Source organism: Drosophila bipectinata, chromosome 4 (assembly GCF_030179905.1).
Source record: "Drosophila bipectinata strain 14024-0381.07 chromosome 4, DbipHiC1v2, whole genome shotgun sequence".
NCBI lineage: Eukaryota > Metazoa > Arthropoda > Insecta > Diptera > Drosophilidae > Drosophila > Drosophila bipectinata.
The window spans coordinates 1,889,964-1,962,052 of record NC_091740.1 but is presented as its reverse complement, the minus strand read 5'-3'; the positions used below and the strand labels follow the sequence as shown (position 1 = coordinate 1,962,052).

The window sequence follows — 72,089 nt, the reverse complement described above, 5'->3', positions numbered from 1 at the left end:
AGATCAATCTTCCAAGGAATAATTTTTTATGGTGCACCTGTCTGGGCAGATATAGCGAAATGCCATTTAAATAAGCCAAGTGTCCCAAAATAAAATATTAAAAATAATATACAACCTACCTTGGCACCACGCTACGACTGATCTTCATAATACTGCTAAAACCAAGTTAGTTTCAGATTCAGATAGACGCCTTACTTCTTAAGGTTTCTACTTAAGATGTCAGAATTCCACGTACCCTCATTTAAGCGATCTAGTCTTAAATTATATCTTTTAGTTGTAAGTTGGACCTAAATTTTTATTTTTGTAAGTTAAGACATTGTAAGCGGTTTTTGTATTTTTTCCGCACACTTCAATATTGAAAACACCAAACATTTTGTCACTACCCATTGTCTATTCTAAGTTGATAAGGTATTTTTCCTGGACTCTTTAAAATCTATTTCATATTAGTATCACGCACTTTTTGTAGTATAGGTATTCCTGAAGTATATGAACTAAGCTTCATATTCATATTTCCTCGCGCTCCATACTAAGCGAGCATAGATATATACAGAGGAATAAATAACGTATTTTTATTTTTTTTATTTTTATTTTAACATATTAAATCGAGTATTAAATACTAAAGATAATGTTAGTAAGGCGCTAGATACTAAGTCCTTCAGCCTGGTACATTGATATTTAGTATTGAATTCTAAATACGGAGGTATATTTATATAAAAGGTATAAATAGAGGTATAAGGTATAATAAATAGGTATAAATAAATAAGGTATAAATAAATATATATGTCGGCGAATGTATGTGTGTGTGTGTGCGAATACACATTTTCGTGTCCCAGAGTCCTCCAGGTTGCCAGGCAACCGTTGCTAGGATGTTGTCGCTTTGTAGCGAGGCGACAGCGTTGTGTCGCTGTCGCCGATCGAGGTTCGGTAGTATGCACAGGAGGTAGAGAATTAGACGCTGGCAGTTGCGTACCAGAACTCCAAGTGTGTACAAGGCTGGAACTCGTTGCGCCGCAATGGAAAACAAGAACAACAACATCGAACATGATTTGACATCAGAAGTGGGATCTGGCCACCAGCCTTCAACACTAGATGGACCATGGCGTACCCTGATGGAATTGCAAAATAAAAATTTAATTGAACTAGTGAGAGCCATAAAAACAACTGTACCTGATGCAGGGCAGAACAAAACTGTGCATCTACCCAAATTCAACCCAGACAAACCAGGAGCCAACGCATCATCGTGGTGCACAACGGTGGAAATAATTTTACAAGAAAACACATTGAGAAGCAGTGCGTTAGTTATGGCTTTGAGTTCGGCTTTAGAAGGAAGTGCTTCGCAATGGCTTTCGCAAGTGTGCTATGCTGAAATTACTTGGCCTGAGTTTAAAGAATTGTTTATACAACGCTTCGACACTATAGAAACACCAGCCGCTATGTTTCTTAATATGCTATCAAATCGACCGACTGATGGCGAGAGTTTGGCTGTTCATGCAAGTCGCATGGTTACCGAACTAACGACGAAATGGCGTCAAATGGATAACGAAGAGATTGCTGTGTCTGTGACCCTTGCGCTGCTGGCAAGCTTCAATCACCGATTGCAGCGTTTAAGTTTTACATCAAATGTTCGAACCAGAGGCGATCTACAGTCCGAATTAAAAGCATTCACTTTTATTAAAAGGAAAAGCGGCGCTATGGAGCATCAGTCTGAAACTTATTCTAAACGGCAAAAACAATCACCGATAGAGTGCCATTTCTGCGGAAAAGTGGGCCATAAAATGTCTGAATGCAGATTCAAGAAACAACAAAATCAATTCGCGACTGATAAAACCCAACTGGCAGGCATGATGTCCATCACCGTGGAAAATCAAATTTAACTTGCTACAAGTGCGGAGAATTGGGTCACATATCCACCCAATGTACAAAAAAGGAAGCTGACAGGAACAAGGCATTCAATCGGGGGAAGCGAGTGGAACAGTGCAGCGTTGCAGTACCAAGGGGATGCCTGAACCATAGAGGCCAAATTTTCGAAATCACCTTCGATTCGGGATCGGAATGTTCGTTGATAAAAGAAAAGCTAAGTACCAAATTTTCTGGTAAAAGATTCAATAATATTGTTATGTTAAGAGGTATCGGCAGCAATGGAATATGTAGTACTTTACAAATATTAAGCAATGTAAAAATTGATGATTATTGTATCGAAATTTTGTTTCATGTAATAGGCGATGATGATGTACAAAACGACATTGTAATTGGTCGTGAGATATTAAATCAGGGTCTTGATATTGCCATTTCATCAAACCAATTTAGGATCTCAAAGACCAAAGTAGTTAATTTGTGTACCGGCAATGAGCCAGCCGATATTGATACTGAGCTTGAGGGACAAGATAAAATAAAACTACACTCACTGTTGGCAAAGTACTCAAATTCATTTATAACTGGGATACTAAAGTCAGAATTGGCGAAATGAAAATTAGGTTGATTGATCCAACAAAAACCGTACAGAGAAGGCCATATCGTTTAAGTCCATGCGAGCGAGATTTGGTTAGGGACAAAACTAATGAACTGCTAAAATGCAATATAATTAGGCCAAGCTGCTCACCTTATGCAAGCCCTATGTTATTAGTGAAGAAAAAAAATGGTACGGACAGACTTTGTGTTGACTTTAGAGAGCTGAATTCAAATACGGTCGCTGATAAATACCCTTTACCACTTATACAAGATCAAATCAATAGGCTTGGGGGAGTTAATTACTTTACATGTCTAGACATGGCCAGCGGATATTACCAAATTCCTTTACATTCAGATTCTATCGAGTACACGGCGTTTGTGACTCTGGATGGTCAATACGAGTTCCTGTCCATGCCATTTGGGCTCAAAAACGCACCTTCCGTTTTTCAACGATTAGTAATACAGGCGCTAGGGGATCTAGCAAATTCCTTTGTCATCGTCTATATGGATGATATCATGATAGCCGCCTCAACAAAATGCGAGGCGCTAGAAAGATTACAGATCGTTCTAGATGTTTTGACAAAGGCTGGGTTTTCATTCAATCTTACAAAGTGCTCATTCATGAAAACATCGGTTCAATATTTGGGTTACAATATAAGTGCGGGTGAGATTCGTCCAAACCCACAGAAAGTTGTAGCGTTGACTGCTCTTCCGCCTCCACAGTCACTCACTTCACTTAGACAATTCATTGGGCTAGCATCCTATTTCCGACAGTTTATTAAGGGATTTTCACAATTAATGAAACCGTTATATTTCTTAACTGCAGATAAAAACAAATTTATTTGGAAAACAGAGCATGAACAGATACGGAAAAAGGTCATTGCCACTCTTACCGACAAACCAGTCCTTGTTATTTTTGACCCTTATTATCCAATCGAATTACACACAGACGCCAGTTGCAGTGGCTACGGTGCAATTTTATTACACAAAATTAATAACAAACCCCAGGTAATAGAATACTATAGCAAAACTACTTCACCGGCAGAATCAAGATATCATTCGTACGAGTTGGAAACCTTAGCTGTCGTGAACGCCATTAAGCATTTTCGACATTATTTGCTGGGCAGGAATTTTGTAGTTTATACTGACTGCAACTCGCTTAAGGCGTCGAGAAATAAACGAGATTTAACCACTAGAGTTCAGCGTTGGTGGGGTTATTTGCAGGCATTCACATTCGATATTCAGTATAGAGAAGGGAAAAGGATGGCACACGTTGACTTTTTATCAAGAAATCCCCTTTCACAAAAGTCTACTACAACCGCAAAAATAGTCGAAGAAAAAAGAGTAAATTTAGCTGAAATTTCAAGCAACTGGCTTATTGCTGAACAACGTCGAGATTTGGACATAGTCGAAATTGTTAAAAATTTTAAAAACTTTTCTCTGCCTGAAGATATTGCGAAAACCTATGAATTAAGGGCAGAAGTTCTTCATAGAAAGATACAAAGAAATGGGAGAACACGTTGCTTACCAGTGGTGCCACGAGCTTTCAGATGGTCTGTCATAAATCAAGTGCATGAGTCCATAATGCATTTAGGTTTCGAAAAGACATTAGATAAAACTTACGATTTCTACTGGTTTGACAATATGTCAAAATACGTAAAAAAATTTGTCGACAACTGCATCACTTGTAAAATGTCAAAATCCACTTCAGGAAAAATACAGGCGGAATTACATCCAATACCAAAAGTCACTATTCCCTGGCACACTATCCACATCGATATCACAGGAAAATTAAGTGGCAAGAGTGATCAGAAGGAGTATGTCATTGTTCAGATAGACGCGTTTACCAAATATGTCTATCTTAGTCATAGTCTTAAACTGGACAGTGAGAGTTGTATAAGGGCCGTTCAATCTGCCGTTTCATTGTTTGGAGTACCAAACCGAATAATAGCTGACCAGGGGAGGTGTTTTACAGGCGCAAAGTTCAGTCAATTTTGTTCAGATCAAAAAATAAACTTGCATTTGATAGCCACTGGTGCAAGTCGAGCTAATGGTCAAGTGGAGCCAACTATGAGCACGTTGAAGAATATGTTAACGGCGGTTGAAACGGGAACACAGTCTTGGCAGGATGTGTTGGGAGAGGTGCAGTTGGCAATTAATTGTACAACCAATCGCACTACGAAAGCAAGTCCTTTAGAAATGTTATTGGGAAAGGTAGCACGCCCATTGGGATTACTTCCACCTAGTGATATAGAAAATGTTATTGATTTGCCAAACGTAAGAGCGCAAGCTGCAAAGAATGTATTAGCCAGAGCAGCTTATGATAAAGAACGATTTGATAGGAATAAGGCAAAAGTAAAAAGGCACAAAATAGGAGATTTCGTATTACTTAAGAGCGAAGAAAGACACCAGACTAAGCTAAGTCCAAAATTTAGGGGGCCTTTTGAAATAGTAAAAGTTCTGGAAGGTGACAGGTACATTTTAAAGTCTTTAACTAATAAAAGAAATTATAAATATGCACATGAGGATTTAAGAAAATTACCAGAGGGGCAAGTGCCCGAAGAGCTAAATGTGTACGATGATTATAATAATTTAGATGTAAGAAACGTAACCGCTACAGAAGAGAGTGAAAATGAAAATATTGATAATATTGAGAGTATTGAAGCTTTTCTTCAAAAAGCTTCAAAGTGAAAATGAAAATATTGAGAGTATTGAAGAAAAGAGTGAAAATGAAAATACTGAGAGTATTGAAGAAGAAAATGAAGTACACCAATAAGGGTGACAAAGTTGTACTGCTGGCCGATGAAAATGGCAGAGTACTGAGTCCATAAAATATAATGCAAGCACAAGTGCAAAACATATTGTTTGTTTTGATCATGGCGTGTGGGGTATTTGATTATGCGACTATAAGAGTGAATAATGAGGAAGAATGGATTATATAAAAGAAGAAGAAAAACAAAGAAATGTAAAGAAAGAAAGAAAATTGAATTGAATTGATGAAAAAAAAATTATAGTTATGGAACTGAATACTGTTTTGTGAAACTGTCAATATGATAATTTGTTATGAATTAAGATAAGAAAATTGGATTTTGTTATGAAACTATTTAATGTTCAGTCTAATAATTAAAAGAAAGAAAGAAAATTCGAATGTTGCTATTTTCTACACGAGGTCGTGTTAGGGTCAGGATGGCCGTGTCGGCGAATGTATGTGTGTGTGTGTGCGAATACACATTTTCGTGTCCCAGAGTCCTCCAGGTTGCCAGGCAACCGTTGCTAGGATGTTGTCGCTTTGTAGCGAGGCGACAGCGTTGTGTCGCTGTCGCCGATCGAGGTTCGGTAGTATGCACAGGAGGTAGAGAATTAGACGCTGGCAGTTGCGTACCAGAACTCCAAGTGTGCACAAGGCTGGAACTCGTTGCGCCGCAATGGAAAACAAGAACGACAACATCGAACATGATTTGACATATATAAATATATACCTTTATATATAAAGGTATTTATAGAGGAATTTAAGGACGGAAGATGTGAGGATGGATGTTCCAAAAATTGAGTAACGTGTGGGCTCTAATACCGGACAGGAGTGTAGCATATGATCAATGGAGAGGCTTGCATCACACAACTGGCACGCCGGTCTACCGCCACCTTGAAGAAGGTGTTCTTGAGTTTCCGGGATGTGTCCTATGCGTAGACAGGTGTAAAGAGTGCACGCGTGTTTTTTGACTCCAGGTTGAAGTAAGTATTTTACACGGGATGGGTTTACGGATTTGTATCTGTGGTTATAAACAAGCCAATCCAATCCAAAGCTTTTGTTCAGTAGCAGCATTTATAAGCCTTTTGATATCTTTGGTGTTAGTGGGGGAATATTGCATAGTTGGTGCCGTGTTTATGTATCGGGCAGCCGCGTCGGCGTGTTCGTTTCCAAGAATTCCCTGGTGACTAGGAGCCCACAGTAATTATCTTTGTTTTGTATTTACCGATAATCTTCTGTATTTCGTATATTGTTGGGTCTGAGTGCCTGTGGTTCTCCATACCAGAAATAGTGGAAAGGCGGTCCGAGCAAATGACAAATTTCCCTTTGGAGTTGGAAGCGAATCGGCAGGCCTATAAAACAGCAAATGTCTTAATGTTAAAAGTTTTTTGTATTCATCATGAAGCGTAGAGGCCCAGACGACCGAGAGGCGCTCAAAAAACCATTTATAAGTATATGTTAAGCTATTTGTAATTTATTAAGCTAGGAGGAGTTGGTAAGAAAATTTAAAATTCTATATTTTAAATTTGAAGGACAGGAAAGAGATGTTATAGAGTAGAGACTATTTTAGTTCAAACATAAGACCCTAAAAGGGTTGTTTTTTTTTTAAATCGTTTATTAATAAAAAACTAAAAACTAAGCTCTTACAATAAAGTGCCTTACAATAAAGATCGTGCGGAAGCCCGAGCCCACCCTTAAGTCTGTATGTGCTGGTCAATCACTTGGTGTACGACCTTGTTTTGGCTGCATCCACACGGGGGCTGCATAGAGCATCATTGCGCTGCAGACGGTCTGGAGCAGTAGTCTACGTCTTTGATTCGGGCCCCTACAGTTGAGCATGATCCTTCCTAGTGCTCTGGCGACACCCGCTTCCTGCTTGAGATCAGGACAGCCTCCGTCTTGTGGTGGGCCCTGCCTGTTCGAGCTAACCGATGACATTTGCAATTGCAGCATTGCAGGACTCCTCGACTTCCTGGATTGTCTTGGCGACGACCACTACCGCGATGTACGCGAATTTGACTAGGTGTATCCGTTCCGGGAGCTCCGCCGTACATTACGTTCCAAAGGGCTGGGCCTAAGACTGAGCCTTGAGGGCACCGCAGATGGCCGCATGCTCTCGGATGCCTGAGGTCGTCTCGTATCTAATAGTGGATGACATCCACTATTATAGTCGACACGCGGAGATTGTGCAGCGCCTCCATTATGACATTCCACCTGGCTGTATTGAAGGCGTTCTTGATGTTCAGGGTGGCGATTAGGCAGTACTCCTTGCTCCCGCCCGCCCATCTGGTCCACTCGATGGCATTGGCTGCGATCCTCCCCACCAGGGAAATTGCGTCGACCGTGGAACGGTCTATTAAACTTAGAGAACATTTAAAAAAATATGTTCGCAAATTTAAGTTTAATGTCTAATGGGACGTCGAGATCATTAACCTGAGTTAATTTCTCTAAGGCAATCCCATAAAAAATATACGTAGTCTGCAGATCCATTAAATATTAAATCATTAGCTAAGCACCATTTTTGAAAGTTATCAAGGTCAGACTGAAGACTGCAATGGGCAGAGAAGGATTTGTATTAAAGACAAAGCTTAACTAAAGAGTTCGATAAAGCAGGGAGCAAGTCATTTATGAAAAGAGTCAATAATAACGGGCCAAGATGACTTCCTCGAGGGACGCCAGATGTAGCATTGACCAGACGGGAATGTATGTTTTTAAGTAATACTCTTTGTGTCCTTCCATCCAAGTACCTTGAGATCCACGTAAAGAGACCTGCAGAAAATCCCAGCTTATTCAGTTTACTTAGAAAGAGTGAGTGATTAACTGAATCAAATGCTTTGCTGAAGTCTGTGTAAATTACACCAGTTTGATATATCTTACGAAAGCCATCTATGATAAAGGATGTCCACTCCAGTAAATTTGTGGTGGTGGAGCGACACTTATAAAGGCATGCTAACAAAGAGAGATGATCAAAGATGTTCCAGATGGGGAGCAAAGATTTTCCAGATGGGGAGTAATTAATTTTGCAAATAACTTTGGAATTCCCAACAATTTAGAGATGCCTCTGAAGTTAGCAGCATCCCGCAAGTTAGATGCCCGCAAGTTAGCGGTTTTTTCCCTTTTTTATGAAGGGGAATTATGAAACATTCCTTCCACTTAAGGGGAAAAATCGAGGTTTCCAAAGATAAGTTAAAAAGTCTTAGTAGAGGTTTGCACAGAGCTCTGGCACACTATTTTAGCACAGCCTGGTACTCCATCGGGGCCTGGCAAATAGATGGGTTTGACCCTTAGAAATTTAGATAATAAGCTATTCTCGGAGAAAAACGGACAGAAAATAAGATTTGCGGATTGAATCTTGTAAGCGTAAGGCTGATCTGTCAATTTAGGCGGAGAATAAGTTTTTTGAAAAAAATCTGCGAATAGATCGGCAATGGCCTGATCAGTGGTGGGTAAGATACATGTTTACGCTTTGTGTTTACAAAATTATAAAACTACTTCGGATCCTGAGTAAATTGTATCCGGCAGCGGATATAATTCCGAATATATATTCCTGTAACGACGAATTCCGACGAATATAATTCCTGTAACCTTCAGAGCTATGCACGGTAAAATTTTACCTAGCTAGTAGATATTTTGAGTAATCAATACTACTGCAGGTTTTTTTTATATTTAATAAGAGCCTATATTTAGTACTTTTAAGCTTAGTGAGGCACCTTTTAAACCAAGGAGGATTTGATGAAGCGTACGGATATTTCACACATGGCACACATGAGTCAAAAACTGTATTTAAAGTACAATAACATTTTTTTAAGGTGCCATTAAGATCGGTGCATGCCAGAATATCGGACCAATCATATGTATCGATAAGGCTATTAAGTTTGTGAAAATCAGCATTACGGAAACGGCGAATCTTATTTATCACGCGTAGAGACATCTGATCGATACCAGGAATGGTTTCGATTGATATCTCCAACATGGGGTGTTATGGATCCTCTGGGGTTGAGAGGGGAAAAGCTCTTGAGAGAGCGGTACCATCAGGATCAGATACAAAACATAAGTTTAAAAGCCGACCTAACGAGTTTCTAACATGGTTAATCTGACCTAGGGACATGTCAAACATGCCCGCGGTGAAGTCATGGTGAGTGATAAGTGACAAAGATGGTGAGGTATCGACGTTGGACATAAGATTAGTCATAAGATTAAAAACGGATTGAATAGCGAACAAACGCTGCCAATATGTGGGCGGTTCAGATGAAGGCGGTATATACGAACATGTAATGTATAAAGATTTCTCGGACAAAATGATTTTAATGCAAATAAACTCAATATCACCAAACTCTTGTGATTTCACCTCTTCAGAAGCAAGAGTAGAGTCTACCCAAATTAGGACTCCACCCCCCCTTCGTTGAGGTCGATCCCTTCTAAAAGTGGTGTACTTACTTGGAAAAACTTCGGAGCTGAAGATCTCCGGCTTTAACCAAGTTTCTGTAAAGGCTATAATATGGGATGCAAAGAAAGAACTATAAGTATATACATATATTGGGGAGTTTGCTACATAGCTCCCTAGTATTCTGATAGGTAAGTGTTAATGACGATACTATTTTTTTGGGTAAGTGGACGAGGAAAAGGTGAATGGTTGGTCAGTGGTTCTGATAACGGGTAGTTTAACTCCCGCTTGTTTTTCACACTTTTTTCTTCACGGAACACGCGCCGTTCGCTTAAGAGAAAGAGAGGGAAGTCTCAAGGAATTTCTCAAGGAAAATGAGCAATTGTCTGATATGTCCCCTGTGGTATCCCTTCAAGTGATATCACAGGTCCTAGTAAATGAAACCCCCGTCAGAGTCACCCAAAAGGGTATTCCACAGTCCGGACCACCGGCACCGACTGATGCTGCAGTTCTCGTACCTGCGACACCAAAACCCTTACAGGTGATTTCTCCATCGAAACATATATTTGTTTCTCGGCTTGCCCCTGATACTTCAGAGATTGATATCTCGGCTTATATCAAAGCCAAAACAAAAGCCGATATAAAGGTGGAGGACATAACTAAATTTAAATATAATTATACACGGCGCACGTCTTCTTTCAAGATTCGTGTGCCCGCGCTGATGTTCAAGACGATTTGTTCTCCCAGTTTTTGCCAGAGAATCTTTTCGTCCAAGAACATCAGCCTAGTTCCGTAAAGATAAAAGTTAAAAAACCAGTGGGAGTGAGACTTCCCAATACCGAATCCACTGACCAACCCCCCACCTCTTCTTTGGCCACTTACCCAAAAAACTAGTTTCGTCACTAACTCTTACCTATCAGAACACTAGAGGGCTCCGTAGCAAACTCCCTAAACTATATTCTGATAGTTCTTCCTTTGCATCCCACATTATAGCCTTTACAGAAACTTGGTTAAAGCCGGAGATCTTTAGCTCCGAAGTTTTTATATCTTTTATACATTACATTACGAAGTCTTTATACATTAGTCTTTATACATTACATGTTCATATATACCACCTATGTCTGAACCGCCTACATATTGGCAGCATTTGTCCGCTATTCGACACGTCTTTAATCTTATGACGGATCGTAACCAACTTGTAGCGGTGGGCGACTTTAATATCCCAGAATTAAAGTGGTCCAACGTCGATAACTCACCATCTTTGTCACTTCAGGCTTTTCCCCTTTCAACCCCAGAGGATCCTTATCACCCCACGCTGGAGGTCTCTATCGAAACTATTCCTGGTATCGATCAGATGTCTCTACGCGTGGCAAATAAGATTCGCTGTTTCCGTAAAGGCGATTTTCACAAACTTAATACCCATATCGATACATATGACTGGTCCGATAGGAAAATTTTATTGTACTCTAAATACATTTTTTGACTCATGTGTGCCTTGGAAACATCCGTTGGCTTCAAAAAATCCTCCTTGGTATACAAGGTGCCTCACTAACCTAAAAAATAAAAAAAATAAGCTTTTACTTAAATATAAAAAAACCTGCAGTAGTGTTGATTTCTCAAGATACCTACTAGCTCGGTCGAATTTTACTGTGCATAGCGCTGAATGTTATAGGAATTATATTGACCGCTGCCGGATACAATTTACTCAGGATCCAAAGCAGTTTTATAATTTTGTAAACACTAAGCGTAAACACGTATCTTTTTCATCCCTGCTTACGTTTGAAAATTCCTCTGCGACCTCTGATCAGGCCATTGCCGATCTATTCGCAGAATTTTTTCAAACAACTTATTCTCCGTCTAATTTGACAGATCAGCCTTACGCATGTAACATTCAAGCAGCAAATCTTATTTTCTGTCCGTTTTTCTCTGAGAACTACTTATTATCTGGTCTTCTAAGGGTCAAACCCATTTATTCGCCAGGCCCCGATGGAGTAGCAGGCTGTGTGCTAAAGTACTGTGCTAGGGCTCTGTGCAAACCTCTTCTAAGACTTTTCAACTTATCTTTGGAAACCTCTATTTTTCCCCTTAAGTGGAAGGAATCATTTATAATTCCCCTACATAAAAAAGGGAAAAAGTCCGAGGCTGCCAACTACAGAGGCATCTCTAAGTTGTCGGCAATTCCAAAGTTATTTGAAAAATTAATTACCCCTCATTTGCAATACCTTTGCTCTTCGATTATCACTCCTTGTCAGCATGGCTTTATTAAGCGTCGCTCCACCACCACAAACTTATTGGAGTTTGACATCCTTTGTCATAGATGGCTTTCGTAAGGGATATCAAACCGATGTAATTTACTTTTGCTGAGTAAATTGAATATGCTGGGATTTTCTACAGACCTCTTAACGTGGATCTCCAGCTACTTAGATGGAAGGACACAAGGAGTCTTATTTAAAAACACACATTCCCGTCTGGTCCGTGCTACATCTGGCGTCCCTCAAGGAAGTCATCTTGGCCCGCTATTATTCACGCTTTTTATTAATGACTTGCCCCCTGCTTTAACGAACTCTCTAGTTCTTATGTATGCAGATGATGTAAAGCTTTGTCTTCAGTACAAATCCATCTCTGCCCAATGCAGTCTTCAGTCTGACCTTGATAACTTTCAAAAATGGTGTTTAGCTAATGATCTAATACTTAATGGATCAAAATGCAAACATATGTCTTTTTATCGTTCCTGCCCTCTAAAAGCTACTTATTCTATTAATGGGATTGCCTTAGAAAAATTAACCCAGGTTAATGATCTTGGCATCCTATTAGACATCAAACTTAAATTTGCCGACCATATTTCCTTAATGGTCAATAAGGCTAAAGGAGTCCTTGGTTTTATCAAAAGGTGGTCAAAAGAATTTAATGACCCCTATATAACCAAAATTTTATTTATTTCCTTGGTCCGTCCTATACTAGAGTACGGTTCATGTGTCTGAAGTCCCCAATATGGAGTACATAAGAACCGCATAGAATCCGTACAAAAGAACTTTTTAATATTTGCACTTAGAGGTAAACTTACCTAGCTTACCTACCTACCTTATAAACTTACCTAGCTTAACAAATCGTAGGACAATGCTCGGTGTAGTTTTTCTGCATAACCTTATTAACGGGGATGTAGATAGCCAGTATTTACTAACACTCTTAAATTTTAACATTCCTAATAAAAGGACTCGAAACTTTAGTCCTCTGTTCCTTAGCCGTTGTAGTTCGACATATGCACTGCATGACCCTTTTAGGGTATTATGTTCGAACTACAATGGTCTCTACTCTATTACATCTCTTTCCTTTCCCTCTAATTTAAAATATAGAATTTTAAATTTCCTTACTAGCTCCTCTTAGCTTATCAAATTTCAAATAGTTTAATATGTACTAACAAATCGTTTCTCGAGCGCCCCTCGGTCGTCTGGGCCTCTAAGCTTTATGATGAGTACAGGAATGCTAGCTGATGCTCTTATTGATGCACAAGCCATTTCCAAATTCTAAAAGACCGCAAAAAAAAAAAAATAAAAAAAAAAAATAGCTTTGAACTTTTTGTAGCTTGAAGCAGAGCAGAGCAGACAGTTTTCTTTTTTATGGTACGGCTCCGCTCCCACTCTCGGAAAAAGTGACAGCGGTAGCAATAGCAGAGCAATATTTTTATGCATCTCGCTGCTACGGAGTAGTAAATGCAAACCCTGCTTCTATGGGTAAAGCTGACCTGTAACCAAAAAAAAAAAAAATTCTCTTATATGGTATTTAATATCTTACAATGGAACATAAATGGAGTCATCAACAATTACCATAAACTGAAATTATTTATAGCCGAATCTTCTTTTAATTCTATGCCTTTAGGAGACTCACCTGGCACGAAGCTTTACAATTTTCAAGTGCCCAAAGGGCTTTAAAGGGTACTTCCTGATTTACCCCCAAAACACGTGCGCAAAACAAGGAGTAGCTTTACTCATAGAAGAACCTATTCCATGCTTAGAAATCAACATAAACTCAGACCTCCTTTGCAATGGTATCAAGCTCGATCTCCCAAACCCAATTTTAATATTAAACATGTACAATCCTCCGTGGCAAGGTTTTTCTAGAAACGATTTATTCCACGCGCTAAGTCAAATTACTGCGCCATTTTTGCTGCTAGGGTACTTTAACTCCTGGAGCTCTATGTGGGGTTCACCTAACACAAACTCTCGTGGAAAAAAATAGAACAAATCATATCGTCTCACAACCTTGTTGTGCTCAACAGTGGCTCTGGAACTTACCTTTTCCCTCACAATTCTTTGACTCATGTAGATAGATTTTTAATTTTCTCCGCAATAGCCCACTGCTGCTGTTGGCCGAACTTGAGCCCATCTGTGCCGAACTTGAGGCAAGATGGGCTCCTGGTTGCTTAAACCACCAGGTCGCTTTTCTCTCATTAAGTATCAGAGCTGCTGCCAACACCTCCATTCCTCAAACGAAGCGCATCCCACACAAAGCGAAAATCAAAAACCAAACAAAAACTTGTCCATATCTTCACATCCCAAATGCCCGCATTTAACCTCTTAAACTACAAAAGAGCAAATGCACTCTTTAAGAAGACAATGCTTCTCGTAAAGCGTAAGGCCTTTGAAAACTTAACTTCCCGAATCTCCCCAGCCTCCTCCTGTAACTTCAGTCGGGAATACATGGCTCGTAAAGATTCTTACCTTACCACATCCTACAATCATACTGCCTTATCACCAAGAGCAAAAACTCTGGATTCTCCTTTTAACATGATAGAATTCAAAACGGCTCTTCACGCACCCGTAGGTAAAACTCCCGGTTCCGATAGAATCTCCTATTCTATGTTAAGACACAACCCTAAAAGCCTTAAACAACGAATCCTGGGCATCCAAAGCTTCATGCTCTTAACAGGCAGTTACCCCCACACTTGGAGATCCACCGTAATTCCCATCCCTAAGCCTAACAAAAAAACATACGAAATAAATGGGTTACATCCAATATCATTAATTCCATGTCATAGCAAAATAATTGAGAAAATGCTGGCCCTCCGACCTATGTGGTACATCAACCGGCGTATCCTGACAAACGGCAACCAGGTTGCATTTTAAAGCCACCACAGTACCATGGACGCTCTCCTTAATGTCCAACACTTCGTGTTGAATGTCATTTCTTCAAGGAACCACGTCTCCATTCTGGCGACGGATTTCGAAAAGGCCTTCGATCGCGTGGGGCTGCATGCAGTACTCTCGACTCCAGCTTTGGGACATTGGTCCAAGTCTTTACACTCTTGTGAAAGCCTTTATGACGAAGAGGGCCTTCAAAGTCAGAGTGAACGTCAAAACCCCCGGAGCAGGCTGCAACATCACCAATATAGTGTGTTCTGACTGAAACAGGAGCATTCTCGATCGTTTGGAAATGTCGACAAAGAATCTTATTCCTATGCAGCTCACTAGCCCTAACCGATAGCTAGTAAAAGATTTTATATCTACTTTTAAGAAAAAACCCGCCTTCTTTCACCTTGGAAACACAAATGTTCTACAGCAGTGGTCAGCACCCCAATACAATGATATGATTTTAACGCATTAGTGTTAGTAACCAATAGCAGAAAGTAGGCTGTGATAATGACGTTTGACACATTTATACCGTGTGTGTGTGGCAGAGCTCGGACAGATCTGACCATTGTTCTACAGTAAACAAACAGCTTCATCACTACACCAAAGGTGACACAACAAAAGAAGTCTTCCAATCACAATTTGCACTTTTGAGTGCATTTCGACGGCTATAAAACAAAACTGTCGTCATCATTCGCTGTTGTAAACAGTGACAACGTAATTTTATCCGGCGGGACCCTTCTGAGCTTTAACTCCATATTTAGTCAATAACGTAGCCGCTCATATCTCTGGCCACCCCAAGGGCTAGAACTGAGAACAATTCGCCGTCCAAATTTCTCAAGAAAAATAAGCAATTGTCTAATATGTTGTCTATGGTATCCCAAGGGATATCACAGGTCCTAGTCAATGAAACCCCCGTTAAAGTCACCCAAAAGGGTATTCCACAGTCCGGATGATGCTGATGCTGCAGTTGTCGTACCTGAGACACCAAAACCCTTACAGGTGATTCCTCCATCGAAATCCATGAGATTGATATCTCGGCTTTTATTAAAGCCAAAACAAAAGCCAATATAAAGGTGGAGGACATAGCTAAATTTAAATATAATTATGTAGGGCGCACGTCTTCTTTCAAGATTCTTGTGCCTGCGCTGATGATCAAGACGATTTGGTTCACCCAGTTTTTGGCCAGAGAACATTTTCGTCTAAGAACATCAGCCTAGTTCCGTGATAAAAAAAGTTTTAAAACCAGTGGGAGAGAAATTTCCCCACATAAGAACCACGGACCAACCTTCCACCTCTTCTTCGTTTACTAACCCAAAAAACAAGTATCGTCACTAACACTTCCCAAACTATATTATGATAGTTTTTTCTTTGCATCCCATATTATAGCCTTTACAGAAACTTGGTTAAAGCCGGAGATCTTTAGCTCCGAAGTTTTTATATCTTTTATACATTACATTACGAAGTCTTTATACATTACATGTAGGGATGTCGGAAATATATCAAAATATCGATATATCGATATATTTTCTCTTAAAAAAATATTATTATCGTGATATTTTTTGGGCAAAAATAGTCGATAATAATATTTTTGAGTTGGTGTTCTCCGATATTTGTTGCGAAAGAAAGGAAATGCAGGTTTACTTGAGTATGCCATTTTGTAGTTGGGAGACAAATCCGTTGGAATTCTGGAACTCACAAATTTCAACGATGCCGATGCTAGCGAAGGTTGCTTTAAGTTTTCTTATCACGCCTGGAAGTTCGTTTCCATCTGAACGGTTGGCTTCTGCCATTAAATGTATTGTCTGTGACTCCCGTAGTCGAATGACAGACCAGCATATAACCGAAAGAGTTTTTTTTAAATCATTGAAGAAAGATTTATTTTGTAATTAAGAGTAATTAAGAGCATTAAATAAGAGAATTAAGTAATTAGAATTATTAAGTACATATTCCATGAATTCCATGAAACTTTTTTTTTTGTATTAAGTTTTTTAAAAAAAAAAATTTGAATACAATGTCCTTAATAATTTTGTTATTTTTTATTTCAAAGAACTTAAATAAAAGTTGCTTGAGAGTGGGTATAAATATTTGTTGTTTTTTCAATTCACTTTTTAAATAAAAAATATGTCTTGTTTGCAGTTCATGGCGGATGAAAACACATATTAAAACCTTTTTTTAAATTTAAAAATAACCTTTTTTCAAATTTAGCTGACTATAAAAAATATCGAAAATACTCGATATATCGATTTTTTTTGGTGATATTTCTGAATATTATCGATTGATATTTTTTTCACAGCAAATATCATCAATACGATATTTTTTCAAAAACCAACAACCCTAATTACATGTTCATATATACCACCTATGTCTGAACCGCCTACATATTGGCAGCATTTGTCCGCTATTCGACACGCCTTTAATCTTATGACGGATCGTGACCAACTTGTAGCGGTGGGCGACTTTAATATCCCAGAATTAAAGTGGTCCAACGTCGATAACTCACCATCTTTGTCACTTCAGGCTTTTCCCCTTTCAACCCCAGAGGATCCTTATCACCCCACGCTGGAGGTCTCTATCGAAACTATTCCTGGTATCGATCAGATGTCTCTACGCGTGGCAAATAAGATTCGCTGTTTCCGTAAAGGCGATTTTCACAAACTTAATACCCATATCGATACATATGACTGGTCCGATAGGAAAATTTTATTGTACTCTAAATACATTTTTTGACTCATGTGTGCCTTGGAAACATCCGTTGGCTTCAAAAAATCCTCCTTGGTATACAAGGTGCCTCACTAACCTAAAAAATAAAAAAAATAAGCTTTTACTTAAATATAAAAAAACCTGCAGTAGTGTTGATTTCTCAAGATACCTACTAGCTCGGTCGAATTTTACTGTGCATAGCGCTGAATGTTATAGGAATTATATTGACCGCTGCCGGATACAATTTACTCAGGATCCAAAGCAGTTTTATAATTTTGTAAACACTAAGCGTAAACACGTATCTTTTTCATCCCTGCTTACGTTTGAAAATTCCTCTGCGACCTCTGATCAGGCCATTGCCGATCTATTCGCAGAATTTTTTCAAACAACTTATTCTCCGTCTAATTTGACAGATCAGCCTTACGCATGTAACATTCAAGCAGCAAATCTTATTTTCTGTCCGTTTTTCTCTGAGAACTACTTATTATCTGGTCTTCTAAGGGTCAAACCCATTTATTCGCCAGGCCCCGATGGAGTAGCAGGCTGTGTGCTAAAGTACTGTGCTAGGGCTCTGTGCAAACCTCTTCTAAGACTTTTCAACTTATCTTTGGAAACCTCTATTTTTCCCCTTAAGTGGAAGGAATCATTTATAATTCCCCTACATAAAAAAGGGAAAAAGTCCGAGGCTGCCAACTACAGAGGCATCTCTAAGTTGTCGGCAATTCCAAAGTTATTTGAAAAATTAATTACCCCTCATTTGCAATACCTTTGCTCTTCGATTATCACTCCTTGTCAGCATGGCTTTATTAAGCGTCGCTCCACCACCACAAACTTATTGGAGTTTGACATCCTTTGTCATAGATGGCTTTCGTAAGGGATATCAAACCGATGTAATTTACTTTTGCTGAGTAAATTGAATATGCTGGGATTTTCTACAGACCTCTTAACGTGGATCTCCAGCTACTTAGATGGAAGGACACAAGGAGTCTTATTTAAAAACACACATTCCCGTCTGGTCCGTGCTACATCTGGCGTCCCTCAAGGAAGTCATCTTGGCCCGCTATTATTCACGCTTTTTATTAATGACTTGCCCCCTGCTTTAACGAACTCTCTAGTTCTTATGTATGCAGATGATGTAAAGCTTTGTCTTCAGTACAAATCCATCTCTGCCCAATGCAGTCTTCAGTCTGACCTTGATAACTTTCAAAAATGGTGTTTAGCTAATGATCTAATACTTAATGGATCAAAATGCAAACATATGTCTTTTTATCGTTCCTGCCCTCTAAAAGCTACTTATTCTATTAATGGGATTGCCTTAGAAAAATTAACCCAGGTTAATGATCTTGGCATCCTATTAGACATCAAACTTAAATTTGCCGACCATATTTCCTTAATGGTCAATAAGGCTAAAGGAGTCCTTGGTTTTATCAAAAGGTGGTCAAAAGAATTTAATGACCCCTATATAACCAAAATTTTATTTATTTCCTTGGTCCGTCCTATACTAGAGTACGGTTCATGTGTCTGAAGTCCCCAATATGGAGTACATAAGAACCGCATAGAATCCGTACAAAAGAACTTTTTAATATTTGCACTTAGAGGTAAACTTACCTAGCTTACCTACCTACCTTATAAACTTACCTAGCTTAACAAATCGTAGGACAATGCTCGGTGTAGTTTTTCTGCATAACCTTATTAACGGGGATGTAGATAGCCAGTATTTACTAACACTCTTAAATTTTAACATTCCTAATAGAAGGACTCGAAACTTTAGTCCTCTGTTCCTTAGCCGTTGTAGTTCGACATATGCACTGCATGACCCTTTTAGGGTATTATGTTCGAACTACAATGGTCTCTACTCTATTACATCTCTTTCCTTTCCCTCTAATTTAAAATATAGAATTTTAAATTTCCTTACTAGCTCCTCTTAGCTTATCAAATTTCAAATAGTTTAATATGTACTAACAAATCGTTTCTCGAGCGCCCCTCGGTCGTCTGGGCCTCTAAGCTTTATGATGAGTACAGGAATGCTAGCTGATGCTCTTATTGATGCACAAGCCATTTCCAAATTCTAAAAGACCGCAAAAAAAAAATAAATAAAAAAAAAAAATAGCTTTGAACTTTTTGTAGCTTGAAGCAGAGCAGAGCAGACAGTTTTCTTTTTTATGGTACGGCTCCGCTCCCACTCTCGGAAAAAGTGACAGCGGTAGCAATAGCAGAGCAATATTTTTATGCATCTCGCTGCTACGGAGTAGTAAATGCAAACCCTGCTTCTATGGGTGAAGCTGACCTGTAACCAAAAAAAAAAAAATTTCTCTTATATGGTATTTAATATCTTACAATGGAACATAAATGGAGTCATCAACAATTACCATAAACTGAAATTATTTATAGCCGAATCTTCTTTTAATTCTATGCCTTTAGGAGACTCACCTGGCACGAAGCTTTACAATTTTCAAGTGCCCAAAGGGCTTTAAAGGGTACTTCCTGATTTACCCCCAAAACACGTGCGCAAAACAAGGAGTAGCTTTACTCATAGAAGAACCTATTCCATGCTTAGAAATCAACATAAACTCAGACCTCCTTTGCAATGGTATCAAGCTCGATCTCCCAAACCCAATTTTAATATTAAACATGTACAATCCTCCGTGGCAAGGTTTTTCTAGAAACGATTTATTCCACGCGCTAAGTCAAATTACTGCGCCATTTTTGCTGCTAGGGTACTTTAACTCCTGGAGCTCTATGTGGGGTTCACCTAACACAAACTCTCGTGGAAAAAAATAGAACAAATCATATCGTCTCACAACCTTGTTGTGCTCAACAGTGGCTCTGGAACTTACCTTTTCCCTCACAATTCTTTGACTCATGTAGATATATTTTTAATTTTCCCCGCAATAGCCCACTGCTGCTGTTGGTCCCTTAGTGACCAATTGCACGGTAGCGACCATTTTCCCATTTTTATCGCTCTAGCCATGCCATTTTGCAGCGATCAAACCCTACCAGTTCACAAAATAGAAAGCCGGCTAAGTCGGTGGGATAAGTTTGGACAAGGGATAAGTTTGGCAAAATCTGTGCCGAACTTGAGGCAAGATGGGCTCCTGGTTGCTTAAACCACCAGGTCGCTTTTCTCTCATTAAGTATCAGAGCTGCTGCCAACACCTCCATTCCTCAAACGAAGCGCATCCCACACAAAGCGAAAATCAAAAACCAAACAAAAACTTGTCCATATCTTCACATCCCAAATGCCCGCATTTAACCTCTTAAACTACAAAAGAGCAAATGCACTCTTTAAGAAGACAATGCTTCTCGTAAAGCGTAAGGCCTTTGAAAACTTAACTTCCCGAATCTCCCCAGCCTCCTCCTGTAACTTCAGTCGGGAATACATGGCTCGTAAAGATTCTTACCTTACCACATCCTACAATCATACTGCCTTATCGCCAAGAGCAAAAACTCTGGATTCTCCTTTTAACATGATAGAATTCAAAACGGCTCTTCACGCACCCGTAGGTAAAACTCCCGGTTCCGATAGAATCTCCTATTCTATGTTAAGACACAACCCTAAAAGCCTTAAACAACGAATCCTGGGCATCCAAAGCTTCATGCTCTTAACAGGCAGTTACCCCCACACTTGGAGATCCACCGTAATTCCCATCCCTAAGCCTAACAAAAAAACATACGAAGTAAATGGGTTACATCCAATATCATTAATTCCATGTCATAGCAAAATAATTGAGAAAATGCTGGCCCTCCGACCTATGTGGTACATCAACCGGCGTATCCTGACAAACGGCAACCAGGTTGCATTTTAAAGCCACCACAGTACCATGGACGCTCTCCTTAATGTCCAACACTTCGTGTTGAATGTCATTTCTTCAAGGAACCACGTCTCCATTCTGGCGACGGATTTCGAAAAGGCCTTCGATCGCGTGGGGCTGCATGCAGTACTCTCGACTCCAGCTTTGGGACATTGGTCCAAGTCTTTACACTCTTGTGAAAGCCTTTATGACGAAGAGGGCCTTCAAAGTCAGAGTGAACGTCAAAACCCCCGGAGCAGGATGCAACATCACCAATATAGTGTGTTCTGACTGAAACAGGAGCATTCTCGATCGTTTGGAAATGTCGACAAAGAATCTTATTCCTATGCAGCTCACTAGCCCTAACCGATCGCTAGTAAAAGATTTTATATCTACTTTTAAGAAAAAACCCGCCTTCTTTCACCTTGGAAACACAAATGTTCTACAGCAGTGGTCAGCACCCCAATACAATGATATGATTTTAACGCATTAGTGTTAGTAACCAATAGTAGAAAGTAGGCTGTGATAATGACGTTTCACACATTTATACCGTGTGTGTGTGGCAGAGCTCGGACAGATCTGACCATTGTTCTACAGTAAACAAACAGCTTCATCACTACACCAAAGGTGACACAACAAAAGAAGTCTTCCAATCACAATTTGCACTTTTGAGTGCATTTCGACGGCTATAAAACAAAACTGTCGTCATCATTCGCTGTTGTAAACAGTGACAACGTAATTTTATCCGGCGGGACCCTTCTGAGCTTTAACTCCATATTTAGTCAATAACGTAGCCGCTCATATCTCTGGCCACCCCAAGGGCTAAAACTGAGAACAATTCGCCTTCCAAATTTCTCAAGAAAAATAAGCAATTGTCTAATATGTTCTCCGTGGTATCCCAAGGGATATCACAGGTCCTAGTCAATGAAACCCCCGTTAAAGTCACCCAAAAGGGTATTCCACAGTCCGGATGATGCTGATGCTGCAGTTGTCGTACCTGAGACACCAAAACCCTTACAGGTGATTCCTCCATCGAAATCCATGAGATTGATATCTCGGCTTTTATTAAAGCCAAAACAAAAGCCAATATAAAGGTGGAGGACATAGCTAAATTTAAATATAATTATGTAGGGCGCACGTCTTCTTTCAAGATTCTTGTGCCTGCGCTGATGATCAAGACGATTTGTTCACCCAGTTTTTGGCCAGAGAACATTTTCGTCTAAGAACATCAGCCTAGTTCCGTGATAAAAAAAGTTTTAAAACCAGTGGGAGAGAAATTTCCCCACATAAGAACCACGGACCAACCTTCCACCTCTTCTTCGTTTACTAACCCAAAAAACAAGTATCGTCACTAACACTTCCCAAACTATATTATGATAGTTTTTTCTTTGCATCCCATATTATAGCCTTTACAAAACTTGGTTAAAGGCGGATCTTTAGGTCCGAAGTTTTTTCAAGTAAGTGCACCACTTTTAGACGGGATCGACCTCAACGAAGTTGAGGGTGGAGTCCTCATTTCGGTAGACTACACTCTTGCTTTCGAAGAGGTGAAATCACAAGAGTTTGGTGACATTGAGTTTATTTGCATTAAAATCATTTTGCCCGAGAAATCTTTATACGTTAAGTACATGTTCCTATACACCGCCCTCGTCTGAACCGCCCACATATTGGCAGCATTTGTCCGCTGTTCAATCCGTTTTTAATCTTATGACTGATCGTGACCAGCTCGTCGCGGTGGTCCAACGTCGATACCTCACCATCTTTGTCACTTATCACTCACCATGACTTCACCGCGGGCATGTTTGACATGTCCCTAGGTCAGATTAACCATGTTAGAAACTCGTTAGGTCGGCTTTTAAACTTATGTTTTGTATCTGATCCTGATGGTACCGCTCTCTCAAGAGCTTTTCCAATTTCCAGGTATCAATCGAAACCATTCCTGGTATTGATCAAATGTCTCCACGCGGGATAAATAAGATTCGCTGTTTCCGTAATGCTGATTTTCACAAACTTAATAGCCTTATCGATACATATGATTGGTCCGATATTCTGGCATGCACCGATCTTAATGTCACCTTAAAAAAATGTTATTGTACTTTTAATACATTTTTTGACTAATGTGTGCCATGTGTGAAATAACCGTACGCTTCATCAAATCCTCCTTGGTTTAAAAGGTGCCTCACTAAGCTGAAAAGTACTAAATATAGGCTCTTATTAAATATAAAAAAAACCTGCAGTAGTATTGATTACTCAAAATATCTACTAGCTAGGTAAAATGTTACCGTGCATAGCTCTGAAGGTTACAGGAATTATATTCGTCGGAATTCGTCGTTACAGGAATATATATTCGGAATTATATCCGCTGCCGGATACAATTTACTCAGGATCCGAAGTAGTTTTATAATTTTGTAAACACAAAGCGTAAACATGTATCTTACCCACCACTGATCAGGCCATTGCCGATCTATTCGCAGATTTTTTTCAAAAAACTTATTCTCCGCCTAAATTGACAGATCAGCCTTACGCATACAAGATTCAATCCGCAAATCTTATTTTCTGTCCGTTTTTCTCCGAGAATAGCTTATTATCTGATTTTCTAAGGGTCAAACCCATCTATTTGCCAGGCTCCGATGGAATACCAGGCTGTGCTAAAATAGTGTGCCAGGGCTCTGTGCAAACCTCTACTAAGACTTTTTAACTTATCTTTGGAAACCTCGATTTTTCCCCTTAAGTGGAAGGAATATTTGATAATTCCCCTTCATAAAAAAGGGAAAAAACCGATGCTGCTAACTTCAGAGGCATCTCTAAATTGTTGGGAATTCCAAAGTTATTTGCAAAATTAATTACTCCCCATCTGGAACATCTTTGCTCTTCGGTCATCTCTCTTTGTCAGCATGGCTTTTAAAAGTGTCGCTCCACCACCACAAATTTACTGGAGTGGACATCCTTTTCATAGATGGCTTTCGTAAGGGATATCAAACTGGTGTAATTTACACAGACTTCATAAAAGCATTTGATTCAGTTAATCACTCACTCTTGTTGAGTGATACTACTCCCTGACTATAGCTATGAGATATAGTCGGCCGATTGTTATGAGACTTGCTAGGTTGGATCAACTGATAGAATCCAAAAATAGGAATCATTTATAATTCCCCTACATAAAAAAGGGAAAAAGTCCGAGGCTGCCAACTACAGAGGCATCTCTAAGTTGTCGGCAATTCCAAAGTTATTTGAAAAATTAATTACCCCTCATTTGCAATACCTTTGCTCTTCGATTATCACTCCTTGTCAGCATGGCTTTATTAAGCGTCGCTCCACCACCACAAACTTATTAGAGTTTGACATCCTTTGTCATAGATGGCTTTCGTAAGGGATATCAAACCGATGTAATTTACTTTTGCTGAGTAAATTGAATATGCTGGGATTTTCTACAGACCTCTTAACGTGGATCTCCAGCTACTTAGATGGAAGGACACAAGGAGTCTTATTTAAAAACACACATTCCCGTCTGGTCCGTGCTACATCTGGCGTCCCTCAAGGAAGTCATCTTGGCCCGCTATTATTCACGCTTTTCATTAATGACTTGCCCCCTGCTTTAACGAACTCTCTAGTTCTTATGTATGCAGATGATGTAAAGCTTTGTCTTCAGTACAAATCCATCTCTGCCCAATGCAGTCTTCAGTCTGACCTTGATAACTTTCAAAAATGGTGTTTAGCTAATGATCTAATACTTAATGGATCAAAATGCAAACATATGTCTTTTTATCGTTCCTGCCCTCTACAAGCTACTTATTCTATTAATGGGATTGCCTTAGAAAAATTAACCCAGGTTAATGATCTTGGCATCCTATTAGACATCAAACTTAAATTTGCCGACCATATTTCCTTAATGGTCAATAAGGCTAAAGGAGTCCTTGGTTTTATCAAAAGGTGGTCAAAAGAATTTAATGACCCCTATATAACCAAAATTTTATTTATTTCCTTGGTCCGTCCTATACTAGAGTACGGTTCATGTGTCTGAAGTCCCCAATATGGAGTACATAAGGACCGCATAGAATCCGTACAAAAGAACTTTTTAATATTTGCACTTAGAGGTAAACTTACCTAGCTTACCTACCTACCTTATAAACTTACCTAGCTTAACAAATCGTAGGACAATGCTCGGTGTAGTTTTTCTGCATAACCTTATTAACGGGGATGTAGATAGCCAGTATTTACTAACACTCTTAAATTTTAACATTCCTAATAAAAGGACTCGAAACTTTAGTCCTCTGTTCCTTAGCCGTTGTAGTTCGACATATGCACTGCATGACCCTTTTAGGGTATTTTGTTCGAACTACAATGGTCTCTACTCTATTACATCTCTTTCCTTTCCCTCTAATTTAAAATATAGAATTTTAAATTTCCTTACTAGCTCCTCTTAGCTTATCAAATTTCAAATAGTTTAATATGTACTAACAAATCGTTTCTCGAGCGCCCCTCGGTCGTCTGGGCCTCTAAGCTTTATGATGAGTACAGGAATGCTAGCTGATGCTCTTATTGATGCACAAGCCATTTCCAAATTCTAAAAGACCGCAAAAAAAAAAAAATAAAAAAAAAAAATAGCTTTGAACTTTTTGTAGCTTGAAGCAGAGCAGAGCAGACAGTTTTCTTTTTTATGGTACGGCTCCGCTCCCACTCTCGGAAAAAGTGACAGCGGTAGCAATAGCAGAGCAATATTTTTATGCATCTCGCTGCTACGGAGTAGTAAATGCAAACCCTGCTTCTATGGGTGAAGCTGACCTGTAACCAAAAAAAAAAAAATTTCTCTTATATGGTATTTAATATCTTACAATGGAACATAAATGGAGTCATCAACAATTACCATAAACTGAAATTATTTATAGCCGAATCTTCTTTTAATTCTATGCCTTTAGGAGACTCACCTGGCACGAAGCTTTACAATTTTCAAGTGCCCAAAGGGCTTTAAAGGGTACTTCCTGATTTACCCCCAAAACACGTGCGCAATACAAGGAGTAGCTTTACTCATAGAAGAACCTATTCCATGCTTAGAAATCAACATAAACTCAGAACTCCTTTGCAATGGTATCAAGCTCGATCTCCCAAACCCAATTTTAATATTAAACATGTACAATCCTCCGTGGCAAGGTTTTTCTAGAAACGATTTATTCCACGCGCTAAGTCAAATTACTGCGCCATTTTTGCTGCTAGGGTACTTTAACTCCTGGAGCTCTATGTGGGGTTCACCTAACACAAACTCTCGTGGAAAAAAATAGAACAAATCATATCGTCTCACAACCTTGTTGTGCTCAACAGTGGCTCTGGAACTTACCTTTTCCCTCACAATTCTTTGACTCATGTAGATATATTTTTAATTTTCCCCGCAATAGCCCACTGCTGCTGTTGATCCCTTAGTGACCAATTGCACGGTAGCGACCATTTTCCCATTTTTATCGCTCTAGCCATGCCATTTTGCCGCGATCAAACCCTACCAGTTCACAAAATAGAAAGCCGGCTAAGTCGGTGGGATAAGTTTGGACAAGGGATAAGTTTGGCAAAATCTGTGCCGAACTTGAGGCAAGATGGGCTCCTGGTTGCTTAAACCACCAGGTCGCTTTTCTCTCATTAAGTATCAGAGCTGCTGCCAACACCTCCATTCCTCAAACGAAGCGCATCCCACACAAAGCGAAAATCAAAAACCAAACAAAAACTTGTCCATATCTTCACATCCCAAATGCCCGCATTTAACCTCTTAAACTACAAAAGAGCAAATGCACTCTTTAAGAAGACAATGCTTCTCGTAAAGCGTAAGGCCTTTGAAAACTTAACTTCCCGAATCTCCCCAGCCTCCTCCTGTAACTTCAGTCGGGAATACATGGCTCGTAAAGATTCTTGCCTTACCACATCCTACAATCATACTGCCTTATCACCAAGAGCAAAAACTCTGGATTCTCCGTTTAACATGATAGAATTCAAAACGGCTCTTCACGCACCCGTAGGTAAAACTCCCGGTTCCGATAGAATCTCCTATTCTATGTTAAGACACAACCCTAAAAGCCTTAAACAACGAATCCTGGGCATCCAAAGCTTCATGCTCTTAACAGGCAGTTACCCCCACACTTGGAGATCCACCGTAATTCCCATCCCTAAGCCTAACAAAAAAACATACGAAATAAATGGGTTACATCCAATATCATTAATTCCATGTCATAGCAAAATAATTGAGAAAATGCTGGCCCTTCGACCTATGTGGTACATCAACCGGCGTATCCTGACAAACGGCAACCAGGTTGCATTTTAAAGCCACCACAGTACCATGGACGCTCTCCTTAATGTCCAACACTTCGTGTTGAATGTCATTTCTTCAAGGAACCACGTCTCCATTCTGGCGACGGATTTCGAAAAGGGCTTCGATCGCGTGGGGCTGCATGCAGTACTCTCGACTCCAGCTTTGGGACATTGGTCCAAGTCTTTACACTCTTGTGAAAGCCTTTATGACGAAGAGGGCCTTCAAAGTCAGAGTGAACGTCAAAACCCCCGGAGCAGGCTGCAACATCACCAATATAGTGTGTTCTGACTGAAACAGGAGCATTCTCGATCGTTTGGAAATGTCGACAAAGAATCTTATTCCTATGCAGCTCACTAGCCCTAACCGATCGCTAGTAAAAGATTTTATATCTACTTTTAAGAAAAAACCCGCCTTCTTTCACCTTGGAAACACAAATGTTCTACAGCAGTGGTCAGCACCCCAATACAATGATATGATTTTAACGCATTAGTGTTAGTAACCAATAGTAGAAAGTAGGCTGTGATAATGACGTTTCACACATTTATACCGTGTGTGTGTGGCAGAGCTCGGACAGATCTGACCATTGTTCTACAGTAAACAAACAGCTTCATCACTACACCAAAGGTGACACAACAAAAGAAGTCTTCCAATCACAATTTGCACTTTTGAGTGCATTTCGACGGCTATAAAACAAAACTGTCGTCATCATTCGCTGTTGTAAACAGTGACAACGTAATTTTATCCGGCGGGACCCTTCTGAGCTTTAACTCCATATTTAGTCAATAACGTAGCCGCTCATATCTCTGGCCACCCCAAGGGCTAGAACTGAGAACAATTCGCCGTCCAAATTTCTCAAGAAAAATAAGCAATTGTCTAATATGTTCTCCGTGGTATCCCAAGGGATATCACAGGTCCTAGTCAATGAAACCCCCGTTAAAGTCACCCAAAAGGGTATTCCACAGTCCGGATGATGCTGATGCTGCAGTTGTCGTACCTGAGACACCAAAACCCTTACAGGTGATTCCTCCATCGAAATCCATGAGATTGATATCTCGGCTTTTATTAAAGCCAAAACAAAAGCCAATATAAAGGTGGAGGACATAGCTAAATTTAAATATAATTATGTAGGGCGCACGTCTCCTTTCAAGATTCTTGTGCCTGCGCTGATGATCAAGACGATTTGTTCACCCAGTTTTTGGCCAGAGAACATTTTCGTCTAAGAACATCAGCCTAGTTCCGTGATAAAAAAAATTTTAAAACCAGTGGGAGAGAAATTTCCCCACATAAGAACCACGGACCAACCTTCCACCTCTTCTTCGTTTACTAACCCAAAAAACAAGTATCGTCACTAACACTTCCCAAACTATATTATGATAGTTTTTTCTTTGCATCCCATATTATAGCCTTTACAAAACTTGGTTAAAGGCGGATCTTTAGGTCCGAAGTTTTTTCAAGTAAGTGCACCACTTTTAGACGGGATCGACCTCAACGAAGTTGAGGGTGGAGTCCTCATTTCGGTAGACTACACTCTTGCTTTCGAAGAGGTGAAATCACAAGAGTTTGGTGACATTGAGTTTATTTGCATTAAAATCATTTTGCCCGAGAAATCTTTATACGTTAAGTACATGTTCCTATACACCGCCCTCGTCTGAACCGCCCACATATTGGCAGCATTTGTCCGCTGTTCAATCCGTTTTTAATCTTATGACTGATCGTGACCAGCTCGTCGCGGTGGTCCAACGTCAATACCTCACCATCTTTGTCACTTATCACTCACCATGACTTCACCGCGGGCATGTTTGACATGTCCCTAGGTCAGATTAACCATGTTAGAAACTCGTTAGGTCGGCTTTTAAACTTATGTTTTGTATCTGATCCTGATGGTACCGCTCTCTCAAGAGCTTTTCCAATTTCCAGGTATCAATCGAAACCATTCCTGGTATTGATCAGATGTCTCCACGCGGGATAAATAAGATTCGCTGTTTCCGTAATGCTGATTTTCACAAACTTAATAGCCTTATCGATACATATGATTGGTCCGATATTCTGGCATGCACCGATATTAAGAAAAAACCCACAAAGCGAAAATCAAAAACCAAACAAAAACTTGTCCATATCTTCACATCCCAAATGCCCGCATTTAACCTCTTAAACTACAAAAGAGCAAATGCACTCTTTAAGAAGACAATGCTTCTCGTAAAGCGTAAGGCCTTTGAAAACTTAACTTCCCGAATCTCCCCAGCCTCCTCCTGTAACTTCAGTCGGGAATACATGGCTCGTAAAGATTCTTACCTTACCACATCCTACAATCATACTGCCTTATCACCAAGAGCAAAAACTCTGGATTCTCCGTTTAACATGATAGAATTCAAAACGGCTCTTCACGCACCCGTAGGTAAAACTCCCGGTTCCGATAGAATCTCCTATTCTATGTTAAGACACAACCCTAAAAGCCTTAAACAACGAATCCTGGGCATCCAAAGCTTCATGCTCTTAACAGGCAGTTACCCCCACACTTGGAGATCCACCGTAATTCCCATCCCTAAGCCTAACAAAAAAACATACGAAATAAATGGGTTACATCCAATATCATTAATTCCATGTCATAGCAAAATAATTGAGAAAATGCTGGCCCTCCGACCTATGTGGTACATCAACCGGCGTATCCTGACAAACGGCAACCAGGTTGCATTTTAAAGCCACCACAGTACCATGGACGCTCTCCTTAATGTCCAACACTTCGTGTTGAATGTCATTTCTTCAAGGAACCACCCTCCATTCTGGCGACGGATTTCGAAAAGGCCTTCGATCGCGTGGGGCTGCATGCAGTACTCTCGACTCCAGCTTTGGGACATTGGTCCAAGTCTTTACACTCTTGTGAAAGCCTTTATGACGAAGAGGGCCTTCAAAGTCAGAGTGAACGTCAAAACCCCCGGAGCAGGCTGCAACATCACCAATATAGTGTGTTCTGACTGAAACAGGAGCATTCTCGATCGTTTGGAAATGTCGACAAAGAATCTTATTCCTATGCAGCTCACTAGCCCTAACCGATCGCTAGTAAAAGATTTTATATCTACTTTTAAGAAAAAACCCGCCTTCTTTCACCTTGGAAACACAAATGTTCTACAGCAGTGGTCAGCACCCCAATACAATGATATGATTTTAACGCATTAGTGTTAGTAACCAATAGTAGAAAGTAGGCTGTGATAATGACGTTTCACACATTTATACCGTGTGTGTGTGGCAGAGCTCGGACAGATCTGACCATTGTTCTACAGTAAACAAACAGCTTCATCACTACACCAAAGGTGACACAACAAAAGAAGTCTTCCAATCACAATTTGCACTTTTGAGTGCATTTCGACGGCTATAAAACAAAACTGTCGTCATCATTCGCTGTTGTAAACAGTGACAACGTAATTTTATCCGGCGGGACCCTTCTGAGCTTTAACTCCATATTTAGTCAATAACGTAGCCGCTCATATCTCTGGCCACCCCAAGGGCTAGAACTGAGAACAATTCGCCGTCCAAATTTCTCAAGAAAAATAAGCAATTGTCTAATATGTTCTCCGTGGTATCCCAAGGGATATCACAGGTCCTAGTCAATGAAACCCCCGTTAAAGTCACCCAAAAGGGTATTCCACAGTCCGGATGATGCTGATGCTGCAGTTGTCGTACCTGAGACACCAAAACCCTTACAGGTGATTCCTCCATCGAAATCCATGAGATTGATATCTCGGCTTTTATTAAAGCCAAAACAAAAGCCAATATAAAGGTGGAGGACATAGCTAAATTTAAATATAATTATGTAGGGCGCACGTCTTCTTTCAAGATTCTTGTGCCTGCGCTGATGATCAAGACGATTTGTTCACCCAGTTTTTGGCCAGAGAACATTTTCGTCTAAGAACATCAGCCTAGTTCCGTGATAAAAAAAGTTTTAAAACCAGTGGGAGAGAAATTTCCCCACATAAGAACCACGGACCAACCTTCCACCTCTTCTTCGTTTACTAACCCAAAAAACAAGTATCGTCACTAACACTTCCCAAACTATATTATGATAGTTTTTTCTTTGCATCCCATATTATAGCCTTTACAAAACTTGGTTAAAGGCGGATCTTTAGGTCCGAAGTTTTTTCAAGTAAGTGCACCACTTTTAGACGGGATCGACCTCAACGAAGTTGAGGGTCGAGTCCTCATTTCGGTAGACTACACTCTTGCTTTCGAAGAGGTGAAATCACAAGAGTTTGGTGACATTGAGTTTATTTGCATTAAAATCATTTTGCCCGAGAAATCTTTATACGTTAAGTACATGTTCCTATACACCGCCCTCGTCTGAACCGCCCACATATTGGCAGCATTTGTCCGCTGTTCAATCCGTTTTTAATCTTATGACTGATCGTGACCAGCTCGTCGCGGTGGTCCAACGTCGATACCTCACCATCTTTGTCACTTATCACTCACCATGACTTCACCGCGGGCATGTTTGACATGTCCCTAGGTCAGATTAACCATGTTAGAAACTCGTTAGGTCGGCTTTTAAACTTATGTTTTGTATCTGATCCTGATGGTACCGCTCTCTCAAGAGCTTTTCCAATTTCCAGGTATCAATCGAAACCATTCCTGGTATTGATCAAATGTCTCCACGCGGGATAAATAAGATTCGCTGTTTCCGTAATGCTGATTTTCACAAACTTAATAGCCTTATCGATACATATGATTGGTCCGATATTCTGGCATGCACCGATCTTAATGTCACCTTAAAAAAATGTTATTGTACTTTTAATACATTTTTTGACTAATGTGTGCCATGTGTGAAATAACCGTACGCTTCATCAAATCCTCCTTGGTTTAAAAGGTGCCTCACTAAGCTTAAAAGTACTAAATATAGGCTCTTATTAAATATAAAAAAAACCTGCAGTAGTATTGATTACTCAAAATATCTACTAGCTAGGTAAAATTTTACCGTGCATAGCTCTGAAGGTTACAGGAATTATATTCGTCGGAATTCGTCGTTACAGGAATATATATTCGGAATTATATCCGCTGCCGGATACAATTTACTCAGGATCCGAAGTAGTTTTATAATTTTGTAAACACAAAGCGTAAACATGTATCTTACCCACCACTGATCAGGCCATTGCCGATCTATTGATTTTTTTCAAAAAAATTATTTTCTGCCTAAATTGACAGATCAGCCTTACGCATACAAGATTCAATCCGCAAATCTTATTTTCTGTCCGTTTTTCTCCGAGAATAGCTTATTATCTGATTTTCTAAGGGTCAAACCCATCTATTTGCCAGGCCCCGATGGAATACCAGGCTGTGCTAAAATAGTGTGCCAGGGCTCTGTGCAAACCTCTACTAAGACTTTTTAACTTATCTTTGGAAACCTCGATTTTTCCCCTTAAGTGGAAGGAATATTTGATAATTCCCCTTCATAAAAAAGGGAAAAAACCGATGCTGCTAACTTCAGAGGCATCTCTAAATTGTTGGGAATTCCAAAGTTATTTGCAAAATTAATTACTCCCCATCTGGAACATCTTTGCTCTTCGGTCATCTCTCTTTGTCAGCATGGCTTTTAAAAGTGTCGCTCCACCACCACAAATTTACTGGAGTGGACATCCTTTTCATAGATGGCTTTCGTAAGGGATATCAAACTGGTGTAATTTACACAGACTTCAGAAAAGCATTTGATTCAGTTAATCACTCACTCTTGTTGAGTGATACTACTCCCTGACTATAGCTATGAGATATAGTCGGCCGATTGTTATGAGACTTGCTAGGTTGGATCAACTGATAGAATCCAAAAATAGAATCCGTACGAAGTTCCAACTTTCTATTTTCAGAAACATGAAAGTTGGGTAATTTCCGTTTTTTCAGTTATATGGCAGCTATAGGACATAGTCGGTTTTTCTATTAAAAACCATTTCTGATCATTCAGTTATATGTCAGCTATAAGATATAGTCGACCGATCTTTATGAAATTTGGTTGATCGGATTAACTGACCAAAAATAGAATGTGGACCAAGTTCCAGTTTTCTATCTTCAAAAACACGAAAGTTGGGTCATTTCCGATCGTTCAGTTATATGGCAGCTATAAAATATAGTCGGCCGACCCTTATGAAATTTGGCGTGTTGTATTATTTTGCAAAAAATAGCATTCGTACTAAACCAGAATTCTCTAGCTTTAAAAACACCAAAGTTATAGCATTTTTGATCAATCAGTTATATGGCAGCTATATGATATTGTTGCCCGATCTGGCTGATTTTAACATATTATTGTAGAATAAAAATATAAATATTTTGTGCCAAGTTTCCAGTCCCTACCTCAACTAGAAGTATTTTTGGCCGCACTCTTCATACAAGGCGGACCACTGTGCGCCGTGGGAAAAATGGAACGTCCTATCGAATTTTATAAGGATTGGCAGAATATATCCCAATATTTAAAAAAAAAATCTTAAGGAATCCATAAAAACATTAGTATGTATTTTTGAGATGATATTCTTAGTTTCCAAAATACCAGTTTCATTCCGTGGCTCCTCCAGCCCCCTCCTCCTCTCTCCACCAAAAAGAGTTGTCCCCTAGTAACCCTTTGATTTTTGTATTCCATTTTAAATTACTTAAATTTAACTAAATAATCGCATGGTGTCTCACAAGGTAGTCAATTAGGACATCTTCTGTTTGTTCTTTTTGTCAACGATTGTGTCGTAAGTATGGCGTGAACTATGCATTGCAGGTCCGCAAATAAAGTTTAAAACCAATAAAGAAGTGAAGAATATTGTGTTCTATTGTGGTAGTGACTTACGGGTTAATATATTGGCGAAGCGGTTAACCAAAAAAAAAACTGCAATAACAAATATTTAAATAAAATAAATGTATTTGCAAGAGAATTTTGTGATATTGCGGTACTTGGTACAAATGAATGGGTCGTTTTTATACCCTTGCAGAGGATATTATAATTTTGGTCAAAAGTTTGAAACGCAGTGAAGGAGACATCTCCGACCCTATAAAGTATATGAATTCTTTATCAGGATTACCTCCTGAGTTGATATAAGCATGTCCGTCTGTCTGTCCGTCTGTCTGTCTGTCTGTTTCTACGCGAACTAGTCTCTCTGTTTTAAAGCTATCGTCTTAAAACTTTGCACAAATTCTTCTTTCCTTTGCACGCAGTATATATGTCGGAACGGCCCGGATCGGCCGACTTTATCCTATAGCTGCCATAAAACTGAACGATCGGAAATGGTTTTTGTTAGAAATACCAACTTTGGTATTGTTGAAGATAGAAGTTTGCGACTAGTTTTAAATTTTTAATTATACAAATTGGGTTATATTATTGTATTCTCATAAGGATAAGCCAACTATATCCGATGTTTGCGATATATATCCGTTTTTAACTGCAAGGGTATATCAACTTCGGCTCCGCCTGAAGTAAGCTTTCCTTTCTTGTTTTTTCCTTTCTTTCTCTCTCTTCTGGTGTTCCACTTTCTTCGGCTTTCTTCTTTCTTTCTTCGGCTCATATTGTGCTTTACCACCGCCAACATACGGTAAATGCTCAAGTTAACGTGGCTCGCTGAACGATGATAAACAAAACAAGAAAGGAAAGCTAACTTCGGGCGAAGCCGAAGTTGATATACCCTTGCAGTTAAAACCGGATATATATCGCAAACATCGGATATAGTTGTCCGATCCTAAGGAGAATAGAGAATAAAAACAAGAAAGGAAAGCTAACTTCGGTCGGAGCCGAAGCTTATATACCCTTGCAGCTAAAACCGGATATATATCGCAAACATCGGATATAGTTGGCCGATCCTTATAAGAATATGATAATATAACCCAATTTATTATAATACAAAACCTAAAAATGTCGCAAACTTCTATCTTCAAAAACACAAAAGTTGGGTCATTTCCGATCGTTCAGTTATATGGCAGCTATAGGATATAGTCGGCCGATGAAATTTCGTAGGTCGGATTAACTGACCAAAAATATAATCTGTACCAAGTTTCAGCTTTCTATCTTCAAAAACACGAAAGTTGGGTCATTTCCGATCGTTCAGTTATATGGCAGCTATAGGATATAGTCGGCCGATCCTTATGAAATTTTGCATGTCGTAATGCTTGCCAAAAAATGCTCTCATGTCGAATTTGAACTCTCTAACTTTTAAAACGTCAAAGTTATACCATTTCCGATCAATCAGGTATATGGCAGCTATAGGATATAGTCGACCGATCCGGGCCGTTCCGACTTATATACTGCGTGCAAAGGAAGGAAGGATGTGTGCAAAGTTTCAAGACGATAGCTTTAAAACTGAGAGACTAGTTCGCGTAGAAACAGACAGACAGACATGCTCATATCAACTCTGGAGGTGATCCTGATCAAGAATATATATACTTTACAGGGTCGGAGATGTCTCCTTCATGGCGTTGCACACTTTTGGACAAAATTATAATAGATAAAAAGATAAAGATAAAGAGCGGAGGTCCGCTAAATAGCTTACGGGAAAAAAATGAAATAAATAAAATGCTTAACTGGGCAACAGTACGTTGTAAGTTTAAGGAAAAAAACTTACTAAACTGAGAAATAATCTGTTTGGGCACAGGCATTTAGGCTTGTAATAAGCTGCCATAGTCAGAGGAAGTTTGTCGAAATAAATAATAAATTTAATTTTGTTTTTTTTTTTTCTTTCTTACTTTACTTTTAGGAAAATGGGTGAAAATATAATGAGATATCCTGTGTGAAACCATTGAAAAATCTTTGCTACGGAACGAATAGGAAATAAATATAAATATATTTCGATGGAGATTGAAACACCTATTACGAAACGAAAAAAGTTGCTTCACTTGAGAGGCGTGCAATTGCAAACGGTTTCTTACTCCTTGCCGGATGCTCTAGTAGACCCGGATAATAAAGAAGAAGGAGACGTATTTTTGGTGTTGGTGCAAAAGCTAAATGATTATTACTCACCGAAACAAAACTCATCCTTCGAACGGGATATGTTTAGGAGCCTTTCCCCTTTGGAAGGTGAGAGTTTCGCCAAATTTACAATTCGGTTACGTCTGCCAATGCAGAAATATATTTTTGATTCCACTACGGCCGAAATTGAAGAGATCTGTTTAAAAGATATAATCAATAATTCCTGGACTTTCTTGGAATTGAAGAAAAATCTACTCAAGATTATATATTGACTGAGATAATCGAAGCTTGTAGAGTTGAAGAAGAAATTATCAAGCAATCATAATCAATGCTTTCTAAGTCGGAAAAAGAAAAAATAAGTAAAATATCGTCCCGGCAACCGAGCAAGGGCTGTCGAAAATGGTATGTACTGTTGTCACATTTCCCTAGAATTTTAGGTTTATTTAAAGATGGTTTTTTTTTTTAATTTGAGTGGTTGATGAATTATAAAACGCATCTGTCATAATAGTTAGATCATTGAAATCGTGGAAAAAATTAAAAAAAAACTTCAAACCCTTCAACATGTGCACGGAAGAGGACAGAGCAGAAACGGACTTCGTACTGGCCTTACCACACACGAACCTCAGCCAGCTGGAGCCTGTCTCGGAGATAGAGGTCAAGGAGGAGGTGTCAGGCCTCAACACCAATAAATCTCCGGGTGCAGACGGGATAGAGGCACTCGCTGTCAAGCTTCTCCCACCTTCAGGCATAAGGAGGCTCACGAGGATATACAATGCGTGCCTAGAGAGTGGACACTTCCCCACTTGCTTGAAATAGGCGGAGGTCATCCTGATCCCTAAGCCTGGAAAGCCTGAAACTAATCTCGCCTCATACAGGCCGATTAGTTTACTGTCTGTAATCTCCAAAATACTCGAGAGAGCATTTTTGCGCAGATTGCAGACAGAACTGGACGAGGCTGGTTTGAAAGCAGATCACCAGTTTGGCTACAGGCGCTCCCACTCCACCCCCGAGCAATGCCACAAGACCGTGGCAAAAATCCTGGACAGCTTGGAAGTAAAACAATACTGCTGTGCTTTCTTTCTGGATGTCAAGCAGGCGTTTGACAGGGTCTGGCACCCTGGGCTGAGAGCGAAGCTCAAGAGGAACCTGCCACAAAAGTACTACGAGTTCCTCAACTCGTACTTGACCGACAGGAAGTTCAGGGTCAGAAGCGGAGATGCGAGATCTGAGTACAGGCCCATTGTAGCTGGAGTTCCGCAGGGCAGTGTACTTGGCCCCATTCATTATACCATGTACACAGCCGACATGCCTGTCGCTGAAGAGGAGGGCCCTCTAGCCGCTACATATGCAGATGACACGGCATTTTTGGCCTCTGCAACCTCGCCAGAGGAGGCTTCTGCATGTCTCCAACGCCAGCTGGACATCCTCGACCCGTGGCTTCGAAGGTGGAACATTGCCGTTAACCACGAAAACGACGCCCAAACGACGTTCACACTGAGGAGAGGCGACTGTCCTGGAGTCAGTCTCGGAGGCACTCTAATTCCAGCAATATCTGGGTATGACCCTGGACAGAAGGCTTACCTGGAGAACCCACTTGCTGCGCAAACGGAAGCAACTCCAGGACAAGCTGTGTCAGCTTTACTGGCTGATTGGAAGGAGGTCCAGGCTGAAGCTAAGAGTAAAGCTCCTTATATACAAGACCATCGTAAAGCCAGTCTGGACCGATGGTATCCAGTTATGGGGAACGGCGTGTCTAAGCAACCGAAGGATCATCCAGATCGCCCAAAACAAGGCCCTAAGAACTTTAGCTGGAGCTCATCCGTTCCACGACAATGCGATTCGCCAACAGGTACGGGGAAAGGCTGGACCGACATCCTAACCCTGAGGCCATCAATCTTCTGGACAACAGCTAAGGCTTACTGTTAAAATTAGTTTCCTAGGATAAGCAAACATTGTACTACTCAATATTTCATTAAGTTAAGGTCCTAGTATAAAATTTAATTATTGTCCATAACTCCGAACAGATTTTAAATATAACTATTGATTGATAAATAATGAAAAACCGCTGCAATAATCCGCACCGCTGCTCGACGAGGTACTCCATCCTTCCCGGTGAACACCTCTTCCACGGCGCCTCGTTTCCATTCCCTTCGTGGTGTGGCAGGATCGCAGATGAATACCAGGTCTCCTCGACGGATGGGCTCAACGCGCTTGCACCATTTCTCCCTGCGCACAAGAGTTGGCAGGTACTCATGCACCCAACGCTTCCAGAAGCGATCGCGCATCATCCTTGCTATGCGCCACTGCTTCCTAGTAGCGGATCACACGGGCTCCTGTCCATCATCCTTGGGGAGATCTGGGATATCCGATGCTCCTTTCAGCAAATCGTTAGGCGTCAGTGGAGCCTCCTGGTCCACCGTCACCGGTAGATGAGTGAGCGGACGAGAGTTTACGATGCTCTCCGCCTCAATCAGCAGGTTCTCCAGTACATGCTCCATGGGCTCGAGCTCCTTCATTGTGTGCGCCAGCACCTTCTTCACGCACTGCACCATCCTCTCCCAGGCACCGCCTTCAGCTGGGTTCGCCGGGCAGTTGAAGATCCATTCGACTCCCTTAGACGAGAGCTCACCCTGGATCTGTGCAGGCTCGAACACTTCGCTGAACCTCTTGGCCTCGCGGTCGGCTCCAACGAAGTTCTTCCCATTGTCGCTCCTTATCCTGACCACTGGTCCACGGCGGCTCATGAAGTTCCTCATGGCGATTATGCAGGAGTCGGTGGACAAATCGTGAGCCATCTCCAAGGGTCGTGCCTTCCGCAGCTTGCAAACGTTGCATTTGCTCACCACCCTCCGTAGCAGTCTCCGCAAGTTCGTTATCCAGAACTTGCTCCGAATCGATCCGATCGTCGCCTCCGCGTTTTGGTGGCACATCTTTTCGTGGTGTTGCTGCACGATCATCTCTGCCAGTGCCTCCTCGTGAGACAGTATGATAGGCCGACGTGCGTTGTATGGCACACACGTCGCGTCGTCGATCCTTCCACTGGCTCTCAATACTCCGTCCTCGTCAAGGTATGGGGACAGTCCGTCCAGTCGGCTGTCCTTGGCGACGTTTCTCGCTGCGACTGCCGTATCAATGCGCGCTCTGCTTCAGCGCACTCCATCGCGGTCAATCCGTAGACCTCTTCATCGCGACGTATTCCACGGCATCGTCGAACAAATCTGAGCGCCCACGCAGTCGTCCTCACCAGTCGATTATAGCTGGAGAACCTCTGCAGGGATATAAAGTTTACCGTGACCAAGGCAAACTCACATTTCATTTCCTCGTCGTCGGTCGTCGGAGGAATCCAGTCCTCGCTCGATCTCGGCCAGCTCTCCTCTGGTCTTCGTAGAAACGGCGGTCCGCTTAGCCATCGCGAACTGATGCTCAGGTCCACGGCCTTGCGCGGCCTTGTCGCGCGCCACGTTTTCGGCGGACGGGATCCATCTCCACTGGGACGCCTCTGTCGATTCCAAAATCTCCGCCACTCGGTTTCCGACGAACTGTTTGTATCTCCGGTGGGTGTTGCTTATCCAGTGCAACACAGTCTTGGAGTCCGTCCATAGCGCACAGCTGCTGATCGCCACACCGTGCTCCTGCTTGACGGTGTCCATCAATCTCGTGCCCAATACCGCTGCTTGGAGTTCCAGTCGCGGGATCGACATGGTCCTCATCGGGGCGCATTTCGTTTTGGAGCTTATGAAGTGCGCCTGCACGTCTCCGTTCTCGTACGTGGCCCGCCAGTAGGCCGCTGCTGCGAACGCCGATTGACTGGAGTCCACGAAGATGTGCAGCTGTAGCGTCCGCACTCGTCCGCCGCCAAAGTAGTGCACACTGGGGAATTTGCCCTGTTTTTGTGGCATTAATTAATAACTTAAAATCAAATCAATATATTTAAATTCTGTTTTTTGAATTAAGTTAATAATAAAGAAATGAAGATATTTTGAGAAAATGGGCGTGGTACCGCCTTTTTTAACCCATTTTTTATTTTTATTTTTTTCTTTTTATGGCAATAATGCTAGTTTTATGCATTTTGTAAAAAAATGGGCTTATTCGAACTTATTTCTTGCGGGAAATCGCAGAAAATTCGGTCAGTTTCTGTGGCATTAATTAAAAACTTAAAAACGAGGCAAGATATTTGTTTGGTGTTTATTTATAGTGCTATACAAGTTTTTGACAAGTTTTTGAAGCAAAGTAGGCGTGTCCCACCCCCTCCCCAACTTGTTTTTTTGGCCAAACACTTCCAGCAGCACCGCAATTCTGATTGTAACATTCCTTCCTAAAAATTGGAATTTCGCAATAAGGCGCAAAAAGGCGCAATTGAACCTAGGGTGTTCTGAATTAAGAATTAATGACTCTACAACATGGGTATAGTCCAGAGGTCGGCACGGCCCTATCTCGGGGGCATAGGAAATTTCTCTGCCCGAGCTCTGCCACACACACAGTATAAATGTGTGAAACGTCATGCTCACAGCCTACTTTCTGCTATACGTTACTAACACTAATGCGGTAAAATCATATCAATGTATTGGGGTGCCGATCACTGGTATAGTCACTACTTTATCGAATCTAAACATTTTTTTAAAACTCTTCCCAAAGTTGAACTTTCATTACGAAAGTTTTGTCCGGACACCACTTGCTTTAATTACAAATTCTTAGAAAGACATGCAAAAATTTGGCAAAATATTAGTATTAACAAATAGTATAAGCCTGGAGCATGACTATCCATTTTAAATTTTATTGATTTGTGCTTCGACGTTCAAGAAATATTAATTTGAAAACACACTACAAAATGAAGCCAAATGCAAACACGAAACGTCATTTCCCAACAGCTGACTTTAATCGCTGGTATTTTAATACTGGACTGAAAAAATACCATTTTTGGTATGTAACATACAATTTTGATTTATTTTTAATACGGTAACACTAAAATATCAAAAATTTTAAAACTTTTAAAAAACACATTTATGCCACAAAAACTGGGCAAATTCCCCAGTGTGTAGTGGCGCGGGCATCGGAACTCCTGGATCCGACTCATCCCTTGCCGCCAATCCTCGAAGGCTGCGGCCAATTCATCCGGTAGCGGCTCGTCACAGTTGACTCCTTTCCGCCAAATCTCCCTCAGCAGCAGTTTGGCAGTCACCATTTAGCAGCTCAGGAACCCAATCGGGTCAAACGTAGACATCACCAGGCTTAGGAACTTCCTCTTGGTAGGGACTCGTTGCTCCGTCATCACGTTCCTCGGGACTCGATGGTACTTGACGCCGAACTTGAAATCATCGGTAGCCGGCTGCCAGTACATCCGAAGCACCTTCTCCTCAGCTTCGGTCCATCCGACGCTGGCGATGGACTCAAGTGGGTTCAGCGCTCTGACCACACTTGCCGATCTGGAGGTAAATCGGCACAAATCAAAACCTGCTTCAGCGTGAATTTCCCTCACCCGTGTCGAGATGACGATAGCTTCGTCCTCACTGGCGAAACTGTCGACGTAGTCATCCACGTAGTGGTATTCGTTGATGGCCAGGGCTGCTCGCGGGTCCGTGCTGCTATACCGCAAGGCATTCACGGTCTTCACGTAGTCCGCCGAACATGGTGAGCAGGCCGCTCCGAACATCATCACTGCCATCTCGTATACGTCCGGCTCTCGCTGGTCGTCTCCGTCCCTCCACAGAAACCTCTGGGCGCATCTGTCCTTCGGCTGCATCAGTACCTGATGAAACATCTCCTTGATGTCTGCACATACTCCAACCGCTCCTTCCCGAAAATGGAAGAGCACTACTGGGAGGGGCTTGTAGCGCTGTGGGCCTTTCAGTAGCGCTGAATTCAAAGACACACCGTCCACCTTGGCAGCCGCATCGAAAACCAGCCGGATTTTCTCAGGCTTGTTCGAGTTTTCCACTCCGAAGTGCGGCAGGTACCACACTTTGCCCTCCTGAAACCTCTGGACTTCCTGGGCCTCCAGTCGTCGTGCGTATCCCTTCTTGACATAATCGTCCATTATCCGGATGTAAGCCGACGCGAAGTCCACATCGCGCTTCATTTTACGCTCTATGTTGACGAGCCTCCCGAGGGCCATGCTGTAGCTCTCCGGAAATCTCACTTCGTCGTCCTTCCATAGCAGCCCGGTCTCGTATCTCTGGCCTACACGTTTGTTCGTCTTCTCCAGGGTGCTCAGGGCCCGTGCGTCGCCGCTATCTCCGACTGACGGCTCCAGGTCCACTCTGCCAGCTGCGACTGGCTGCACCGGCTTTGCTCCGAAATTCTCGGTCTCGAAGTAGTCGCTGACCATCTTCTCCAGAAGATCATCCTGGGGCACGGCTAGGAGGCACGAACTCAGAAGCGGCGAGCTCGGCTTTCCGTTCACCGGTCCATATATCACCCATCCAAGTGCGGTGTCTGCTGCAAACGGCCCTCCAGATCCATAACTTTTGGTTCTGAAGGGTACTCCTAAATACGCATGATCCAGTCCAATTAGGATCCTCGGCGTCGCATTGTTGTACGGCATCACCGGCAGACGCGTGTTCGCCTTCACTGCCTGTACATCCTCCTGACGCAGGCGCTGCATCGGAAGGTTCAGATTGGCCACTCCGTACACATTTTTCAGCCCATGGCGCTTTGGGTTGCCCGCTGCGCTGATCTGCAGGCTGACCACCTTCGTGTGCTCTTTGGCGGATTTTCCACCAAACCATTGCACATTCCGCTGTCGACTCTCGCCTTTCAGGTTCCGGCTGCGGATGAGTTCGTCGTCGATGAGTGTGACAGACGATCCTTCATCCAGCAGTACGTACGTGTCGACCTTCGTATTCTCGTCGTACAGCTTCACGGGTAGAATCCTGAACAGCAGGTGGCATCCAATTGAGTCGATGCTGAGGTTTCGGTGCGGCAACTCCTGGCGATCGTACGCCGATCGCCCTTCATCCCGCTCACGTCGCGCGTCTACAACTGCGGCCGACGTAGGATGGTTCCTTTAGCTGAAATCCACTGCCGTCTCTGTATGGCTGTCGGTCCTGAGGTAGGGAGTGGCCCCCATCTGCGACTGGCGGCCGTTTGGATCGTTCAGGTACTTCGTGGAGCAGGTGGTGATGCCTCATCTGGCATCCGAGGACGTTGCATCCGCGGCTCTTCCTGCAGAACCGGGACATGTGTCCGGGATCCAGGCACGAGAAGCACAGTCGTCGCTTTCTCGCGGACTCGATCCGTGTCGTTGTAGAGGCGCTCATGAAATCCCTCCAGTCCCTGACCTGGTGCTGTCCCTCGCATATAGGGCAGCATCTGGGGCGGTCGACATATCGCTCCTCCTCGCGAACACTATTCGCGTGCAGAATCCTTCGCTTCGGTTGTTCCCTGGCTCCGGCGTCCGTGACAGTGCACACCAGTTTGGCGAATTCATGGAGCCACTCGCTCAGGCGCGCCACCGTCGGATACGGCTGTATCGTGGCCGCGTGCCTTGCCCAGTCCAACCTCTTGCTTAGCGGCAACTTGGCTATCAGCTTCTCCATTAGGGTTGGGTTGGCCTCCTGAATCGGCTGTACTTCGCGCTTGCTCTCCAATTGGCTGCGGATCAGTTGTTCCGGGCGTCCATACCGGAATCGTAGCTGCTCCATAACAGCTTGTACGTTGCTGGGATGGATGAGCAACGACTTCACTGTTTCGCGAGCCTCTCCCTTCAGGGCTTTCACTAGCTTCTGGTTGTTCTCCAACTCGGTGCACTGGTAGGCTGCAGTTGTCTCCGTGAACGCACACAGGAATATTGGCCATTCCTCTGGCTGACCCTCGAAATCGGGAAGATCAGTTAGTCTGCGTGGCGTCCATCCTTGTATGCTTGTCGTCGGCGCTCCATATGATATGGGCGATGGCGCAGGTACCTCTGGGTGAACATAACCTAGCACCGGCTGTGCTGCGGCGGTCACACAAGATGGCGGAGAATAGCCCAGTATTGTTGTTGTTGACACAGGTTGCCCGCTTGCCCAATGGCCGCCAAGCGTCGGCGCCAAATTCGCACCCCATTGTGGCGGCAAATTTGCACTCACTTGTGCCGGCAACTGCAGCGATGGCGTCACTCCGAGATCCGTTTGCAGATTGTCTCTCATCTGCCTGGGCAGGTTTTCGCTCAAACTCTGCCGTGGCGCTGCTCCATGATGTGGCAGCGTTCCACTCGAACATGGCGGTGTATTCGTTGCACCGCTTACTCCAACGCCGCGTGCCCTGATTCTAACGGGATCTCTGGCGGCCTCTGCTTGTCCTCCACTTGCTCTTGCCTTCGCCAGCTCCGACTCCAGACGTGCGATCCTTTCCATTAAGGTCGCCACTACAGTTGTGGAATCCGTAGTCTGCCCCGTCGCTTCGGGCTGCAGGTTACTTGCCGCTTTCCTGGCGTCTGTTCTACTTTCCTTCGGAGTCTGTGGCCTCTGCCGATCACCAGCCACACTCGCAAAGCTGGTCGCGGTGCCAGTTGCTGTGGCCGTGGTGGTCGCAGTTGCGGGAACGCCCGAGGCTTCCAGCCTGGGGCTCCGCCTGGGTGAGTGCTTCGTGGGCATCATCTTGCAGAGTGCGAATAAAAGAATTTGTCACCGCTTGGCCGATCACGGGAATGCCTTATAACACTCAGATAGGACAGTTGTTGAAGTGATGTGGTGTGTAACGAGCGTTTTATTCTACAAGACAATTGTTCTTAACCTGATACATAATAACTTATCCTACATACCGCAGTTTCTCTTCCCCTTTCTGTGATAGCGCAAATCGATGTGCTTTATCCGCCAAATTATTTCTTCCAAGCTACCCGATTGAGTGTGAACAGATAACATTAACTTAAAACCCTAAACATACAAAATACTGACATCTGACACCTAACACTAATCTCAACTATCGATAGCCACTAGTTCGTTCCGCGACAGTTTTTATTGCATATATCGATTATTGCGATATATCTAAAATAATTAGACACATATATTTTCTTTTTGCTTTATCTCGTAAATGGACTGAAATACAGCGTTTTTAAAAGTACAACATTATGACGTCTATAACATTATGAATTTTTTGAAAAATAATTGATACATGTATCGTCCAATTTCGTTTCATTCTTCATGCAAATTCCCAATTATCGCTACAGTTGGACAAGAATCCGGTTCTTAGCTCGCTATTCTGGTATTACACGATCGTATAAATTTTCGCAATTTTTCATTTTGAGTGCAGCACTTCTTTAAGGATTTTAAAAATTTAAGATTCAGACAATATGAATTTGTAGTAGAGAATTTTTCAATATCTTACCTTCTGAATCCTAAAGTTATTATTAAAATTATGAATTCTTACGAGAATAAAAAGTTTTTAAGAAAAATTACGGAAATGTTGATATTAAACTAAATTATTCCGTCTATGGTATTTCTTTTTGACTATTTTTATACCCTTGCAGAGGGTATTATAATTTTGTCCAAAAGTGTGCAACGCCTCCTGAGTTGATATAAGCATGTCCGTCTGTCCGCCTGTCCGTCGGTCCGTCTGTCTGTCTGTTTCTACGCGAACTAGTCTCTCAGTTTTAAAGCTATCGTCTTGAAACTTTGCACACACCCTTTTCCTTTGCACGCAGTATATAAGTCGGAACGGCTCGGATCGGCCGACTATATCCTATAGCTGCCATACAACTGATTGATCGGAAATGGTATAACTTTAGTGTCTTAAATATTAGATAGTTCAAATTTGACATGAGAGCTACTTTTGGCAAAATAATACGACATGCCAAATTTCGTAAGGGTCGGCCGACTATATCCCGTAGCTGCCATATAACTGAACGATCGGAAATAACCCAACTTTCGTGTTTTTGAATATAGAAAGCTGGAACTTGGTACAGATTATATTTTTGGTCAGTTAATCTTACCTACCAAATTTTATAACGATCGGCTGATCTTATAGCTGCCATATAACTGAACGATCGGAAATGGTTTTTGGTAGAAATACCAACTCTGGTATTTTTGAAGTTAGAAATTTGGGATTTTTTTTAGATTCTATATAATAATATCTTGAGTTATATTATCATATTCTCATAAGGATCGGCCAACTATATACGATGTTTGCGATATATATCCGGTTTTAACTGCAAAGGTATATCAACTTCGGCTCCGCCCGAAGTTAGCTTTCCTTTCTTGTTTTTCATAAATTTCACTATCATGTAGGAAGACGATGCCACGAAAAAAAGCAGAAAAAGGCTGGCTTCGAAAACTATCGACTCGTATTTCTCCAAGCGTGCCAAGTTCGAAACTATCGTTTTAAAAAATGTAACTGATGTTATAACAGAAAATTCTGATTCATTTATTAGCAATTTCGTTGAAAAAATCGAAAAAAAAACAAATTAATGATATAAATACAGTATCTTCTTCAATACGCCATCAAATTTGAATAGTCAAGTTTCTTCGAATCGTAATCGAACTACCGAACTGAGCGGACGCAATGAGCTCATTGAGCAACGACCAAAAGAACGAGCGTAGAAGTTCAGTGAACCAAAGAAACGGCTTCTACTCTTACTTTTCAACCCGCGATACCGAAGTGGAAAAATCGGCGCTTAAAAGCAACCCGGCTTTACTGACCGCTGAAACCCAAAGGGCACGGTCTTGCTCACCCGCTCTGCTCACTCCGACTCCCGCGTCATGGAGTTCGCAGTGTAAAACCCCCCCTCCAATATCGGAAACAAATTTCGCACCAACAACAAGCAGCGCTACAACTTCTGCAACAACAGCGAAAACCCCTGCAACTCAAAGTACCACGACGTCAACGACTACAGCGAGTACAAAAACAACAACCTCGGAAAGTGCCAAAGCGGCAACGGCCACACAGACTGGAATGGATCGCTACATCCAAATTAAGCGCAAGCTTAGCCCGCAGAGTAATCCGGCAGGCAACAAAACAAAAATTAACCGTGTCCTGAATAACGATAATGAACCAGACAGATCCACTACTAACAGATTTGCCCTACTGGCGGAGGCTGAGGAAAACCAACCAGCCCAAGACACCGCAAAAAAACCCAAACCCCCTCCAATCTATATTAGGGAAAAAAGCTCGAGTGCCCTGGTCAACAAAATTGCGTCGTTGATCGGGAACGGTGAAAACTTTCATGTTGTTCCGCTTATCAAAGGGAACATCCATGAAACAAAGGTGCAAACCAAGACTGAAGAGCACTTCCGAATAGTGTCAAAATATCTGGACACTGTACAGAAAAACTATTACACGTACCAGCTGAAAAGCAGTAAGGGCCTACAAGTGGTAGTAAAGGGAATAGAACCTGATGTTACCGCCGAGGAAATAAAAACCGCCCTTAAAGAAAAGGGCTTCGCCGCCAAGAATGTTATTAACATTCTAAATAAAGATAAAAAGCCACAACCCCTCTTCAAGGTCGAGCTCGAGCCTGAAAGCAGGTCGCTGAAGAAGAACGAAGTCCACCCAATCTACAACCTGCAATATCTTTTGCATCGGAAAATCACTGTTGAAGAGCCACATAAACGTAACGGTCCAGTGCAATGCACTAATTGTCAAGAGTATGGACACACAAGGTCTTACTGCACACTTCGGGCTGTCTGTGTAGTCTGCGGGGACGCCCACAAGTCCGCTTGCTGCACTACAAACAAGGACAGTACCGTGAAGAAATGTGGAAACTGCGGAGGCAGCCATACGGCGAACTATAGAGGATGTATTGTGTATAAGGAGTTAAAGAGTCGCATGCGTCAAGCGACCGCAACGCGCAACCAAAATCCACAGAATGCGTACGTTTCGTCAAAAACCACGCCAGACGTCTTCTTCGCCAAAGCTGCGAGATCCTCATTCGGTCCACTAAACACCACCAACGGCTTCTCCTATGCCGATGCTCTACGATCTGGAAGGGAAATTCCAATTCAGCCTAACTCTCAAAGCGCTCAACAGGCCCCAGAACAGCCACACAGCAAAACGGAAACTATGATGCTTACCCTCCAACAAAGTATGATGGAGCTTATGTCATTCATGAAAACGACCATGCAAACGCATGTTCAAAACCAGAACATGGTGATACAGCTGCTCGTAGCACAACAGTCCAAATAATCTATGCAGGCGCTACGAATATCAATGTGGAACGCCAATGGTGTCTCACGGCATAAACTAGAATTGTCACAATTCTTGACCGAAAACCATATTGACGTTATGCTACTGGTGGAAACGCATCTTACAAGCAAATACAACTTTCATATAAGAGGCTACACAATCTACCGCACAGATCATCCAGATGGGAAAGCCCACGGCGGAACTGGAGTTCTAATCAGAGAACGAATTAAACACCATTTTCACAAAAGGTTTGCAACAAACTTCTTGCAGGCCACATCGATACAAATTCAGTCAAGCAACGGAATCCTTTCAATTGCTGCCGTTTACTGCCGTTTACTGGACTACGTTTCCCCTGGAAGTCCCACATACTGGCTAACAGACTCACGAAAGCTCCCAGACCTTATTGATTTTGCAGTGACAAAAAACATACCTCGCAATCATCAGACCACTCGCCTGTGCTTCTAACGCTTCTTCAAAGCCCAGAAATAACCGAACACCCCTTCAGTCTGACGACGACAAAAACAAACTGGCTAAAATACAAAAAGTACGTGAGTGCCCACATAGAACTCGCCCCGGATTTTAACATGGAATCGGACATCGACTACACTACGAGCGCCCTGGAAGAAGTACTCGTTGCGGTAGCTAAAATCTCTACTCCTCATAGGAAAGAAGTAGACCGAAACAAACACTTCAAATCTAATCAGCAAATCGAACAGCTCGTGCGAGAAAAGAGGCGCACGCGTCGTGATTGGCAAAACAGCAGATCACCAGCTTCAAAACAACGCCTTAAGGAAGCAACCCGATCACTCGACCAGGCTCTTCACCAACAGGAAGAAAATGCACAGCTGAGGTACATCCAGAATCTCTCGCCAACAAGCACAAAGTACCCCCTGTGGAGGGCCCACCCAAATCTTAGTGCCCCAATTGAAACGACCACCCCGATAAGAAACTCTTCGGGATGCTGGGCTCGCAGCAACGAAGACCGAGCTGAAACATTCGCCACACATCTCCAAAGTGTCTTCCAGCCAAACCCAGCCTCAAATTCATTCCTCCTGCCAGTAATTCAGCCAGAGTCCTCCCCTCAGCCAGCCGCACCTCCATTCCGGCCGAACGAAATCGAAAAAGTCATAAGAGGGCTAAAACCAAAAAAGGCTCCCGGTGGTGACCTATTGACCCCAAAGATGTTGATCGAACTTCCAAAATGCGCTATAGAGGTCGTCTGCAAACTATTTAATGGAATCATTAATCTTGGCTATTTCCCAAAAAAAGTGGAAGAAATCCATTATTATAATGATACCGAAGCCTGGAAAAGACCACACAATTCCGTCATCATACAGACCAATAAGCCTTCTATCTTGTTTGTCTAAACTGTTTGAAAAATGCTTGTTAACTCGCATAATACCACATCTGGAAGCTTGCAATATTATCCCGGCACACCAATTTGGCTTTCGAAGAAACCATGGAACCATCGAACAAGTGAACAGATTAACATCCGAAATACGCTCAGCCTTCGAACAACGAGAATACTGCAGCGCTATTTTCCTCGACGTATCTCAAGCTTTCGACCGAGTTTGGCTCATCGGACTCATGCACAAAATTAAAACGTATTTGCCAACATACACCCACAAGCTACTGGAACTATACCTCTTCAATAGGGTATTCTCAGTGAGATGCAACGCAGCTACTTCGGGCGACTACACCATCGAAGCTGGAGTTCCACAGGGAAGCGCACTCGGGCCGTGTCTATATGTTTTGTATACTGCGGATATTCCTACGATCGCACAACTAACAACGTCAACGTTCGCCGATGATACCGCTATTCTTAGTCGCTCCAGATGCCCAACGCAGGCAACAACCCAACTGGCTAATCATCTCACAATAGTGGAAAGGTGGCTGTCCGACTGGCGCATTAAAATAAACGAACAAAAGTGTAAACATATAACGTTTACTCTTAATAGACAAACATGCCCTCCGCTTTTACTAAACGGTATGCAGATCCCTCAAGCTAACGACGTAACGTACCTTGGCGTTCACCTTGATAGACGACTTACCTGGCGTAAGCACATCGAATGCAAAAAGATGCATCTAAAACTGAAAGCCAGCAGCCTCCACTGGATCATAAACTCACGATCGCCACTGTGCCTGGACTACAAGTTACTACTGTACAATTCAGTCCTAAAGCCAATCTGGACGTATGGCTCCCAGCTGTGGGGGAACGCGAGCAGCAGCAACATAGACATCATACAGCGCGCACAATCAAAAATCCTGAGAACTATCACAGGGGCACCTTGGTATGTTCGCAACGAAAACATCCACCGGGATCTGGGCATCCTCGCAGTGAAAGACGAAATCCAGTAGCAAAAAGAGTCATACAAAGAAAAACTGTGTTCGCACCCAAGTTTTCTCGCTCGGGGATTGACTCGGGTTTCTAGCGTATCCCGCCTTAGACGCAACGACCTCCCAACCCAGCAATCGATTTTTAGGGCCGTCTAACTCCGTATCAGTCAATATGACTGTTAGTTAAGTTAAAGATTTGATACACCTCTTGTTAGTCTCGCAAAGAGAAGATTCAAGAAATAAAAGTAACGTTAAAAAAAAAAAAAAAAAAAAAAAAAAGTTTCTTCGTGTCAAGATTTACAATCGAAAAATGACATATGCGCTTTTTATGGAAACAAGCATTTGTTGGATGACTATACAAAGTATAAATTACGCAAAGCTCATTGGATATCACCAGAATATTATACTTTTCCTTTTTCGAGTCATAACAAAAAAGGAAAGAACGAAATACGATATTTTCAAAAACATTACCTGATTGAAAACGAGTGGCTTGCCTTTCAGACATAGCAAGGGGGGGATGTTTTTGTAAATTATGTTTTCTTTTTGCGAGCGATACTGGTGACCCGAAATCAAATTGTCCTTTGAATAAACTGGTGAAGTTGACGTTTTTTTTCAAAATTGTCTGGAAAAACAGGGGATCTACGAAATCATGCTAGCAACAAATACCATGCAAATGCGTTTTTCACTGCAAGAAATTTTATAAAATCTTACGAAAATCTAAGATCTGAAGTAGTAAATTTAATTTCTTCGCATCGCATGGCACAGTTAGAGAACAGACAAAGATTGCATCCTATTATTGAAAAGATAATTCTTTGTAGGCGTCAAAATTTTGCATTAAGAGAGCACAGAGATGATGGTGAACTCAATTTTTCTAATTCCATTAAAAATGAAGGAAACTTTCGGGCTCTTTTAATGTTTCGAATCGCTTCTGGTGATGATTTATTAAAAAACAAGAAAGGAAAGCTAACTTCGGGCGGAGCCGAAGTTTATATACCCTTGCAGCTAAAACCGGATATATATCGCAAACATCGGATATAGTTGGCCGATCCTTATGAAATTTGGTAGGATGGATCAAAATATAATCTGTACCAAGTTCCAGCTTTCTATCTTCAAAAACACAAAAGTTGGGTCATTTCCGATCGTTCAGTTATATGGCAGCTATAGGATATAGTCGGCCGATCCTAATGAAATTGGGTAGGTTGGATCAACTAACCAAAAATAGAGTCTGTACTAAATTTTAGCTTTCTATCTTCAAAAACACGAAAGTTGGGTCATTTCCGATCGTTGAGTTATATGGCAGCTATAGGATATAGTCGGCCGATCCTTATGAAATTTGGCATGTCGTATTATTTTGCCAAAAATAGCTCTCATGTCAAATTTGAACTCTCTAACTCTAAAAACACGAAAGTTATACCATTTCCGATCAATCAGTTATATGGCAGCTATAGGATATAGTCGGCCGATCCCGGCCGTTCCGACTTATATACTGCGTGCAAAGGAAAGAAGGGTGTGTGCAAAGTTTCAAGACGATAGCTTTAAAACTGAGAGACTAGTTTGCGTAGAAACAGACAGACGGACAGACGGACAGACGGACAGACGGACATGCTCATATCAACTCAGGAGGTGATCCTGATCAAGAATATATATACTTTATAGGGTCGGAGATGTCTCCTTCACTGCGTTGCACACTTTTGGACAAAATTATAATACCCTCTGCAAGGGTATAAACATAGAAACGACGTCATCAAAAGCTACATACATTAGCAAGGCAATTCAAAATAAGATAATTGATTGCGGCACAGAAGAAATTCAAGAAATTTTGATAAGCAGGGTAAAAAAGGCTATGTATTATGTTTGACGAGACCAAAGATTTGAGTCACAATGAGCAAATCAGTCTTTGTTTGCGCTATGTCGATGAAGGTAAAATTCGAGAAGATTTTCTAGCATTTGTTGATGCTTACGATTCAATTCTTAACTGGAGTAGCATTAGCGCACTGTGTAATTGATCTTCTCCGAAAATTCGGTCTCTCTTTACATGATTGTGTTAGTATATGCACGGATGGTTGCTCTGTCATGACATCAGAATTCAAAGGAGCAGTACAAGGAATTCTGAAGAGTTGTCCAAACGCTAAATATTGTCCATGTTTCAACCACTCACTTAATAATTCACTCCCCAAAACATCGCAAGTCCCGCAGACAAGAAAATGTATTACACTGATGAAAAAAATTATTTCTTTTTCGAATTCATCGGCGAAACGAAACCAAATTTTGAAGAAATTTTTGAAATTTTGAAAATCAGAATGGCGAGTTTCAAAAGCATCTTCAGAGGCCCTTTCTTTGATTAAATCGATTAATGATTCTGAGTTTGTTGTCTCAATGATTTGTTTAAGTTACATACTTTTGATAACGCGACCTCTTAGCTTACTTTTACAAGCACCAACAATTGATTTGAACCAAGCCTCTGAAGCGATGAAAAATACTTTGAACATTCTCAAGAAGTATCAACAATTTTCAAAATTATTCACGAAAATCTCGAACGTTGCCGGAAAATTAGGATTTAACATCAGTATTTCTCGGCTTAAGCATAGTATTGAGTTGACGAAAATCCGCTGTTGAAATTCTGATAGCGATTTTGCACTTTATTCGGCTGCTGAGGTAGTGTGACCAAAAAAAATTAAGAAATACGGTAATACTGAACAGCTGTTGTTTGTAAACAAAAAACAAATAAGCAAAAATGAATCAAAACGATTGGATGTTGGTGTTTTGTTTATGTATTTCGCCGCTAAGGAGCTGATTAAGAAATAGAAAACTGGGTCAAAATCAAAATCAAAATCAATTACAAATCATTTCAATGCCATTTTATGCCATTAAAATGCCCCTTGTGGGTCCATATTATGGGCTTTGTCTTGACCGCAGAAATTAATTTTAATTTGTCCTGGGGCGTCGAAAATTTTTCGGGCCGACTATTTTTTTGTTTCATCAATTGACCCTCCATGTCACACCTATAAAAATAAATTGAAATATTTCTTTTAACTCCCCGAGAGCAGCTGTTTATTTTTTTTGATCCGGCAACACGATAAAAATCGATAACAAAAATTTTCGTCAACTCAGTACCCGCAAAATCTAGAAGGCAAAAATTTCTTCTTCTTTCCTTTTTTTTTACCCTTGCAGAGGGTATTATAATTTTGTCCAAAAGTGTGCAACGCAGTGAAGGAGACATCTCCGACCCTATAAAGTATATATATTCTTGATCAGGATCACCTCCTGAGTTGATATGAGCATGTCCGTCTGTCCGTCTGTCTGTCTGTCTGTTTCTACGCGAACTAGTCTCTCAGTTTTAAAGCTATCGTCTTGAAACTTTGCACAAACCCTTCTATTCTTTGCACGCAGTATATAAGTCGGAACGGCCGGGATCGGCCGACTATATCCTATAGCTGCCATATAACTGATTGATCGGAAATGGTATAACTTTCGTGTTTTTGGAGTTAGAGAGTTCAAATTTGACATGAAAGCTATTTTTGGCAAAATATTACGACATGCCAAATTTCATAAGGATCGGCCGACTATATCCTATAGCTGCCATATAACTGAACGATCGGAAATGACCCAACTTTCGTGTTTTTGAAGATAGAAAGCTGGAACTTGGTACAGATTATATTTTTGGTCAGTTAATCCGACCTACACAATTTCATTAGGATCGGCCGACTATATCCTATAGCTGCAATATAACTGAACGATCGGAAATGACCCAACTTTCGTGTTTTTGAAGATAGAAAGCTGGCACTTGGTACACATTCTATTTTTGGTCAGTTAATCCGATCTACCAAATTTCATAACGATCGGTTGACTATATCTTATAGCTGACATATAACTGTACGATCGGAAATGGTTTTTGGTAGAAATATCAACTTTCGTATTTTTGAAGATAGAAGCTTGGGACTTTTTTTTAGATTTTTATACCCTTGCAGAGGGTATTATAATTTTGTCCAAGTGTGCAACGCAGTGAAGGAGACATCTCCGACCCCATAAAGTATATATATTCTTGATCAGGATCACCTCCTGAGTTGATATGAGCATGTCCGTCTGTCGGTCTGTCCGTCTGTCTGTCTGTCTGTCTGTTTCTACGCGAACTAGTCTCTCAGTTTTAAAGCTATCGACTTGAAACTTTGCACAAACCCTTCTATTCTTTGCACGCAGTATATAAGTCGGAACGGCCGGAATCTGCCGACTATATCCTATAGCTGCCATATAACTGATTGATTGGAAATGGCATAACTTTGGTGTTTTTTGAGCTAGAAAGTAGGGATTTTTTATGGATTCTATTTTTGGCAAAATAATTCGACATACCAACTTTTATAGGGATCTGCCGACTATATTCTACAGCTGCCATTTAACTGATTACTTTGACAACCTATAATATTTTTTTTTTTTATGAACTATATAAAACAAAGGATTGATGCTAGTTTCCGTGATAAATATTATTAATCCTCACATACTTAGCCCCCTCACCACGACAAGGTCTCAATCCACGAGAGGGAATATTATAATAACTTAATTTATATTGCACATTATAAATAAACAATTTATTACAATCCTTAAATAATATAAAAATCTTTTATTTATATAATAAGATATATACAATTCATATAAATAAATTAATAAAAAAATAAATAAGGTAATAAATTAATCAATAAATAAATAAGTTAATAAATTAATAAATAAATTAATAAAAAAATCTTAGCTATATTTAAGAAAAATCCCATCATGATGACTATAGGTCGTGTTGTATGTAAGAGCAACAGCATTCGTTAGCTCATTTTCAGCAAATATCCAATCAATTTGCGTTAAATGTTTTGTAGTTGCACAATTATTGATTGAAATTAGGTTAACATCATTTAAAGCTTCCTCCAGTCGATCAGTGGTTGTAGATCTGCATATATTAAAATCTCCAAATATTACCAATTTTCTATTATTTTCTAAGCTGCGTATCCTTTCAACATCCACCATAACTTCATTTCGAAATTGTGTTATAGGAAAATTAGGATTCCTATAAACAACAATAAAGGATGTATCGAGATATTTGAAGGCAATTGATTAGTATGTAGTTCTTGAGCTTAAAGACTTATTTGTCTCAAACAAGAAAACTACATTTTCGGCAATATTTTGCTTGGCATAAATCATAATTCCATTTTTGCCAATACCATTCAATCGATTGCTATTAATTCTTCTTATAATGTCGAAACCTTGTAAAGAAAAGTCTTCGCTAGGAAGAGTCCAAGTTTCGACAAAACAAAAAAAATTTGCAGAACAAATAATAGGGTCGTTGAAAATATCTTCGCGATGGCTTCGAAGAGACTCAACATTTTGGTAATATAGGGAGATTTCTTCATTACTGGTGACCAAAATTTCATAATGCGTAGTCAAGAACTTTTCCTCTTTTAACTTTTTAAGTTCGTCTTGGACATTTGGGGCTCCAAATCTTGTTGGAGGAACAAAGTCGCCTAGAAGGAAAAGTCCTGATGCGCTAGTAGCCCTGCTGCATCCAACATATAGCGAAGCTCGCTTGATGCCTCTTTTAAGATGCACGGCGACTTTGCTATATGTTGCTCCTTGGCTTTTGTGGATGGTAATAGCCTCAGCAGGAACAATTGGGAATTGCTTTCGGTCAACAGAAGCATGTTCGGATCTTCCACATTGAAAAACTCGAGAGGCTTTTAATATTGGAGTCCATTCGGGATCGGGACTGTTCCGAACCTTTGATCTGGCGATAGCGCCAACCGTGGGTTCAAAAAATTTAATCCAAAGTCGCGTCACTAAATTTGAGCCATTCACTAAGCAATGGTCAATTTGCATCAGCTGACCAGTTGCTCCATTTACAAGTCCGTCACTTGTGTCTATATTGACGGTTACCATATATTTAGCAGTTATTTTGAGATGAAGATTAAATGGCAAACCCTGTGTTTCAGAGGTTTTCATATTTTGAGCATATCTTAACGTGTTTTCTCTGTTTCGTGCAGATATGTTCGCAGTTTTCACTGTATCAACAGCAGTGGAAACCAGCTCTTCCGTCCCAATTAGCGCTAGTTTTATGGAATTGTAATTGTTAACTTCTTCGTTAGAAGAAAATAAATGAATGGCATCATCAGGAACTTCGCTGGGTGAAACAACTCTTTGTTTAAGGAGCTCAATGTCTGCGATTGTCATGCAAGCCTCAGATAAATGATTTAGGGCTTGAGCAAATGCATGATCGCCTCTTTGGCGCATTATTTCTGTGAGCTCAAAATACTTAAAGTTGTTCCATAGGCTATTTCCTGCTATAACGCTGTAAGGATTAATTGTCCTTTCCGAAAATATCCAACTGTCTCCAACTGGGGAAAGCTGCTTTAAATCTCCAAAAACTATAATTGATTTTCCACCAAAACTTAAGTCAGGGCTTCGGAAAATTTGACGAAGCCGTTGATCCAAAAATGAAAGCATTTTAGAACCAACCATAGAAATTTCATCAATTATAATCAATTGGAGATCAATTAACTTGCAATGGATTGTATTTAAACTATCATTGCTTAAAGGTCTCAAGGGACCTGAAGCTTGATTAATTGGAAGAGAAAACACTGAATGAAGTGTCAGTCCTCCAATTCCAAAAGCAGCTTTTCCAGTTGGAGCACATAATAAAACCTTTGCCGAATCCGTAGCACCAGGAAGCTTATTTGCTCGCCAAATCACAGACTGATAGATGGTAGAAATCAGTCTGCTTTTTCCCACACCGGCCCCTCCACCAACATATTCGTAAAAAATATTTTTACAAACAACATTATGCATAACATGTGCATAATATTGTCTTTGCTTGTAGTTGAGGGACCAAGTTAGCGAACAAAGGTGTCGGGGGGAGTCTAATTAATTGAAGTTCGCCGTCTTCTTCAGGGTTATTTAACGCGTTGTCATCCTGAAGAATATTTACGTTCCGCTCTATATTAGGTACTGCCAATGCTCTAAACTCTTCGTCTAAGAATTGGGAGGCAGGTTCTTCCGCATCAGGAGCATGATCTCCCCTATCCTCTTGCAAATATTCAAGAACTCTTTCCAACTCCATATCATCAAACACATCATAGTTCCTTTTTTTTTGCCTTAATGGCTTCATGGTTTACTCGGAATGTGTCTTCAATATCGTTGGAAAGAAGTTCAGCTTCTTCATTTCGCCAAGGATAGAAGAGCATTAAATGCTCTCGGAAATAATCGGAAGGTGAAGAGTTAATGCTAAAGCGAACCCACCTTAGAATCAGGGGATGCCTGCGTTTCTTAACACAACCAGACCCATCCATCAGTGGAAAGCTTTGCTCAGCAACTTCATCTTCGTCATCTACCTCCACATCATTTGCTTCATCATAGTCTTCCCTATGATTAGCGGCAGATCGTGCATTCCGCTTGACAAATCTGTACCAAGCTGCGAAATCTGCTAAACAAATTCCTTCCAACTGCTCATGCCTTTGCACATATCGGTCAAGAATATTACGCTCAAAAATATCCACCGAGTTGTTTGGTAGTCGCTCTAATTCTTCATTTGAGCGAGCCAATCTAACTCGTTTGTCTGGATGGCAAGTGTTTATAAAAATAGTACCTTCACTTGCCTCCGACATATGCAGACCCAAAATATTGTAAGCTGCTTCTTGGGCCGATATTTCTGTAGCGTTAATAAACTTATTGCCGAGGTGCTGTAATTTCCTTTTAATAGAAATATTCCCATGGCTTATTTCTGCCATGGCTTCATGGAGCAACTGCGATACGCCCCTGTTTGATTTGTTTATGTAGTTAATAATATAACTACAACAGGCGTAAGCATCTAGGATAAATTGAATATCCATATTAGCTCTGTGTAAGCCTAGAATATCTCTATTATAAGCATTAAGCAGTCGGTCGGAAAATTGTCTGCGAAGAAAAATTTGTGGCTTTTTCAAGCTGGAACGTAAGGCTAATTTGTAGGCTTCAAAATTAGTTTCAAGGTGGGTCAGAAAATAATCAAAATTATTATATAAAGCTGCGTCTTCATTAGAAATGGTCCTTAAAGCTTCCTTAATTTTTTTGAACAAAGTTTTATGTTCTTCAAAATTTACTTCGTTTTCTTCCATTGGATGCAAAAGAAGCGTTTCGGGCATAGGGGGATATGGCATATTAAATCGGCAGAACTCCTGTCCGCGTAACTCTCTCAGGCAGGAAGCACTATGCTTGTGGCGTTGATACTGAATTACTTCTTGTAGCTCAGGATCGTCTCCATTTGTAGTAATAAACCTATCGATAAAGTTTATTACTTGCTCGGTATTTTCGGTGTCTTCGAGCTTAGGAGCACCAGCAAGCCAGTACATGCCATGAGAGTGCGGAGATCCTCTGTGCTGGAATTCGATTCTCCAATAAAAATGGGAAAGATTGAATTATCGGTTAATTACCCCAAAAATATCGGTTTTGAACAATTTCATTAATTGCCGCAACCTATAATCGAAGTACCGGGAGCACGTCACTGGATCGGATCGGATTAACCGAGCCTTTTCGGAGCTGGAAAGAGCTGCCGCTTCTTCCTCGCTTATAGCCCTATTGTCCAATAGAAGGGAAAGGATAACTAAAAGTTCATTCCACTTAGTTTCAGCAGCGGAAAGAGTAATGAAAAATGTTGGCAACCCAAATTGTCGAATCATAGCTATAACTTTTTTTTTTTCAGCCTCCCAATGAGCTGGTGCAGACCGTAACCCTTTAACGATGTGGTAGCCATCATCATGTTGCACAAGTCTGTCAACAAATGACTCATCCCGCAGATTACCAGCGGTAACTGCACCTGACTTTTTGCGTAAAGCAATTGATATAGAATTTTGAATGCGCTGCATTTCGTAAAATTTATACATGTATAAAACTTTAGGAACTACAGCGCAACGACGGTCGTAAAAACGGATTTGGGATCTGGCTTTTTTCGCATAGGTTGTATTTCCTTTAAATATTTCCCCGCAAGAAATAGTTGGAAAGGAAAGTTCCTCTGCGTCTTCGTCAAGCGTTAAGCTTGTTGGGCGACGGCCTTCACCCGGTGCCAATGCAATTCGCTGAATAGCAGTATCATTATTTTCCAATAATGTTTCATGGCCTCCGGGATTTAAATTTTCTTCGAGCTCTGCAGCATTTAGGGATAGGTGTTGCTGCTGAAGAAGTTGCTCTACTGCTTCGCGATCAGATTCGTCCGCAATAAAAGGAATTTCATTAATTCCTTGAAGTTCTGCTAGCCATGATTCGTTCAGTGAAATGTTGTGCTTTCTGTAGAGCTCGGTATTCACTAAGTACCGTACAGCTTCAAGGACCCGAGCGGGTCGAATAGTTTCAGTCATGAAATTGTGTGCGTACTCTAGTCTCCTTTTTAAATGGACTTGGATGACATGGGTAGAGTCAAAAGAGCGCGGAAGCGCAGTCACAATATCGGGAACTGAAATTGGAACATTCACCACTGCCCCTCTGATCCCGCATTGTCTTTCATACCCGAGGGAAATAATCCTCATAAAAGGAATTCTCGGTGAAATAAGGCGTTCTTCGAGGCAGGTGAGTCCATTTAAGCACTCAGGAATTTCTGGGAAGTCGAACCCATTGGAAAGGCAGAGTGACGGGAGTTTGCCAAGAGAGATGGCACGACGACAAGTATGGCAAAAGTTATATTTACCGGACGGACTAGGAAATTTTCGTGACAAATAAAAAGCGTTGCCAACGTTTAGGAGGGGAAATTTAGAGGAGATAGCCAGGATGTATAATCCACTTACCTGCGAACGGAACCATGTTCCTCCACAGCAAATACAAATTTTCGTTGGTCCTTCCTTTATGTTCCTGTGATAAAGATCCCTTGCTGTTGCTCGAATCCTATTTCGCTGTTGTTCTCGTTCCTGATCCAGTTCGTCCTCCGAAAGTTGAGCTCTTGCGTCCATATTGCGTTGCGACTGCCTTTGGGAGGCATCCAGTCGATTTTGGGGGTCCATCCTGAAGTTTATTAATCTTTCCTCTGCCATTAGTCGAATTTGTTGTTTCCGAATCCTCCGCTGTTGTCGTGTTTCCCGGCGTTGTGATGTGTTTATCCGTTGCTCCTGGGTTCTTGCGATGGGGTTTCTCCTGGTTCCTCTCCTGTAATCGGCGTCCCTTTCCCGTTCTCGCTGCCTGTTTTCCGGATCCCTTCGTCGCTGTCGGTGCTCTCCAGTGTTCCTTTCCTGTTCCCTTGCACGTTCTTCTGGGTCCTCGCGATGAGTTGCTCGCGCTTCAGCGTCCCGAATCCGCTCTTGAATTCGAAATTCGGGATTGGTCCTCCGAGAGGCATGGTCAGCAGTATTTCGAACCCGTTCCGGATTTCGGTACTCCGGAATAGTCCTCCGTGTCGCATGATCAGCAGTGTTTTGCACCTGCTCTTGTCGCCGTTGCTCGGAGTCCTCTCGACGAATAGCACGCGCTGCGGCGTCTCGAACCCGTTCCGGATTTCGGTACTCCGGAATAGTCCTCCGTGTCGCATGATCAGCAGTGTTTTGCACCTGCTCTTGTCGCCGCTGCTCGGAGTCCTCTCGACGAATAGCACGCGCTGCGGCGTCCCGAACCCGTTCCGGATTTCGGTACTCCGGAATAATCCGACGGTTCGCACGTGCTTCCATGTCCCGAATCCTCTCTGGAACACGCAATTGATGATCCAACCGCCGATCAGCATGTGCTTCAGTATCATGAAGGCGCTCTAGAGTGCAAATCCTTTCGCTGCGTCTCCTCTGAGCCCGTGCTGCGGAATCCTGCGCACGACTTTCCTCCCGTAGGTCTGGCTTGCGTGCGCGTACATTGGCGATGTGTTGCGAGTTCCTGTTTCTTATTTGCACCGCATTTTGTTGATAGCGGGCTCTGCTGCGGTTTAAAGCAGCTTGGCGGCGTTGCTCCTGGGATGTGCGTGAAACACGTGGCATTTTTTGGGTGCTGTTTAAAAAATTCAAATTAAATTGTAAAAAAGTAAACAATAAGAAATTTACGAAGGATTAAATTCCTCCTTCATAAATCTTATATTAAAGGACGCTTTTAGGGGAATAGACTTACCAAAATATATGTATCAAAAATTATTTCATATATTTTTAAACACACACTTTTTGTCACTGATAAAAAATTAAACTTGCACTCTTTAACTTTAACACTGGCAAAAAAATACTTTTCAGGCACTTTCAATTTTCTGAATTTCAACCGGCAGAGTAACGTCGTCACTCGATTAAATTTTTTTAGACTGATCCACGGATTAGTGGTTTTTTCAATATATAGGCAAGTTAGGTAATATTAAAAAAAAGAACCTTTAATCCCTTAACCCTTTAAGGTTACACAACTTAACCCTTTTTGTCAAGGCAATAAAGTGTCAGGATCATTTTATATACCTGTTGTGTTATGAACTTAGGCGTTACGAATATTTACAGCCCAAATTTGAGGGATAAAATTATTCCGATTCGACCAATCAGAAAAAAGGTAATACCTTATATTTTAAAGTTACTCAGTCCCTAAATAAACTAAAATCATACCTGCACTGCCTGTTACGCAATTGAAAACCCTTGCACGTGTTCATTCAACGAAGGATGATTTTCATTGAACCAATTGGTGGCACCTACCTAGCTATAAGATCATCATGGGATAATCCCATGGTTTTTTCGTAATAAAAATTCTGGTGTTATTTAAGAAGGAAAGGGTTGTAAACTTAACAATGAAAATGAAAATGGCCTGAATCCCATTATTATGAATATGTTAAATCACTTCCATAGCATTGTAAAAATTATGAAAAGACTAGCTATATCCTTATATAAAAGGATATAATTAGCCTTATACAAAAGGGTAAATTAAAAAGTATACAAGTAAAAAAAGTATATACAAAAAGTATAAAAGTATACAGAAGAATAATTTCAGTGGTCAATTTTTTTTCCATAATTTACTGCAAGGGTATATCAACTTCGGCTTCGCCCGAAGTTAGCTTTCCATTCTTGTTTATATGGAGTTTGACAGCTGTCACTCGTTGGACAGCGGATTTTCGTCAACTCAATACTATGCTTTACGATAAAACAAATTCATCGTGCGAACTATCCGATGGCTAATGAAGAAAGAATATTATGGCAATATTCATGCCATTATTGAATCACGTTGTGAATGATCTTCAAGAAAGACTGCCAAAGAAACTTTAGAAGTTTTCGATTTGAATTTTCTTTTACCGGCTAGAATTGTGAAAACCGTTTCACTTGAAAAAAAGACGTTACACATGTTTTCTAAGAAAAAGCGGTGCGAGTTTGCAAGTAGAGTATAAAGTGCGGTCAAAACTCTGGAGTGGTAAGGAAACATCAATTCCACAATCGGCAGCGGAAGCCCTAAATGATTGCGACCCATATATGTTTCCAGCTATAAGAATACTCGTCCAGATTTTGGCCACACTTCCGGTTAGCAATGCTACGACAGAACGTAGTTTTTCAACTCTTCGCAGGTTGAAAACATGGTTGCGTACAATTATGGGTGAGGGGAGGCTAACTGGCCTAGCATTGCTGCATACTCATTCCGAAATCAGTATTGACATCGAGAGAGTAATAGAAAAGTTTTCAAAAAGAGGAAAAAGGAAAATAGAATTCGCCATTTAGATTGAAATTAATTAATTTATTTACTTCAAATTACAATATACTTTAATTTTAATTTACTGTTCAATTTTAATTTACTTCAACTACTGTACATCACATTAACATTAATTTGCATTTATGAATAGCGTTAGAATTGAAGCTATATTTAAGTTATAGATATATTCATTGAATGAGGTTGTGATTAGACCTTATGTGCAATGTACAGTGTGTTTTTCAAATAAAACTATATTATTGTTTATTGTTGGAAACTGCGTATAATTTTTGATTATTTGCCCCCTGCTACTTGAATTCTTTAAAAAAAAATATAATCAAACTCTTTTTTGTGCGCACTGCGTTTATGATAAATATTGCCGTAAACAGGTATTTACATACTTAAACATTCTCCTTAATTAAAAAAAAAACAGGCTCTTACTTTAATATAAAAAAAAACCTGTAGTAAAATAGATTTTTCAAGATATCTTCTAGCTCGGTGAAGTTTTACCGCGGGGCGAATACAGGCCTGGGGGAGGGCGATCATAATTTTTGGCTTTGACGATTTAATTAGAAAAAATATACTCCTTGTTCGCGTAAACTCAACACACTTGGACAATGCGATCGACAACTTGAGTGTATTTGAAGACGACGATAATTAATCGTTACATGACTGAAAAGCATAATTTTTTAATTTTGTTTAATTAGGAGTTATTAATATTTATTTGTTGGTTCTGAATGAACTAAATATTAAATATTATTACTTTTTAATATTTATTATTACCTAAAAATCCTTCACAGTGGTCACACAGTGACGGTGCATAAAAATCAGGTGAGAAAAAAAAAAACAAAAATACGATAGAGCTGTAGCACATACAAAAATATTTTTTGTTCTGCTCTGCTCTCGCTCTAGATTTTTGGCTACGGCTACGGCTACGAGGAGCACAGAATATTTTTTTCTGCTATTGCTATAGCTATGGCTATGACTTTTCGTAGCTCGGAGCAGAGCAGACAATTTTCTTTTTTAATGACAATTTTCTTCTTCTTCATCCGCTTCCGCTCTCGGAAAAAGTGACATCGGTAGCAAAATTTGACCATGCTAGTATGTATCTTGAAAAATCAACACTACTGAAGGTTTTTTTATATTTTAGTACGAGCCTATTTTTAATATTTTTTAGGTTAGTGAGGCTCCTTGTATACCAAGGAGGATTTGCTGAAGCGGACGGATATTTCCATGGCATACAGGAGTCAAAAAATTTATTTAAAGTACAGTAAAATTTTTCTAAAGTGACGTTAAGATCAGTGCATGCCAGAATATCGGACCAGTCATATGTATCGATAAGGCTATTAAGTTTGTGAAAATCAGCATTACGGAAACAGCGAATCTTATTTATCACGCGTGGAGACATCTGATCGATACCAGGAATGGTTTCGATTGATACCTCCAGCGTGGGGTGTTATGGATCCTCTGGGGTTGAGAGGGGAAAAGCTCTTGAGAAAGCAGTACTGTGGGAGCCGGCAATGAGCGGCGACGTCATGCAGGAGAGCGGCGAGAATGGCAAGGAGAGCGCGAGCGGAGTGACAGAGCAGGGGGAGAGTTAGTTGTAATTGACCGAGCGTGCGGAGCAGACGCGACCCGATTATTACTTAAATAAATCAATTGTTCTATAATCTAAATTGGAAATAACCTGTCCTTATTGAGGGGGAACTTACGGGTTACTACATTCTCGACGAGGTAAAACTGTTTTCAAAAATATATACAAGAAATAGCAATAATTAATCTCATTTAAACGTACATGCGTATGTATGTATGTAAAACGAAAAACTGCGTATGGCAGTGCCATCCCAAAAAAAAAAAAGGGGAACGGAAAGGAGAACCATAATGTATACCATAAATGAGATTAGTAATTGTTATACTTGTAAAGTTCAGCGCAAAACCAAATTACGAAACATAAGTAAAAAGAAAAAAAAAAAAACAATAAAGAGAGGCTGAGTTTTAAACAAGCCAGATAACTTAAGAGAAATTTAATCTAAAAAAAAAAGGGGCTGAGTGAAAGATTTACATTTTTGCAAGCCGCATGTGTATGCATGTGTAACTGTGTATGTACGCAGGTGAAAACGTGCATAGGGAAGGCTGTGCGGAAGAGTTTTGTTTTCCGTAAGCAGTATAATAAATCGACTGCGTGTAAATACAAGTCGAAAGAGGCTGCGTGTAAACAAGCCCAAAAGAACAATTTTTAGTAAAGGCTGTGCGGAAGAGTTTGGTCTTGCGTAAGCTAGATACATAACTATAAAAAAAAAGAGAGGCTGCGTAAAAACAAGCCCAGACTTTCAAGTCTAAAATGAAATTTTGTTTCGTTGTCTAAAATCTAGCAAACACGATCTCAGGATGGCGGAAAATTATTTAAAACCATTCCTATGTGAAGCAATTGAGAAATCGGTCCTTCGAAATGAATGGGAGAAATGGTTTAGAGCGTTCACTATCTCGATGGAGGCTGAACAGATCGTGTCACCCAAAATGAAGAGAACTAAACTCCTTCACGTAGGTGGAGTACAATTGCAAGCTGTCGCGTTCTCGTTACCGGGTGCACTGGTAGAGGATGACAAGGACGGGGAGATCGACGTCTTCACTGTTTTGGTCGAGAAATTAAATGCCTACTTTTCGCCGAAACAAAATTCAACGTTTGAAAGGCATCTATTTCGAAGTATATCACCACATGAGTCAGAGAATTTCTCAAAGTTTATTTTACGACTAAGACAACAAATGTATAAATGTTCTTTCGGCCAATCTAAAGTGGAGATTGAGGAAATCTGCCTAAAAGACAAAATAATTGATTCGTGGGCGCCGCTGGAGCTAAAGAAGAAACTCTTGGGTAAGGAATACTCCTTGGACGAAGTTATTGAAGCGTGCCAGGTCGAGGAACAAATAAGCAAACAATCTGAAGCCATGCTGACGAAACCCATCACTAGCGATTCAATCAATAAAATTACTGCTCGGAAAATAAGGCCAAATCTGGAGTGTTCGAGATGTGGTCGAATGGGGCATGCAAATAGCGATTTCTCCTGTCCGGCCCGAGCAGCTAAATGTAACAAATGTTCCAAGATAGGTCATTTTGCACGACAATGCAGAACAACACAATATGCTCAGCCGAAACACGAAAATAGGAAGCGCCGCCGAAATGATATTCGTTGTGTGGAAGACGAGAGCGCTGATCCCAAACGGAAGAAGGAATGTGCGAATTGTTTTAAGATCTACAGCGACGAAGAAGAAGAACTCATAAACTGCCAAATAGGGGGTCACAACATTGCTCTCATTATTGACTCTGGATCGAAATTTAACCTTATTAGTCAATCGGATTGGGCAAGGATTAACAAGGAACCTACAGCAATCTTCAACATTAGATCACATTCTCAGAAACAATTTCGAGGATATGCTTCTGAACAATTACTTGAAGTAATTTACGTTTTTGAAGCGCCGATATCAGCTGTGCCGAATGTCGAGGTGATTGCAACATTTTTCGTAATTAAAAATGGACGGCAGTCGCTACTGGGCCGAGAGACCGCCATTAAGCTGAACGTTCTTCGGCTAGGTCTAGATGTCAATCGAGTGGAAATGACCACGCCATTCCCTAAATGGAAAGGGGTTAAAATAAAGCTATGGATTGACCCCAAAGTCATTCCAATTCAGCAGCCAGTTCGAAGAATCCCGGTGGCACTCGAGGAAAAAGTTGCCGCTAAGCTGGAAGAGAGTTTAAGTCGGGACATCATCGAATCAGTTACAGGTCCGAGCTCGTGGATATCCCCCATTGTCCTGGCTTTTAAGGAAAACGGCGATATTCGGCTGTGCATTGACATGCGTCGTGCGAATAAGGCCATTCGACGAGAAAATTATCCACTACCGACCTTTGAGTCTTTTATGCCCAAGCTAAAGGACGCAAAATACTTTTCGCGCTTAGACCTAAAAGACGCTTATCACCAGCTGGAACTGGACGAAGCCAGCAGAGAAATTACGACGTTCATAACACCAAAAGGACTCTTTCGGTACAAGCGGCTGATGTTCGGAATTAACTCTGCTCCAGAAATTTTCCAACGTCACCTCGAGCAGCTATTAGCACCCTTTACTAATGTCATGAATTATATTGACGATGTAATAATCTTTGGAGCTAGCGAAGAAGAACATGACAAGACTGTAAAAGAGGTTTGTAACACATTTAAAGAAAGCGGCGTTTTACTAAACGATCAGAAGTGCATCTGGAAAACAAACAAACTCAAGTTCCTTGGTCATATTATTTCTGACGAGGGAATCGAAGTGGACCCGGATAAAATTAATGTGATTAGAATGTTTCGAGAACCACTTAACAAGGAAGAGACTCGGAGTTTCCTAGGTTTGGTGACATACGTGGGAAAATTTATCCCAGACCTGGCAGATTACACGGATCCGCTGAGAAAATTACTGAGGAAGGACTCGAAATTCAGCTGGGGCGAAACAGAAAGAGATGCTTTTCGGAACTTAAAGGATCGACTGGAAAAAGTACCAAACCTTGCATACTTCAACCCGCTAAATCGAACTCGCCTAATAGCAGATGCCAGTCCTGTAGCACTTGGAGCGGTGCTGTTGCAGTTCTCTGTAAATGCGGACCCCTTAATTATTTCATTCGCTAGTAAAGCTTTGTCGGACGTTGAGAGACGTTATTCTCAAACGGAGAAAGAAAGTCTGGCTCTAGTCTGGGCTGTTGAGAAATTTTACTTTTACTTAGCAGGACTTCATTTCGAGCTAGTGACAGATCACAAACCGTTGGAGGCCATTTTTAAACCGACATCGAGACCTCCTGCGCGCATAGAAAGATGGTTGCTACGGCTACAGTCCTTTGATTTTAAAGTAGTCTACAAAGCGGGAAAAGAGAACATCTCCGACGCCCTATCCCGACTTTGTCCGTTATCAGCATCCGACTCTGGTGAAAAAGAAATGGATTGTAGCATATTACAAGTGATCGAGAACAGCATTCCCCAATCAATGACTATCTCGGAAATCGCAAAGCATTCGGTAAAGGACGAAGAAATTATCGATGCAAAGGCCTGTCTGGAGTGCGACTCGTGGAAACCAGGATCCCTAAAACTGCTGTACCCATTTCGATTTGAGTTATCAGCAATAGGACCCCTTCTTTTGCGAGGTAACCGAATTGTTATTCCTCAATCACTTCGGAACCAAGTGCTTGAGCTGGCTCACGAAGGACACCCGGGGGAGTCAGCTATGAAAAGGCGTTTGCGATCCAAGGTATGGTGGCCTCTAATTGATCGTGATGCAGAGAACTATGTCAAACGCTGCAGAGATTGTCTTCTGGTCTCCCAATGCCCTAGGCCAGCACCAATGGATAGGAACCCATTTCCAACAGGTCCATGGATTTGGGTAGCATCAGACATATTGGGGCCCCTACCAAACAACGAGTTTGTTATAGTGTTTATTGACTACTATTCCCGCTATATGGAGTTCAAATTTTTACGTTCAATTTCCACAAATTGAAGTAATGAAGGAAATATTCTGTAGATTAGGCTACCCAAAATACTTAAAAACTGACAATGGACGGCAGTATATAAGTCAAGAATTCGAGGAATACTGCAAAACTTGCGGTATAGAACAGGTGAAGACTCCACCCTATTGGCCCCAGGCTAATGGGGAAGTGGAAAACATGAATCGGTCTTTGGTCAAACGGTTAAAGATAGCACACTCTAATTCAAAGAATTACAGGGAAGAAATCCAGAAATTTGTACTCATGCACAACGTTACTCCACATGGCACAACAGGAGTAGCCCCCACCCAACTAATGTTTAATAGGGTTATCCGCGACAAGGTTCCATGTATAGGTGATATTGATGAAAAGGTTTCAGACTCGGCCGAAAGGGACAGGGATTGTATGTTAAAAGAAAAAGGAAAGGAAGAGGCAGATAAGAAGAGGGGAGCACGGGAAGCCGTGATAATCGTAGGGGATAAAGTACTCTTGAAAAATGTAGTGTTTCCTAGTAAGTTAACTCCGAACTTTAAGGATACGGAATTCGAGGTTGTTGAAAAAGACAGAAACATAGTTAAAATTAGGGCAGGGGGTAGGACTCTCACGAGGAATGTATCGCACCTCAAGAAAATACCAATCAACGCAAGTCACCTGGATACATCTGGACCCTCATCGTTAAGCAGCCCTCAACCGAAGATGACATCTACTCAGGATCACCAAGACGTCGAAGAAGGAATAGGTCATCGGCTTAGACAGTCCCCAGAAGATTTGGCTCCTTTGGCTGCCCCATCCTTGAAGCTAAAACTTGTCAATAAAGGAGGGATGTGGGAGCCGGCAATGAGCGGCGATGTCATGCAGGAGAGCGGCGAGAATGGCAAGGAGAGCGCGAGCGGAGTGACAGAGCAGGGGGAGAGTTAGTTGTAATTGACCGAGCGTGCGGAGCAGACGCGACCCGATTATTACTTAAATAAATCAATTGTTCTATAATCTAAATTGGAAATAACCTGTCCTTATTGAGGGGGAACTTACGGGTTACTACAAGTACCATCAGGATCAGATACAAAACATAAGTTTAAGGGGGGACATCTGAGTAACAGGCCAAAAAAAACGGATTTTCTGGAATTTTTTTTGGCCAAATCAAAACAGCTAATCGAAAATTTGTAAATGAGGTTTTATTATATTATATTTAAAGTACACAATAAAATTTTTTTTTAATAAATCGAAATTAAAATGGCGGCCCTGCAGCCCTTATTCGTAGGCCCTATTTTTTTAAAGGGGGTCCATGGCCGAACACCTAACGTCCATAATTTTTGATCTAGAGCAAATAATCAAGTTTGATTAGTTTCTGTATCTCACGGCAACGGCTATCTCAAAGGCTATCGACACACGTAGGATTTTTTCGATGAATTCCCCAAAAATATCGGTTTTGAACAATTTCATTAATTGCCGCAACCTATAATCGAAGTACCGGGAGCACGTCACTGGATCGGATCGGATTAACCGAGCCTTTTCGGAGCTGGAAAGAGCTGCCGCTTCTTCCTCGCTTATAGCCCTATTGTCCAATAGAAGGGAAAGGATAACTAAAAGTTCATTCCACTTAGTTTCAGCAGCGGAAAGAGTAATGAAAAATGTTGGCAACCCAAATTGTCGAATCATAGCTATAACCTTTTTTTTTTCAGCCTCCCAATGAGCTGGTGCAGACCGTAACCCTTTAAGGATGTGGTAGCCATCATCATGTTGCACAAGTCTGTCAACAAATGACTCATCCCGCAGATTACCAGCGGTAACTGCACCTGACTTTTTGCGTAAAGCAATTGATATAGAATTTTGAATGCGCTGCATTTCGTAAAATTTATACATGTATAAAACTTTAGGAACTACAGCGCAACGACGGTCGTAAAAACGGATTTGGGATCTGGCTTTTTTCGCATAGGTTGTATTTCCTTTAAATATTTCCCCGCAATAAATAGTTGGAAAGGAAAGTTCCTCTGCGTCTTCGTCAAGCGTTAAGCATGTTGGGCGACGGCCTTCACCCGGTGCCAATGCAATTCGCTGAATAGCAGTATCATTATTTTCCAATAATGTTTCATGGCCTCCGGGATTTAAATTTTCTTCGAGCTCTGCAGCATTTAGGGATAGGTGTTGCTGCTGAAGAAGTTGCTCTACTGCTTCGCGATCAGATTCGTCCGCAATAAAAGGAATTTCATTAATTCCTTGAAGTTCTGCTAGCCATGATTCGTTCAGTGAAATGTTGTGCTTTCTGTAGAGCTCGGTATTCACTAAGTACCGTACAGCTTCAAGGACCCGAGCGGGTCGAATAGTTTCAGTCATGAAATTGTGTGCGTACTCTAGTCTCCTTTTTAAATGGACTTGGATGACATGGGTAGAGTCAAAAGAGCGCGGAAGCGCAGTCACAATATCGGGAACTGAAATTGGAACATTCACCACTGCCCCTCTGATCCCGCATTGTCTTTCATACCCGAGGGAAATAATCCTCATAAAAGGAATTCTCGGTGAAATAAGGCGTTCTTCGAGGCAGGTGAGTCCATTTAAGCACTCAGGAATTTCTGGGAAGTCGAACCCATTGGAAAGGCAGAGTGACGGGAGTTTGCCAAGAGAGATGGCACGACGACAAGTATGGCAAAAGTTATATTTACCGGACGGACTAGGAAATTTTCGTGACAAATAAAAAGCGTTGCCAACGTTTAGGAGGGGAAATTTAGAGGAGATAGCCAGGATGTATAATCCACTTACCTGCGAACGGAACCATGTTCCTCCACAGCAAATACAAATTTCCGTTGGTCCTTCCTTTATGTTCCTGTGATAAAGATCCCTTGCTGTTGCTCGAATCCTATTTCGCTGTTGTTCTCGTTCCTGATCCAGTTCGTCCTCCGAAAGTTGAGCTCTTGCGTCCATATTGCGTTGCGACTGCCTTTGGGAGGCATCCAGTCGATTTTGGGGGTCCATCCTGAAGTTTATTAATCTTTCCTCTGCCATTAGTCGAATTTGTTGTTCCCGAATCCTCCGCTGTTGTCGTGTTTCCCGGCGTTGTGATGTGTTTATCCGTTGCTCCTGGGTTCTTGCGATGGGGTTTCTCCTGGTTCCTCTCCTGTAATCGGCGTCCCTTTCCCGTTCTCGCTGCC

At 41.3% G+C, this 72,089-nt stretch overlaps 4 protein-coding genes and 1 long non-coding RNA gene across 6 annotated transcripts in view; 1 reads left to right on the top strand and 4 right to left on the bottom strand.

Annotated features, from left to right (window-relative positions):
* Positions 1–38,722: 38,722 nt before the first annotated feature.
* Positions 38,723–41,583, bottom strand: LOC138926837 (uncharacterized). Its single transcript, XM_070282403.1, has 3 exons — positions 41,401–41,583; positions 39,711–40,285; positions 38,723–39,542 (listed from the first exon to the last, which is right to left on the bottom strand). The coding sequence occupies exons 1-3, from the start codon at positions 41,581–41,583 to the stop codon at positions 38,723–38,725; spliced, it is 1,578 nt and encodes a 525-aa protein (XP_070138504.1).
* On the bottom strand, positions 41,584–43,355 carry LOC138926836 (uncharacterized). The gene is made up of 2 exons (XM_070282402.1): positions 43,261–43,355; positions 41,584–43,165 (listed from the first exon to the last, which is right to left on the bottom strand). The coding sequence occupies exons 1-2, from the start codon at positions 43,353–43,355 to the stop codon at positions 41,584–41,586; spliced, it is 1,677 nt and encodes a 558-aa protein (XP_070138503.1).
* Positions 43,356–43,360: 5 nt separating this feature from the next.
* Positions 43,361–45,282, bottom strand: LOC122322170 (uncharacterized). The gene is made up of 2 exons (XM_043213643.2): positions 45,142–45,282; positions 43,361–45,091 (listed from the first exon to the last, which is right to left on the bottom strand). The coding sequence occupies exon 2, from the start codon at positions 44,975–44,977 to the stop codon at positions 43,361–43,363; it is 1,617 nt and encodes a 538-aa protein (XP_043069578.2). The 5' UTR covers positions 44,978–45,091; positions 45,142–45,282.
* Positions 45,283–64,166: 18,884 nt separating this feature from the next.
* On the top strand, positions 64,167–65,480 carry LOC138926860 (uncharacterized). 2 transcript variants are annotated; one of them, XR_011443541.1, is made up of 3 exons: positions 64,167–64,271; positions 64,618–64,790; positions 64,863–65,480. It is a non-coding gene; the product is annotated as an uncharacterized lncRNA (long non-coding RNA). The 2 variants fall into 2 exon arrangements; XR_011443540.1 differs by lacking the exon at positions 64,167–64,271 and adding an exon at positions 64,501–64,541.
* Positions 65,481–70,240: 4,760 nt separating this feature from the next.
* The window catches only part of LOC138926835 (trichohyalin-like), a 3,748-nt gene continuing 1,899 nt past the window's right edge, over positions 70,241–72,089 (bottom strand). Inside the window, exons 3-4 of the mRNA XM_070282401.1 lie at positions 71,701–72,089; positions 70,241–70,261 (exon numbers count right to left, since the gene is read on the bottom strand). The exon at positions 71,701–72,089 is cut by the window's right edge and continues 222 nt beyond it. Coding sequence (XP_070138502.1) covers positions 70,241–70,261; positions 71,701–72,089 — 410 coding nt within the window. The remainder of the gene's footprint in view (positions 70,262–71,700) is intronic.

Excerpts from the sequence above, each read along its gene's own strand:
- LOC122322170 (XM_043213643.2), bottom strand. The coding sequence starts at position 44,977 with ATGATGCCCACGAAGCACTCACCCAGGCGGAGCCCCAGGCTGGAAGCC.
- LOC138926836 (XM_070282402.1), bottom strand. The coding sequence starts at position 43,355 with ATGAAGGGCGATCGGCGTACGATCGCCAGGAGTTGCCGCACCGAAACC. Across the intron at positions 43,166-43,260 it reads TGCTGTTCAGGATTCTACCC|CCGGAACCTGAAAGGCGAGA; the intron begins GTGAAGCTGTAC and ends ACTCATCCGCAG.
- LOC138926837 (XM_070282403.1), bottom strand. The coding sequence starts at position 41,583 with ATGGTGACTGCCAAACTGCTGCTGAGGGAGATTTGGCGGAAAGGAGTC. Across the intron at positions 40,286-41,400 it reads CCAGTTTTTGTGGCATAAAT|GGCAAATTCCCCAGTGTGCA; the intron begins GTGTTTTTTAAA and ends CCACAAAAACAG. Across the intron at positions 39,543-39,710 it reads CGACGACGAGGAAATGAAAT|AGCGCGCATTGATACGGCAG; the intron begins GTGAGTTTGCCT and ends GCGCTGAAGCAG.